The sequence below is a fragment of the Oncorhynchus clarkii genome, chromosome 12, assembly GCF_045791955.1.
Source record: "Oncorhynchus clarkii lewisi isolate Uvic-CL-2024 chromosome 12, UVic_Ocla_1.0, whole genome shotgun sequence".
Taxonomy (NCBI): Eukaryota; Metazoa; Chordata; class Actinopteri; order Salmoniformes; family Salmonidae; genus Oncorhynchus; species Oncorhynchus clarkii.
Window position 1 is genome coordinate 23,677,962 of NC_092158.1, and position 60,948 is coordinate 23,738,909.

Genomic DNA, 60,948 nt, shown 5'->3' on the forward strand with positions numbered 1-60,948 from the left:
CAGTTCAGCCATAGTGTGGCATTGTTCAGCCATAGTGTGGCATAGTTCAGTCATAGTGTGGCATAGTTCAGTCATAGTGTGGAATAGTTCAGTCATAGTGTGGCATAGTTCAGCCATAGTGTGGCATAGTTCAGTCATAGTGTGGCATAATTCAGCCATAGTGTGGTACAGTTCAGCCATAGTGTGGCATTGTTCAGCCATAGTGTGGCATAGTTCAGTCATAGTGTGGCATAGTTCAGTCATAGTGTTGTACAGTTCAGCCATAGTGTGGCATAGTTCAGTCATAGTGTGACATTGTTCAGCCATAGTGTGGCATAGTTCAGTCATAGTGTGGCATAGTTCAGCCATAGTGTGGTACAGTTCAGCCATAGTGTGGCATAGTTCAGTCATAGTGTGGTACAGTTCAGCCATAGTGTGGCAAAGTTCAGTCATAGTGTGGCATAGTTCAGCCATAGTGTGGCATAGTTCAGTCATAGTGTGGCATAGTTCAGCCATAGTGAGGTACAGTTCAGCCATATTGTGGCATAGTTCAGTCATAGTGTGGCATAGTTCAGTCATAGTGTGGCATAGTTTAGTCATAGTGTGGCATTGTTCAGCCATAGTGTGGTACAGTTCAGCCATAGTGTGGTACAGTTCAGTCATAGTGTGGCAATGTTCAGCCATAGTGTGGTACAGTTCAGCCATAGTGTGGTACAGTTCAGCCATAGTGTGGTACAGTTCATCCATAGTGTGGCTTAGTTCAGTCATAGTGTGGCATGGTTCAGCCATAGTGTGGCATAGTTCAGTCATAGTGTGGCATAGTTCAGCCATAGTGTGGTACAGTTCAGCCATAGTGTGGCATAGTTCAGTCATAGTGTGGCATAGTTCAGCCATAGTGTGGCATAGTTCAGTCATAGTGTGGCATTGTTCAGCCATAGTGGGGTACAGTTCAGCCATAGTGTGGCATTGTTCAGCCATAGTATGGTACAGTTCAGTCATAGTGTGGCATTGTTCAGCCATAGTGTGGTACAGTTCAGCCATAGTGTGGCATAGTTCAGTCATAGTGTGGCATAGTTTAGTCATAGTGTGGCATTGATCAGCCATAGTGTGGTACAGTTCAGCCATAGTGTGGTACAGTTCAGCCATAGTGTGGCATAGTTCAGCCATAGTGTGGTACAGTTCAGCCATAGCGTGGTACAGTTCAGTCATAGTGTGGTACAGTTCAGCCATAGTGTGGAATTGTTCAGTCATAGTGTGGTCCAGTTCAGCCATAGTGTAGTACAGTTCAGCCATAGTGTGGCATAGTTCAGCCATAGTGTGGTACAGTTCAGTCATAGTGTGGTACAGTTCAGTCATAGTGTGGTACAGTTCAGCCATAGTGTGGCATAGTTCAGTCATAGTGTGGCATAATTCAGCCATAGTGTGGTACAGTTCAGCCATAGTGTGGCATTGTTCAGCCATAGTGTGGCATAGTTCAGTCATAGTGTGGCATAGTTCAGTCATAGTGTTGTACAGTTCAGCCATAGTGTGGCATAGTTCAGTCATAGTGTGACATTGTTCAGCCATAGTGTGGCATAGTTCAGTCATCGTGTGGCATAGTTCAGCCATAGTATGGTACAGTTCAGCCATAGTGTGGCATAGTTCAGTCATAGTGTGGCATAGTTCAGCCATAGTGTGGCATAGTTCAGTCATAGTGTGGCATAGTTCAGCCATAGTGTGGTACAGTTCAGCCATATTGTGGCATAGTTCAGTCATAGTGTGGCATTGTTCAACCATAGTGTGGCATAGTTCAGTCATAGTGTGGTACAGTTCAGTCATAGTGTGGCATTGTTCAGTCATAGTGTGGCATAGTTCAGACATAGTGTGGCATTGCTCAGTCATAGTGTGGCATTGTTCAGCCATAGTGTGGCACAGTTCAGCCATAGTTCAGTCATGGTGTAGCACAGTTAAGCCATAGTGTGGCATTGTTCAGCCATAGTGTGGCATAGTTCAGTCATAGTGTGGCATTGTTCAGCCATAGTGTGGTATAGTTCAGCCATAGTGTGGCATAGTTCAGCCATAGTGTGGCATTGTTCAGCCATAGTCTGGCATTGTTCAGCCATAGTGTGGTACAGTTCAGCCATATTGTGGCATAGTTCAGTCATAGTGTAGCATTGTTCAACCATAGTGTGGCATAGTTCAGTCATAGTGTGGTACAGTTCAGTCATAGTGTGGCATTGTTCAGCCATAGTGTGGCATAGTTCAGTCATAGTGTGGTACAGTTCAGTCATAGTGTGGTACAGTTCAGTCATAGTGTGGTACAGTTCAGTCATAGTGTGGCATAGTTCAGACATAGTGTGGCATTGCTCAGTCATAGTGTGGCATTGTTCAGCCATAGTGTGGCACAGTTCAGCCATAGTTCAGTCATGGTGTAGCACAGTTAAGCCATAGTGTGGCATTGTTCAGCCATAGTGTGGCATAGTTCAGTCATAGTGTGGCATTGTTCAGCCATAGTGTGGTACAGTTCAGCCATAGTGTGGCATAGTTCAGCCATAGTGTGGCATAGTTCAGCCATAGTCTGGCATTGTTCAGCCATAGTCTGGCATTGTTCAGCCATAGTGTGGTACAGTTCAGCCATAGTGTGGCATAGTTCAGTCATAGTGTGGCATTGTTCAGCCATAGTGTGGCATAGTTCAGTCATAGTGTGGTACTGTTCAGTCATAGTGTGGCATTGTTCAGCCATAGTGTGGTACAGTTCAGCCATAGTGTGGTACAGTTCAGCCATAGTGTGGCATAGTTCAGACATAGTGTGGCATTGTTCAGTCATAGTGTGGCATTGTTCAGCCATAGTGTGGCATAGTTCAGTCATAGTGTGGTATTGTTCAGCCATAGTGTGGTACAGTTCAGCCATAGTGTGGCATATTTCAGCCATAGTGTGGCATAGTTCAGCCGTAGTTCAGTCATAGTGTGGCATAGTTCAGCCATAGTTCAGTCATAGTGTGGCATAGTTCAGCCATAGTTCAGTCATAGTGTGGCATAGTTCAGGCATAGGGTGGCATAGTTCAGCCATAGTGTGGCATATGAGGGCCAAAGGAATGTGTGTGTGTCTATGACATCAGCAGGCTCTATGACAAAGGCCATCTTCTATGTATCAAGGCACATAGGATAAAATGGTGTCAGTGGAGGGAGGGGATTAACTGACTGATAGAGTTAAAGGGATGTGCTGACTACAGTACGTACGCACCTCACCCTTTAATCTGATGGATTATTAGAGATGGCCACTTGCCTGGGTTATGCCTGATGCCAATCATCAGTAGCCTACGTTTAAATTTTTAAAAATTGAGTGACTTTAGAGTTTGTAATCTTGATAACATTGTTGAAGTCTCACAAGAGATGTACAGATGAGGGTGTGCATGTGTTGTGTGTCTCTGCGAGAAAAATAACAGTTAGTCCTTTCCTTCTGGACAGGGGAGGAGCTATCATTTCTGTGGTCTATCTCATATTGTGGAAAAGGCTAAATGTTTACTAACCTTCAACAGAGATGATGAGAGCATGATCTCAGGATTAAGTATAATTCAGTGCTTTAATTCTATCAGCAACCCCCTGTGTGTGTGTGCATCCGTGCTTGTGAGTGCATAAACAGGGAGTATCCATTTCCTTATTTATTTGTCATGCTACATGTTGCTGTGTTTTATGTGTAATAGGCTTTATGCATTATACCGCCTCCCACATTCTATTTTGCTTCCTACCGGGTTGCTGACTTCCGGAGTGATTTCCGCTATTGTTTTTATCATTAGCTTACTAGCTAGCTAACTGTCGTCGATGCATTTCTGACTGAAATAGTTCGCAATGACTACGTTTAAATTATTTTAAGGTACAATAATTATTTATTATTATCCAGCATTACTATTGTTTGTGGGAATACTTGGGAACCAATTTCCAAAATAAACTAATTTTAAGATGAATTCCTGGTGAATTCCTGTCTTTTTTGACAGAAAACCAAAATCCCCCCAAGGAGACGTAGCTATATACTGTATACATGTCACGATCGTTGAAATAAATGGACCAAGGTGCAGTGTACGTAGAGTTCCACATGTTTAATTAAAATGAAACTCACAAAAACAATAAAGAGCAAAATGAAACGTGAAGTCATGGAGTGCTCACAGGCCACCACACACAAACAAGATCCCACAAAAACCCAGTGGGAAAAGGCTGCCTAAATATGATCCCCAATCAGAGACAACAATAGACAGCTGCCTCTGATTGGGAACCATATCAGGCCAACATAGAAATACAAAAACTAGAGTACCCACCCTAGTCACACCCTGACCAAACCAACAGAGAATAAAAGGCTCTCTATGGTCAGGGCGTGACAATACAGTGTATTTGGAAAGTATTCAGTCCCCTTAACTTTTTCCACATTTTGTTACATTACAGACTTATTCAAAAATTGATTAAATAGTTTTTTTTCTCTCATCAATCTACACACAATAACCCATAATGACAAAGAAGAACATGTTTTGATAAATTGTTGCAAATAAACTTCTGAAATATCACATTTAAATAAGTATTCAAACCCTTTACTAAGTACTATGTTGAAGCACCTTTGGCAGCGATTACTGCCTTGAGTCTTCTTCCTGTATTTGGGTAGTTTCTCCCATTCTTCTCTGCAGATCCTCTCAAGCTTTGTCAGGTTTGATGGGGAGTGTCACTGCACAGCTATTTTCAGGTCTCTCCAGAGATGTTCAATGGGTTCAAATCCGGGCTCTGGCTGGGCCACTCAAGGACATTCAGAAACTTGTCCCGAAGCCACTCCTGCGTTGTCTTGGCTGTGTACTTCGGGTCATTGTCCTGTTGGAAGGTGAACATTCGCCCCCAGTCTGAGCGCCTGGGTGCTCTGGAAGAGGTTTTCATCAAGGATCTCTCTGAACTTTGCTCCGACCATCTTTCCCTCGATTCTGAATAGTCTCCCAGTCCCTGCCTGAAAAACATCCCCACAGCATGATGCTGCCACCACCAAGCTTCACTGTACTGATGGTGCCAGGTTTCCTCCAGACGTGATGCTTGGCATTCAGGCCAAAAAGTTCAATCATGGTATCATCAGACCAGAGAATCTTGTTTCTCATGGTCTGAGTTTAGGTACCTTTTGGAAAACTTCAAGTGGGCTGTCATGTGCTTTTATTGAGGATTGGCTTCCGTCTGGCCACTCTACCATAAAGGCCTGATTGGTGAAGTGCTGCAGAGATGGTTATATTTCTGTAAGGTTCTCCCATCTCCACAGAGGAACTCTGTAGCTCTGTCAGAGTGACCGTCTGGTTCTTGGTCACCTCCCTGACCAAGGCCTTTCTTCCCCGATTTCTCAGTTTGCCTGGGCGGCCAGCTCTAGGAAGAGTCTTGGTGGTTCCAAACTTCTTCCATTTAAGAATGATGGAGGCCACTGTGTTCTTGGGGACCTCCAATGCTGCTAAATATAATAAACATTTTTACTCTTTAACCATTTTCTCTTTAACCATATCTACATGTACTTACTACCTCAATCAGCCTGACTAACCGGTATCTGTATGTAGCCTCGCTACTTTTATAGCCTCACTACTGTATATAGCCTCACTACTGTATATAGTCTCACTACTGTATATAGCCTCACTACTGTATATAGCCTCGCTGCTGTTTTTCACTGTCTTTTTACTGTTGTTTTTATTTCTTTACTTACCTATTGTTCACCTAATACCTTTTTTGCACTATTGATTAGAGCCTGTAAGTAAGCGTTTCACTGTAAGGTCTACTACACCTGTTGTATTCGGCGCACGTGACAAATACACTTTGATTTGATTTGATTAACCCCACTTCAGCCCCTACAACAACAACCCCTCCAGTCCTCCGATGAGGGGATTGTTTCTTAATTGGGTTACACGTGCACCAGGATTTAAGGGTTTCTGGGGAAAGAACACCGTCATGATGTTTGACGTTGCTTTCCTGTGGTGTTTATGGTGAGACTGTGGAGGAGGAAGAGAGATGACTGCAAACTCTATTCTATTAGTCTATAACTGTAGTTCAGTTTGGTTTGAGTTGATAGAGATAGATTTCCCCTCATCTATGGTACATAGGCAAGGAACTTAACATTAGTTTAGCCTACTATGCAGTCTTACATTCATATATTTTCTCCATGTACCTTATTGTGTTCTTCTCTCTATTAAACTATTCAATCCCCTTACTTTCCATAGAACCTCTGATTTAACCTCTGTGCATGTATTTAGGGCTGATGTCAACACAGTCTTTCATGTGCTCTACCCCCGCTCTATTCCCAGCCTCATGAGCAGCTGAGGAAATAGTGATCTGCATCATCAAATCCCAGGCTTTCTCTCATTACCTTGGCAACCACAGCAGCACTGAAGTAATTCTAGTGTGTCAGGTGGCAGACAGTTTGTGTCCGCAGCAGGAGAGTCGAGAACATCTGATTTAAGAAAATGGAGGCCTTATTTTCTTCAAGGTATAGAATATTCAAAATATAGTTTTTTTGTAGGATTATTGCTAATTTTATGTCGTACAACTGTAATAAAGATGTTGTTGAAATATCACGTGGTATTCATCCTTGTTGTTGTATTAAGATAGATGTGCTATGCTTACTTCATCAGCCAGATAAAGTGGAATAGTATGGGAATTGATGACTTGCATGAAAGCAATGCTCTGAAATGAATGTTACTGCTTTACTAAAGACAGAAGTGTATTGCATTGTTTTGTAAATAATATTTCACAATAGTTGAAAATAATATAATAATAATAATAATACAAATTGCTTTTATAAGAGCATATTTGTATCCAATTGTGTATCACCAACCTGTGTTAAATAATTGTTAACACCTTCCCATACTGTGTATCGTTGGGAGAGGGGTTTCTGTTATGTCACTCCCAGTGACTCAGTGAGTGTGTGTCTGCCACTGCAGCAGTTCCTGTAGCTATATATAGACAGGCCAGTGCTAATGTGGGACCTACAGTGAGATGCCTGCGTCCTCTGTGTCCACTGATGTAGAATTCATTACACAATGAAAGTTTATAGGTTGTGCTGTAAAGGACGTTGTCATTGTCATAAAACGTGTCCTTAAGAAGTCCTTAATCTCACATCTTTATGATGGAATCAAACTACCTGATTGGATTAGTTTACTGGCTGAACGCCCAAAACAAGGTCACTGTATTTGATTCTAAATCAAGCAACATATTATTGTATATATATAAAGGCATTATGTATGTATCTCATATTTTAAAAGCATATGTAAGTTGTTGAAAGATGTCATTAGGATATAATTCATTATAATGGAATTATAAAGTGTCCACAGTTTAGGGTATCTCCTTCCCCTGCAGATCTTCTGAGGATAAAATAACTATAAATGGCTTTGAGTTTATATCCTACTTCCGAACTCTCTGTAGAGCCCTGTTCTGTTCCATGTCTCTCTGACGTTTTTCTGCCTTCACATTCCCCAGTTGACTAAATGTGGGCTGAAAATGGGTCAGGTCTGATTCAGAGCGCTATGGATTTAAAGAGCAAACAGAACTGCTGATCTGGGTGGAATAGTGATTTATGAGCATAGAGGGGAAAATGGACTGGGATCCATCACTCAGACAGCAGTTCATCCACACACGTGTCATTCTATGCTGTTGATATGTGAGCTGCAGAGACACACTTACTTTGATGGTCTTGCTACATGCTGAGTTTGCAAGGTACCTTATTAACTCTAATGGTATGTGAGAGGTTTAGGTTTAATGTTATAAAGGGGGAGAGACTAGGCATTTGAGGTTTAGAATGTTATAAAGGGGGAAAGACAAGGCACTTGAGGTTTAGAATGTTATAAAAGGGGAGAGACTAGGCATTTGAGGTTTAGAATGTTATAAAGGGGGAGGGACTAGGCGTGTGTGAGGTACAGGATTAGGGTCCCGCTCCACTCCATCGTTTGTGGCTGAACTGTGCTGAACAAAGAGTGGATTACTTCTAACAGAGCCATGGCTCCAGTTCAGTTCACTCCAACAGACAGGATCCAATAAGGACGCTGCCATTAGCTATGATAATCCCCTGCCTCTTACCAGCTATCAAAGCATCATTCATCAGTAAAAAACACACCAATACTAAAGAGACGGCCACACACATACATCATTTCAAAATAGATTTTTATTTGGAAATGTCAGTGAGCAGAGAATAAACAAAAACCATAAAGAAATAAACAGCGATATAAATTTTAGCATATAAAATAAGTGTAACAGGGAGAAGCACTAAGCATTTTAATCCGGAAGATAATACAATAGAATAAAGAGGATTAGAAGACACATATTTATATTCATATGAGCAAGGGTGGCATTCCAGTAGCATAAACAATTGATCAAAATCACAAACACAGGAAGAGGTGCAGGGAAATGGAATCACACTTTAAAAGACATGTGGGTGTTGTGTGTTAAGATTTAAAGTTTGGTGTGACCAAAGAAAGAAAGTGATTGAGAGAAAACACAAAAATATGCAAGAAAAATTTCACAAGCCTCTAGTTACGACTGTCTTTTGAAAGTTTTAGTTTTATTTACATCTTGGTCGAGTCAGTTTGCTCAAATCTTAGTCTCTACACCACTACATTTAATATGAACAACTTCTTTTTTTCTATTTTCTTCTCAGATTTTTTTCCTGAAAAATATTCAAAACATTCCAGTACTAGCCAGCTGTGTGGCTGTGGTGAGAGAGTGATGTATCTCTCTCAGATTGGCTGTGTCTTATTTACATGGGGGCAGAGTGTCACTGCAGCTGAGGATTTGGCAGGGTTAAGGATGGGCTGAAAACATTCTCTGTGCCCCAGACTGCTTCTAAGAGAGGAGAGGGAGGTGGTCTCTGTCCATGGTCCTGATATTGCCTTGAACGCACAACAAGGCTTCTACAGAGGCTCCTGTAAACTGTCCATTACAGAACGTCCTACAGTGCCTGGAGTTGTAGTGTACTGAACCTGTGGTCTGGGCTGAAGAAGTGATTAGAGCACATTTACAGGCTGTCATAGCCGGAGAGATACTGTACATGTGGCAAGAGGACAGAGACCCTTTCCCCTCCTTATGCCTTTACCACACACCCAAACCTGGGGTCACAGGACTCTGTCTAACCCTAGCCGTAACCCACAACCCTGGGGTAGTGGTCACAGGACTCTGTCTATGAGCCTTAGAGAGGGCCACAGTGCAGAGCCAATCACACTGGGCCAGCTCGGCATAACGCTAATAGAACGTTACAACAACGCTGATACAATATCGAAATAATGCTGGTTCTAAGTTTATAAAACACTGATCCATCACCTTTACACTGTTACATTATTTAAACAAAGTTCAGTTTTAATGCAGTACAGGAATCTACCAATAATGATGGAAAAAGGTTACAATCGTGGATAAATGATTTAAGTTACCACAGAATCCATCTTGGACAAGATTTTAAAAAGCAGCTGGATATACTTTGATGGTCACCATTATAAGTAACACAAAATCAGAATCTGTTCTTATGCTTACTAGTCACATAACTACAATGAACCTTACATTTTAAAATGTTAATGCCACGGTGTGCATTCTCACATGAAAATTGTATTTTTGTGACGAAGTTGAGCTAGCCTCTTTCTTCAAATGTATGTTAGTGTAGGCTTATCTTCAGTGCTTCTTCATCTTTAGGATGAATCATGCAACACGTCTTGTCTACTTCATTCCTTAAAGAGCTAAAGAAAGTTCTCAAAATAAACAAGAAGGTCGCGTAATTTATGTCACCATAAGAAGCAACTACTTGGCATTTTAGAGAAACATCAAAGGTTTCAATGAAAACAAACAACCAGATGTTTTTTTCTTTAGAATGCTATAATGCAGAGCTCGATCACTATATGAATTCCAGGTACCTGAAATCCATCTGAATCCAAAATACAGCTCATGCCCTCTTCTTTTCTCCACTCTTCCACCCCTCCCACCCCACATACACCACAAACCAGTAACCTCTGCCTGAAGAGAGCTGTGATGACCATAGGAGTAAGAAGTACAGCAATTGCCCATGACCAACATTTTGACATAAGCTCACTACATCCACAACGCTGGGAATATCAGATTGAACTATCAGATAGAATGGCATAAGAAAAAGAAGGATCAAGGCTTCTATTGAGGGAGTATGCTCTGCAGTATGGGGGTAAAGGGTCTTGGTGTTCGTGGCGATTGGGTTTGGTGTTAGCTTGGCTTACTTCTTGTCCTTCTTGGTGGACTTCTTCTTGCTGGCGGGGGTCTGGGCAGCGTTGGGGACGTCAACCTGGGGCATGGCCTGTGGCGGGCCCTGCAGGGCCGGCTGGGGCATCATCGGCTGGGGGTTGGCCGTCAGGGTGGCCGTGCTGCCAGGGATGTAGACGTTCTGGCGGTAATCGGGCACATGCTGCATGGGGAACTGGGCGTTGTAGCGGGGTCCAAGGGTCGCCGTCGCCTCGCTCACCTCTGAGAGAGAGACGGGAGAGAGGGAGAGAGGGTTATAGCTGGGTGTGTTGTGCTGCTATGAAGAGAGAGTGACTCGTTACTCACTGAGAGTCATTGCTGCACTGCATTGCAGCTCCAGCTCAGCACTCAGCACTGGCGTTCTGAGCCAGGCAGGCCCTCCCCACAACATATTGAACCTCCGCTCTCTCACACAGAGATCAGATGTAAATAACTTCACACAGCACATTCAGATATAATCAAATATCATTTAGAATTGAGGATTAGCTACACTGACAAATCGCACAGTAATAGAGAGAGAGGCAGTGCACAGGTTTCTGAGTGACTGCAGCTGGGGAGCATTGAAACAAAGAGCTCTGTGTCCCATAGCCCTTTGTGTTGCTTCATTCATACATAGGGACTGTAGTGAATCACACTGTGCTCTACACATGTGTAATTGGCAGCATTTCTCTCTGTGTGTCCTAATGGAGGCAAACACAGGAAGGATGGGTTGTTTCCTTAACAACTGACACCATGATCTAACAAAGTCGTATGCACTAAGAATCTAGTGCCTGAGATGCTGCTCTCCAACAGGGCTCTCTCTGTAGCTCTACCCAGTGGCAGAGAGCTCTTTATCTCACCATCAGTCCTCAGAGGAGATCTCTCTCTCTCTCTCTCTCTCTCTCTCTCTCTATCTATCTCTCTCTCTCTCTCTCTCTCTCTCTCTCTCTCTCTCTCTCTCTCTCTCTCTCTCTCTCTCTCTCTCTCTCTCTCTCTCTCTCTCTCTCTCTCTCTCTCTCTCTCTCTCTCTCTCTCTCTCTTTGGTGTGGTGTGTCTGATGGCTTCTCAGCTTAGTGTGGAGGAGAGGCTGTCGTTATGGCATGGTTTCAGGTGTGTTCCTGAGAATGAAGTTAAGGTGGAGGAGGTCCTGCTCTCGGTGGGTGAACAGGTAGGAGCTGAATTTATACTTCCGGAATGAACAAAGCTGTTGGTTGTGTTCAAGAAAAGAGCAAATTTGGTTGGTAGGCTCATTGCTAGTGGAATATTGGTAAGGGGTGTGTTGGTGCCAATTTTGCCTCTTTTTACCCCTTCGACCAGGATGGTAGTTGCAAATTTGCCTCAGTTTATTATGATGATCACGTCATCCGTAATAAACGGATGGGTTCTACGCAGGGTTTGCCAGCACAGATAGTCTACGGGGGTTTTGAGTGTGGGGATTTGGGGCAATAGAGCTTTGCGTGCCCACATAAAGGCTGTAGATAAGGTGAGGTACAAGCACCAGTGGGTGAAATCGAGGTCAATGTGCAGGGGGCAATGAGATACAAGCAGCAGAGGCTGGGCCTAGTCATGCTAGTGATGGTGGTGTAGATGAGGCTGAGCCTAGTCAGGCTAGAGATGGTGGTGTAGATGAGGCTGAGCCTAGTCATGCTATGGATGGTGGTGTAGATGAGGCTGGTCTAGTCAGGTTATGCTAGTGGATGAGGAGAGTATAGTGGTGAAGTGTATGAAACTAGGGGGAGAAGGAGGGTGTCAAATGGAAAAGGAAAAAGGGGGAGAATAAAGAAGTTGGGAGGGGAGAGTCTGTTGTGGTCCAAGGCACCAGGGAACCTTTTCCTTGTGCTGGGGGGGGGGAGGCCCTCACCAGAGAGGAAGGGCAAGTTGTCAGGATGAGAGATGGAGATGAGGAGGAGGAAAGTGAGTCTGAGGAAGAGGATGATGAGGCTTTTTTTCAGACTCCGGAGCTGACTGCCAGTCAAGCAGAGGGGTCAAAGTACACGGTGAAGGAACTGACAAGGTTCCTGAATGAGACCAAGGGGGAAAAAGTTAATCTTGAGGCTTTTTCTTCTGATCCGATAAAGTTTATAAGATCAGTACAACATGCTATGAAAAATGAGGGGCATGGTGTCCTCTCACCCAGGAAACGGCTTAGGTTGAGGAAGTGGGTCACAACAGTGTATAAGGTCTACCTTTAGACACTGTTTAGATTAATAGTTTATTTCTGGCACTGTGGCTTTTTGAGCTTTACTATTGGTCTCTTACTTTGCTGACTTTTCTCCCACTTCTTATGAAGACTCTTTGGGTAGGCTTGCTTAATATAAGTGGCACCAGAGATGCGGGAAAGAGGAGTGTGTTGGGTGAATATGTAAAACAAAAGAAAGTACAGGTGTTGTATCTGCAGGAGATGCATAGTGATGTAGTGAATGGAGTTGATTTGGGGGATCTGGTGGAAAGGGGCAAATGTGTTGAGCCATGGGACACATTTTAGTGCAGGGTCTGTCTGTAAAAATGTGCTCCTCAAAGGAGGTGTGTTGGTTGTTTGTTGTAAAATCAGAAATTAACAACATGGGTTTTGTCTTTATAAATGTGTATGCGCCTAGCACAGGGAGAGAGAGGGGGGTTCTATTTGGGTGTCTTAGACAGGAACTCTCACAGGTAGTGCCTGAGGAGACACTGGTGGTCGGCGGGTGACTGGAACTGTACAATAGATTTTAAGAAAGACAGAAATGGGGATGAGCCTCATTTAGGTTCAGTGGGAGTGTGAAGAGCCATGATTAATCAGTTCGACCTAGTGGATGTTTGTAGAACTAAACATCCTGACAAAATACAGTATACATGGGTGAAGGTATTTGGGGCTAGGGTGAGTGCAGCCCGACTTGATCATTTTTACATGTCCAGGAATCGGAGCAATAGGCTGTTGGGCGCTACCATTCTCCCGATGGGTTTTTCCGATCACCACCTAACCATGGCTCGGCTGTCTATTTTACCAGGGCCTCGGCATGCATCCTATTGGAAGTTAATGTAAAGCTCTTACAAGATGCCACTTTTTGCTCAGGTTTGCAGATTTTTTGGGAAAGGTAGAGGCAGCAAAGAGAGGAGTATGAGTCTCTGAGTCAATGGTGGGATGTGGGGAAAGTCCAACTTCGGCTTATCTGTCAACAGTATACAGCTTTGTCATCCTCAGAGGCTAGGAGAGTATTGGGGAAACTAGAGCATTGTATTAATGAGAGGGAGATAGAGACGGTGGGGCAAGGCAATGTAGGCTAATTTAGCTGAATTACGTAGGGACCTGGGCAGTTTTTTCCAGGTTAAAGCGAAGGGAGCACTTATAAGAGCAAGGTTCTCCATGCTCAAAGAGATGGAAGCTCCCAGCTCTTTCTTCTTAGGTTTGGAGAAACAGCGGTGAAGCCAAGGGTATGCATTGTCTACGGCTGTCTGATGGGCGAGTGACCTCTGTGGTGGGGGAGATGTGGGAGCGGACTGTGGAGTTGTATACTGAGTTGTAAAGGGCAGAACTGTGTGATCCTATGTTTGCTCAGGTTTTGTTTGCAGAACTCCCTAAGCTCTCTCTGGCACAGAGGGATGAAATGGACATTCCTCTGTTGTCCCATGCACTGGCAGAGGCCGTAACCCAGATGTCCCCTGGCCATGCACCGGGGGTCGATGGACTCCCAGTGGAGTTTTATAAAATATTCTGTGTAATAATTGGACTGGACTTCTTTTGCGTGTTGCATGAATGCGTCGGGGTAGGAGAGTTGCCGATGAGCTGCCGTCGGGCGGCTCTGATTCTCCTGCCCAAAAAAGGAGACTTGTGTGAACTTAAGAACTGGAGGCCTATGGCATTGCTCTGTGCGGACTACAATATATTTGCCAAGGTCCTCTCTAACAGAATGAAGTCCCATATGGACTCTATAGTACACAAGGACCAAATATATTGTGTACCGGGACGGTCATTCACGCACAACTTGTTCTTAATCAGGGACATGTTGGACTTGTTGAGAGGTTCTAATGTGAACTTTGGACTGGTCTCTTTAGATCAAGAGAAGGCTTTTGATAGAGTGGACCATGAGTATATGTATAATGTGATATCTGTTTTGGGGTTTGGGAAAAGTTTTTTGACCAGTGTGAAGATGTTGTTGGCTGGGACATCATGTATGGTCAAGGTGGGAGGGGGGCTCAGTAGACCGGTCTGGATGAAACGGGGCATTAGACAAGGATGCCCTCTATTGGGGTCTTTATATACACTAGCCATTGAGCCTTTTTTGTAGGAGACTGTAGGGAGTCTGCTGGACAGGCATGGGTGTGTTGACAGGCATAGCCGTGTCAGCATATGCAGATGACGTTTCTGTGACGGTCAGGGATGGTCAGGATATGCAGGCACTAGAGACTAGTCTGAAGGTGTACGAGAGAGCTTCATCAGCTAAGGCAAATTGGGGCAAGAGCAAAGCTCTGCTGTGTGGGGCATGGGGGGATAGGGCACCTTCTCTGCTTCCAGGGGGTTTGTAGTGGGGTTGTGAAGGGATTAAAACATACCTGGGCTCGGAGAGGTGGGTCAGGAAGAACTGGAAGGGGCTAACATAGGCAGTGGTGTCAAGACTGGCCAGGTGGAGGTGTTTCCTGTCCCATGTTTTTTTATTTATGTTTTTTATTTCACCTTTATTTAACCAGGTAGGCAAGTTGAGAACAAGTTCTCATTTACAATTGCGACCTGGCCAAGATAAAGCAAAGCAGTTCGACACATACAACGACACAGAGTTACACATGGAGTAAAACAAACATACAGTCAATAATACAGTATAAACAAGTCTATATACGATGTGAGCAAATGAGGTGAGATAAGGGAGGTAAAGGCAAAAAAAGGCCATGGTGGCAAAGTAAATACAAATAGCAAGTAAAACACTGGAATGGTAGATTTGCAATGGAAGAATGTGCAAAGTAGAAATAAAAATAATGGGGTGCAAAGAGGAAAGAGGTAGTTGTTTGGGCTATAGGTGGGCTATGTACAGGTGCAGTAATCTGTGAGCTGCTCTGACAGTTGGTGCTTAAAGCTAGTGAGGGAGATAAGTGTTTCCAGTTTCAGAGATTTTTGTAGTTCGTTCCAGTCATTGGCAGCAGAGAACTGGAAGGAGAGGCGGCCAAAGAAAGAATTGGTTTTGGGGGTGACTAGAGAGATATACCTGCTGGAGCGTGTGCTACAGGTGGGAGATGCTATGGTGACCAGCGAGCTGAGATAAGGGGGGACTTTACCTAGCAGGGTATTGTAGATGACATGGAGCCAGTGGGTTTGGCGACGAGTATGAAGCGAGGGCCAGCCAACGAGAGAGTACAGGTCGCAATGGTGGGTAGACAAAACGGATTGCACTGTGATAGACTGCATCCAAATTGTTGAGTAGGGTATTGGAGGCTATTTTGTAAATGACATTGCCAAAGTCGAGGATTGGTAGGATGGTCAATTTTACAAGGGTATGTATGGCAGCATGAATGAAGGATGCTTTGTTGCGAAATAGGAAGCCAATTCTAGATTTAACTTTGCATTGGAGATGTTTGGTATGGGTCTGGAAGGAGAGTTTACAGTCTAACCAGACACCTAAGTATTTGTAGTTGTCCACGCATTCTAAGTCAGAGCCGTCCAGAGTAGTGATGTTGGACAGGCGGGCAGGTGCAGGTAGCGATGGGTTGAAGAGCATGCATTTAGTTTTACTTGTATTTAAGAGCAATTGGAGGCCACGGAAGGAGAGTTGTATGGCATTGAAGCTTGCCTGGAGGGTTGTTAACACGGTGACCAAAGAAGGGCCAGAAGTATACAGAATGGTGTCGTCTGCGTAGAGGTGGATCAGAGACTCACCAGCAGCAAGAGCGACCTCATTGATGTATACAGAGAAGAGAGTCGGTCCAAGAATTGAACCCTGTGGCACCCCCATAGAGACTGCCAGAGGTCCGGACAGCAGACCCTCCGATTTGACACACTGAACTCTATCAGAGAAGTAGTTGGTGAACCAGGCGAGGCAGTCATTTGAGAAACCAAGGCTGTCAAGTCTGCCGATGAGGATGTGGTGATTGACAGAGTCGAAAGCCTTGGCCAGATCAATGAATACGGCTGCACAGTAATGTTTCTTATCGATGGCGGTTAAGATATCATTTAGGACCTTGAGCGTGGCTGAGGTGCACCCATGACCAGCTCTGAAACCAGATTGCATAGCAGAGAAGGTATGGTGAGATTCGAAATGGTCGGTAATCTGTTTGATGACTTGGCTTTCGAAGACCTTAGAAAGGCATGGTAGGATAGATATAGGTCTGTAGCAGTTTGGGTCAAGAGTGTCCTGCCCTTTGAAGAGGGGGATGACCGCAGCTGCTTTCCAATCTTTGGGAATCTCAGACGACACGAAAGAGAGGTTGAACAGGCTAGTAATAGGGGTGGCAACAATTTCGGCAGATAATTTTAGAAAGAAAGGGTCCAGATTGTCTAGCCCGGCTGATTTGTAGGGGTCCAGATTTTGCAGCTCTTTCAGAACATCAGCTGAACGGATTTGGGAGAAGGAGAAATGGGGAAGGCTTGGGCGAGTTGCTGTGGGGGGTGCAGTGCTGTTGACCGGGGTAGGAGTAGCCAGGTGGAAAGCATGGCCAGCCGTAGAAAAATGCTTATTGAAATTCTCAATTATGGTGGATTTATCAGTGGTGACATTGTTTCCTATCTTTAGTGCAGTGGGCAGCTGGGAGGAGGTGTTCTTATTCTCCATGGACTTTACAGTGTCCTAGAACTTTTTTGAGTTAGTGTTGCAGGAAGCAAATTTCTGCTTGAAAAAGCTAGCCTTAGCTTTTCTAACTGCCTGTGTATAATGGTTTCTAGCTTCCCTGAACAGCTGCATATCACGGGGGCTGTTCGATGCTAATGCAGAACGCCATAGGATGTTTTTGTGTTGGTTAAGGGCAGTCAGGTCTGGGGAGAACCAAGGGCTATATCTGTTCCTGTTTCTAAATTTCTTGAATGGGGCGTGTTTATTTAAGATGGTTAGGAAGGCATTTAAAAAAAATATCCAGGCATCCTCTACTGACGGGATGAGATCAATATCCTTCCAGGATACCCCGGCCAGGTCGATTAGAAAGGCCTGCTCGCTGAAGTGTTTCAGGGAGAGTTTGACAGTGATGAGTGGAGGTCGTTTGACCGCTGACCCATTACGGATGCAGGCAATGAGGCAGTGATCGCTGAGATCTTGGTTGAAGACAGCAGAGGTGTATTTAGAGGGCAAGTTGGTTAGGATGATATTTATGAGGGTGCCCGTGTTTAAGGCTTTGGGGAGGTACCTGGTAGGTTCATTGATAATTTGTGTGAGATTGAGGGCATCAAGTTTAGATTGTAGGATGGCTGGGTTGTTAAGCATGTTCCAGTTTAGGTCGCCTAGCAGCACGAGCTCTGAAGTTAGATGGGGGGCAATCAGTTCACATATGGTGTCCAGAGCACAGCTGGGGGCAGAGGGTGGTCTATAGCAGGCGGCAATGGTGAGAGACTTGTTTTTAGAGAGGTGGATTTTTAAAAGTAGAAGTTCAAATTGTTTGGGTACAGACCTGGATAGTAGGACAGAACTCTGCAGGCTATCTTTGCAGTAGATTGCAACACCGCCCCCTTTGGCAGTTCTATCTTGTCTGAAAACGTTGTAGTTTGGGATTAAAATGTCAGAATTTTTGGTGGTCTTCCTAAGCCAGGATTCAGACACAGCTAGAACATCCGGGTTGGCAGAGTGTGCTAAAGCAGTGAGTAGAACAAGCTTAGGGAGGAGGCTTCTAATGTTAACATGCATGAAACCAAGGCTATTACGGTTACAGAAGTCATCAAAAGAGAGCGCCTGGGGAATAGGAGTGGAGCTAGGCCCTGCAGGGCCTGGATTCACCTCTACATCGCCAGAGGAACAGAGGAGGAGTAAAATAAGGGTACGGCTAAAAGCAATAAGAATTGGTCGTCTAGAACGTCTGGAACAGAGAGTAAAAGGAGGTTTCTGGGGGCGATAAAATAGCATCAAGGTATAATGTACAGACAAAAGTATGGTAGGATGTGAATACAGTGGAGGTAAACCTAGGTATTGAGTGATGAAGAGAGAGATAAGTGTCATATAGAGGGAGGGTGCTGATAATAAACAACCTGCTGGCATCTTCCCTTTGGCATAAATGGGCTGCCCTCAACCGCCGGTCTGACCTGCAACGCAAGCTGGTGGACTTTTTCTGGTCGGCCTATCACTGGCTGAGGGCGACAGTGTTGTACATGACCATCCACGAAGCAGGACAGGGCCTGGTGGAACTGGAGAGCAGGGTTGCTGCTTTCCGATTAAAGGCGGTGCAGAGACTGCTGTACCATACTGATGTCGGCTGGAGGGAACCAGCATGCGCGCTGCTGAGGAGAGCTGACGGATTAGGATTGGACCGGCAGCTGTTCCTCATGAAGCTGGAGAAGCTGAGTACAGCAGGTCTCTCAGAGTTTTACTCTGCAGTGCTGAGGGCCTGGCAGCTGCTAAGGCCCACACGGGGTGGGGGTGTGGAGCCTGGGCTGTGGGTGTGGGAGGAGCCTATCTTCCACAACCCAGCCATCCCTTTGAGATTGCAGGGTGGCCGACTGAACCAAAGGCAACTGATTGCAACGGGTTTACTAACGCTGGGTGACCTGCGAATGTTGGGAGAAGAGGGGTGTAAAACCCTGGAAGTCCTGGCACAACAAACAGGAATAACGTATCTTAGGCTGCTTCCTGGAGGAGGTTCAGGAGGCGCTGTCTGAGCCAGTAAGGGGGGTGTTTGAGCGGCCAAAGGGGGAGGAGCCACCAATGTTTCCTGCCACTGCAGGAGATGGCAGAGACTGGGGACAGATAAGGGGGTCTGGAGGACCTTTTAGATTTGAACACTCTGAGCCTGGGGTAGTTTGAAGGGGTGGGAGATAAAGCCATCTACAACCTCTGCATTAAGGTAAGGAACATTAGGAGCCTAACTGGAGTGAAGGCACATCAGTGGCAGGGGCTATGTGGGTCTGAGAGGATGGTGGATTTTAGATGGAGGGGGCTCTACAAACCCCCCCAATACCAAAGAGGTCAGGGGACCTCCAGTGGAGGGTTCTACATGGAGCCCAGGTCACTAACAGCTGGTTGGCACAGATTGAACCGGGAGTTTGGCAGGGGTGTCCTTTCTGTGATATGAGAGAAACTGTGATTCATATGTTTTCTGTGTGCGCTAGGTTATTGCCATTAATGCCTCTGTTGAAATGTCTGTGTGAGAGATTAAGGTGTTTTTTACTGTTGGAATGTTCATTATGGGGTAAAGGTATTCAAATAAGGAAAAGGCCAAATGTGTTTTGTTGAATTTTCTGTTTGCTCAGGCAAAGTTGGCTATTTGGCTAACAAGGAGGAACAGGGTCAAAGGTGGAGGGATAACATACCCTTTACTATTATTTCATATTGAGGTAACATTGTGAGGTAGCTAAAGACAGAGAAGGCAAGGGGATTTCTGGGAGATGTAGGCAGCAGACTCACCATTGGCAGCAGACATTAGAGCCTGGATCTGCTCATCCTCGATGGGGGGGTTGGGCCAGGGTCCTGTTCCAGCTACGACACCACCTGCCCCCTCAGGATGGGGGCCAGCTCTGGAGGAGAGGAAGGGGAGGAGTTAGTATAACAGATACACACAAATCTCTCTCATCCACTGTGTCTCGCACTCTCTCATGAACACACACACTCTCATGTAATGTGAACCTCTCTCTCTCGCTCGCTCTTTCACACAGACACAAAACAGAGGACACTCTGTTCCCATCATGATTGTCAGCATGGCAACACTCAGCCTCCAGCAGCCATTTTGAGTGGGCAGTGGTCCCGGAGCATCACAGAGCACAGACAATATGGACGCTGGGAGAATACCTTAGAGCAAGACGTGATATAGATGTTATTAGGTAGCACAGATCCACAATACGCAAGCTGACACACACACACTCAATCACACAGAGTGAGGACTAACTGAGCTGATTGGATGCTATGTGTCTTGTACACATGCAGTGTGTTACTGTGTGGGTGGGAGAGTGAGAGACAGAGAGAAAGGAAGAAAAGAGGGAGACGACGAGAGAATGTGTGCATGTTTTTATATTGGAGAGTGGCTGAAGATGATCTGATATTATATGGTTCTTCTCAATCCCTTAATTTACCCATCAAATATGTTCAAATTTGAAATGCAGGATTGGGAAGATACGTTGAATTTAGTTTGCTGGGTTCATTACAGCCATAGCCAAAACCACATACACTCACACACAAACAGACTGATAGACAGAGACAGACCGACAGAACCACAGGAACACGTACATTTACACTACGAATAAAAGGACAAACTACACAGTTCAGCGAAGCCTAACAACCCAAAGTATAAAACAAACACCACAAAGCCTCAACCCATTTCAGCTACACAGCTAGACCGCAAGAGCATGTACAGATTATCACACACTCAAAAGCCAGAAGCCAGGCTTGACTACACACAGCTGCACCAAGCCTACAGTCAGTCAGACAGCATCACGTATAAGACCAGGGGGCCACCTTGCACACTCAGCACAGCCCACTCTGCTCTACCTACTCCACTCTACCTCGCCTTCCCGTACGGTGTCCATATCTCCTGGGTGCTGGTGCTGTACCTGTATGTGCTGAAACACAGACAGGGAAACAGTTCTGGCCGTCACTCCTTCAGCCCCATGCCAATCAGATGGACTCCTTCATTAGCCAACAAGGTTCCTTTTCAGTTTCTAGAAAAGGAACTACAATACAATGGTGTATCACATTCTATTTTGTGCCGCCACAAAATAGAAATTGCGCAATGACTAATAACGTTAAGGAATCTACTGTCTCACTTTCTTTGAATGATACAGTATGGAATCAGTGGCTAATAACTCCAAGACACTCAGACGCTCAACATTTGCTCCACCAATAGAGCCACAACCTGTTAATCAAGATGTATCAGATAATCCAAGCATCTTCTACAAAAGCAATTGAGGCAGCAAGTCACATCTACCATTACTGTCTTAAATGACAATACAGTGTGAAAAACATTGCTAATCTAAAGCAGGCCTTATACTCACAACACTACCACAACCAGAGGGCTGCCCCTACCTCTACTCTAGCGTACTTCTAACCTCACCCACACAACAGTCATCCGATCTCTATTGATTGATTTCTTATGGAAGCACACTGACAACGAAACAATCATCACACTATCTACAGTATTAATCACTTCTACTCAACTACTACTGAAGGACTCACAACTACTATCACAACTACCATATAACAACCATGAGATGACCCATTATTCAGTGTTATTGGATCTGTGTGGAGAGTAGTGGGCCACCAATGTGTACTTTCTGTTCAAACACACAACTGCCTAAGTCTTCATGTCTTTCAATGGAATGCATATCGTAGGCACAAATTATTAATTCACATTGTGGAAATTAAATTAAATTGTGAATGTGTATAGGAATGAGGGTGTGCGTGTGTGTGTGTGTGTGTGTGTGTGTGTGTGTGTGTGTGTGTGTGTGTGTGTGTGTGTGTGTGTGTGTGTGTGTGTGTGTGTGTGTACACGTGTGTACACGTGTGTACACGTGTGATATATATGTTCAAAGAAGCTGAACACCTACCCACTGGGTCCAGGTCTCTGTCCCTGCTGGTTTAAGCGCCAGTCATTGTTGGGTGGATTTTGCTGGAGAGAGAGGAGATACTGTTAGAGAATGCCACTGATGGCATGTCATCTTCAGTCATCAGCACTGGAAGCTATTTTGTCCTTCAGTGGGCCAAGAAGAGACAAGATGCCACATGGGATAGAAGACAAGAGGGAAAGAGACAGTGCTAGAGAGAGCGATAGAGAAAGCAGTGTGAGAGAACATGTGAATTATTGAACTGACTATTTTGCCAGTGACGTGCTTGAGTGAGTCCGCTGAGAGGAAGGATCAAACATACTCCTGTTACAAGCAACTTCAAAACAAGCTTAATAATGCTAAATATTTAACCACAGTTCTCCCAATTTATTGACAAAGGAGTTTTCCACTCAAGCTATATCTGCTATAGATTAGGAAATATATCATTCCAAACCCTGGATCATTAGCCAAAGCCAGGCTGAGGGAGAGAGACACCAAAGCCAAAAGAGAGAGAGAGAGAGAGAGAGAGAGAGAGAGAGAGAGAGAGAGAGAGAGAGAGAGAGCGAGAGCGAGAGAGCCCGTCAGTGGGGCAGTAATCTGCAGCTCTGCCCTGCCCCACTGATCCTCTAAACCCTGGGCTGGATTACACAGACAGAGCCCTGCCAGGCTTGCAGTCCAGCGAAGCCCTACGGCCAGGCCTGTAATAATCTCATACACTGGACTACTCTCTATGAATGGGTGATGTGCCATGCAGGAGTTATTACTGTACTTTCACATGAAGCAACAAGGGGTCATGAAGTTCAATAAACAGATATGTTCATCGATATATGACAAATATAGGTCTGATTAAAAGCAGGTCAAATATGTGAATAGTATACAGCAAAAAACTCTCCTCTCTATGAAGGTGTATTTCCATCTATTTATGACTGAGGCTTGACTCAGGGAGTTGCCAATTAAAGGGATGAGTCACATAAAGTCAGACAGAGAGAAAGTCAGGCACTCTGTTTGGTGAGGTCATGAGTGGTGGCTACTGGCTATAGGTTCAATGCAACAACCCCAATCTATTAGCTTTACCTCATTCAGTAAGCAGTCAAAGGTCAACAGCTGACCTCAATATCCTCATTATTATGACCCATACTGCCACATACCCCCACATCCTACTCACCATGTCCCTCCCCATCCCTGTCACTGTGCAAACGAACACATGTTGAGTGAGAACACCCTCGGTGTAATAGCATGTCTAGTACAGAGAGCGTTCCCCCCGCAGTCATATGAAATATTCAGTCTCCCCCTGGCAGACAAGAGGATACACCACTGGGATTTAAGCACTTAATCACAAACAAAACATTCTGTACTTCCCTGAGAATTCACAAGTGACTTTAAATCGCTAAGTATTTTCCTGAGAGGTAACCACAAGTGGTTTAACATCTAAACACCCACACACATTCACACATACAGAGATGCACTCTTACGTTTAAGTCTTGCCACGGTCTTATCTCATTAGTTTGAGAGAGCCCTCACATAGGCTGCATTGCTATTGCATTTGTCCCTGTCACTGCTGCCCCCCCCCCCCCCTCCAACTTCATGTAGCGCAGCGACCTGTCTGTGTTGAGCTGCAGGTGGAGGTCTTTATGAGAGTGGGAGTGAAGGGCCTGCTTGGGGCCCAGGCCCAACCAAGTCAGGTAGCCTCTGTATCTCATCCAGCGCATCACCACACTAATGCTTGTCACCAAACACACAATCGAGACACAGGTCAGATAGCCAATCAGAGCCAGGGTAAGGCCAGAGCCCTGCTGAGCTGGGAGGACGTGTCTGCACCCTTCTCAGACACAGTGATATTGACTGGCACACTGGTAGAGAGAGCAGGCTTGCCACTGTCCTGCACCAGCACTGAACGTAGCATCTTCTTCTTTAAATCTATGGACCGTGCGCATCGTAGAGCCCTGCGTCCCTCCCAGAGAGGCTGTAGAAGAGTCAGGCGTTGTGCCCACTGTCTGGGTCCCCACACACCACCCTGTTGACCAGGGGCCTCATTTATAAAAATGTTCTTAGATTTATACTTGAACTTAGTCTTAAGATCATTTCCGACAGTGTGTTTATGTTGAATTCATAAAAGATACTGAGCATAAAAAGCCTTGCTTAACCAGGTTCTAAGAAGCCCATTTGTAACTTATGTACCTGTGATCTATAAATCTCAAATTAACTTCAAATTGACGGCACCTGAACGTGCCTTACAATCCGTAATTTCCGTTTATAGAATGCTAGCGCAAATGAGGGTTTAGTCAAGAATAGCCATGGATCAAAAGAGAAAAGCTAACTTTTTGGAAGACGAGATCACAGCGATGGTAGAGGAGATTGAAGACAGGCAACACGTATTATTCGCTGGACTAAATAGTGGGTTGACAAACAAAGCTAAACAGGTATCTTGGGAGTGTGTCGCCGCTGCAGTGAACCAGGTGGAGCAGCAAGACAGAACTGTGGCTGATGTGAAAAATAAATGGTCTGACATCAAACTGCAAGGGAAAAAAATCATATCCATACATAACCAGCAGGAAAATCACCTACATCAAGTCTAGACTTTTGACATTCCCACGTCAAAGTAAAGTTGTATAAATAACTACTTATAAGTGGTTTTCTGCATAAGTCATACTTAAGATCAAAATTGATCCTAAGTCTATTTTATAAATGCATGGTCACATTGGAGCTCTGCACCTAGAACACATTCACCTGCTCATGGTCGAGGGCACGAATGGCATGCAGGTCGCCGTTCTCAGAGTTTATGTAGACCAAAGAGGACAAGGCCGAGCCTTGCACATCAACATCCAGGATGGAGAAGGAGAGGTGGGCGTTCTGGGCGAGGTCCTGGTCGAATGGAGTCACAGTCAGGATGAGAGCACCATGGGCATTGTTCTCCGCTATATCAACAGAGTAGGAGGACTGGGAGAAGAGGGGGGCGTTGTCATTTACACCTGGAAGAGCGACCACAATGGACTGTTGTGCGAGAGGGGGAGCCGGAGTCTGTGGCTGTCACTGTGATGGTGTATTCCGTCACTGCCTCTCGGTCCAAAGGGCCATCTGTAACCAGGGCATAGTGCTCCTCAAATTAAAATTAAAGATCAGAGGGAATGCGGATGTCAACCTCCCCATTTCTACAAGTGATGAAGGCTATAACAGTGTCTGATTATACGTCCTCCTGGACCACTTTAGATCATGCATTTATGATTATCTTTGGGTTGTTGTCGTTCTTGTCATTGATTTTGACTTGAATGTGACAGGAGCCTTCCATGGCGGGGGCTCTGGCATGCACAGTGATGTCATAAATGTCAGCCATTTCATACTCCACCTCTCCTTTCACTCGGATCAGTACTTACTAAAGAGTTAAGATATCTCCCCATTAAGACCAGAATCAGAGCCAGATGCCCTGAGTTTAGTCAATAATGTGCTTGGTGGAGCGTTTTCCAACAAACTAGCTGTTTTCATTAGCTGGTCAAGTACTGGAGCATTGCCATTGACATCTAGTATATTAATAAGAACAGAAGGAGTCCCTGATTTCTCAGGTTGTCCACCATCTACAGCCGTAAGAAGCAGGTGGAATACTGAGTGCAGCAGGTGGAATACTGTCTGCAGCAGGTGGAATACTGACTGCAGCAGGTGGAATACTGACTGCAGCAGGTGGAATACTGACTGCAGCAGGTGGAATACTGACTGCAGCTGGTGGAATACTGACTGCAGCAGGTGGAATACTGACTGCAGCAGGTGGAATACTGACTGCAGCAGGTGGAATACTGACTGCAGCAGGTGGAATACTGACTGCAGCAGGTGGAATACTGACTGCAGCTGGTGGAATACTGACTGCAGCAGGTGGAATACTGAGTGCAGCAGGTGGAATACTGACTGCAGCAGATGGCATACTGAGTGCAGCAGGTGGAATACTGACTGCAGCAGGTGGAATACTGACTGCAGCAGGTGGAATACTGAGTGCAGCAGGTGGAATACTGACTGCAGCAGATGGCATACTGAGTGCAGCAGGTGGAATACTGACTGCAGCAGGTGGAATACTGACTGCAGCAGGTGGAATACTGACTGCTTTTCACTGTCCAGAGGTTTCTCCAGTAATAACTCGGGGGATTTCCTGCCATCACTTTTTTATTCAAATTTCAATATGAACAAGTCGTTAGGACTGAGGATGTATGTGCGTAATGAGTTCATGTCTACATCTAGATCCGGTGTGCTGACCAAACGAAACCTAGTGCCCGTTGCGGTAGCCTCAGACACTTCAAGATAAATATTTTTTGATGACAAAACGGTGTAATTCCTGAGGGTTTTGAAAAACAAGTTGAACAGTAAGAGAACATGGCAACGTTAATACACAAATACGTTCTCTGTCCATAGTTTGTTTGATTACTAAAACTCACGTTCACGTCAAAGTACTTGGCAAAAGATTCAGAGACAACTTGTGGGTTTCCGTTCACATGAATTAGTACGCCGAGGCCCAAGTCCTTCGCTATGTCCCGACAAAGGCCCCCGGTTTTAAATCCTCCAATACGGGATAAGAAAGTTCAGCAGGAAGTGATGCGCTGTATAAAGCGGAGAGGTGAGCCAGAGCACCGGCCATCCCAAGGCCTTTCTTCTTGTCTCCAAAACTCAGATTGTTCAACTCCTCATTTCGGGGAAATATCCTATTTTATCATTGAACCACGCAGTAACAAAAATAACGCTCCAAGAGCTACAATTACTTTCAAATATGATAATTTAAAGGAAATAAAAAAGAAGGTAACACCGATTCCCTTCCACGCGCAAGGGTCCTGTAGCTTCTGAAAGGACACTTTTTCAGAGGTGCCTGGGTCTCCAAACAAAGGCAGGAAACTCTCCAATTGCAGGACAATATAAGCGACTCACAATAGTTGGGCCACATCCGCTACACACGCGCGTGCAGGCGAACACATACACGCACAAGTACACACACACACACACACACCAAAACGAGTTATGTACACTGAAATAAAAGATGAATAGGCACAAATAAAAATGAAAGGATGAGGGAGGTAATAATAATAGACAATACAACTGTATCTTCGTTTTCTCTTGGTCTTACGGGAGAAAAAAATGTGCAAAAGCTTTGATAAATCTGGTAAAACTTTTTGCCACCAGGAGACAAATTCAATGAGTCCCCACAACTAGAAACTTAAACAATATAGATATTATTATATAATTGCCACGAAAGTAACAGTTTTCGTCAATTGAGTCATTCAATAAATATTTGAAATTGACGCAAACATATGCGCAACGTAGGCTACCACATTGATAAATAAATAACATTGCACTGTCCCAATTCCTATGAAAAATTGAGGGATGAGTACTGGCTGGATGTCTAGCACTTCGTTCAGTCTATGCTCACCTGCTGGCTCTCGAATGTCCACGTACTATCAGGTAAAGATGCGTCAAGCACGTTTAACATTTCCTTAAAGTCAATGGTGCTGCTGGGCTTAACGAGGGTGAAGTCACTGAACTCTGACATTGGAGAGAGACACGACCTAAATGATTGGCCTCCTAGAACCTCCACATACTTAATAGGGCCATCAGTGTTGAGCTGGATCTGCAGGTTTCTTTTGGGATTCTTGTATCCGTCAGAGTCAGCCCATCTGATACAGCAACTCGAGCTGCTCCTACTCCTACCTACGCACTTCACCACTAAGATGAGAAAAAAAAAGACAAGACGGACACTGACGCCAGAGAGATGATCAAATAAAAGGTGAATTTACTGTTTCTCCTGCTGGGCTCTGCTGTTTTCTGGCGGTGTTCCGATATGGGCTCGTGTAGCCAGTCCTCTAACAGTATATTCACTGTGACTGTGGTGGACTGGACCGGCTCCCCATTGTCCCTCATCTCTATAAGCAGCCTCTGAGAGGAGTCATCCTGCTCTGAAACAGCGCGTGTTGTCCTCACCTCACCTGTGTAAAGATCCACACTGAACAGAGACGAGTCTGTGGCTTCTGCCAGCCTATAGGAAATCCAGGCATTATGGCCCGAGTCTGCGTCCACTGCCGATATCTTAGTGGCGAGATGGCCTGCTTTAGCGGACCGGGCCATCTTCCGATGGGAGACAGAGGCCATGACAGCGGAGGGGTAAATAACAGCGGGGGCATCGTCATTCTGGTCCATGATAAAAACATGGCGTTGCTGCTCAGAGATGGAGAGCCGTGATCCTTTGCCTCCTGCGAGTGCATGCTGTAGATGCTGCCGTTATCGGAGTTTATGTACATATAGGAGGAGACTGACACGTCTTGTACTTTAGAGTCTAATATAGAATAGGAGATCTTGGCATTTTCACCCATGTCTGTATCAGAGGCGGACACTGAGCGCAGGATAGATGCCGGGGTGCCATTTTCTTTAACATAAACAGTATACGAGGGCTGGGAAAACACTGGAGGGTTATAATTTACATCTAAGATTTCCGCAGTCACGGTTTTCTTTGTAGATAAAGGTGGGTACCCTGAATCAACTGCGGTTATGACAACATCATACTCCGGGAACGTCTCTCGGTCGAACGCACTGTTGACACTGTTGGTCAACAGTGCGTAATGGTTGGAGACGGAGGGCATCATGGTGAACGGTGAGCCCGGTGTCATGATTAACTTTACTTTGCCATTCTCACCACCGTCTAAGTCTTTAGCGCTAATCAATGCAATAACCATTCCAGGGGAAGAATTCTCCGGTATTGGACTGGTGAGTGAGGTTATAATAATTTCAGGGGCATTATCATTAACATCAGCAATCTTTATCTTTATACCGCATTGACCCTCCATTTGTGGATTGCCTTTATCTTTTGCCATCATGTCGAATTTATTCAAATGTATTTGTTCATAATCAAGCTGCCCTTTGATAGTTATATCTCCAGTATTAGAATCAACATCAAGTAATGACATTATTGTATCGGGGGTTTGGTCTGCAAAGAAATACTCGATCACTCCATTTAGTCCTTGGTCAGAATCAGTTGCTCTGACGTTTAGAACCGTAGTGCCAACTGGTGTATTCTCAGCGACAGATACATCATAAAATTGTATTTCAAATTGGGGTGCGTTATCGTTAATATCTAACACTATGACCGTGATTTCAGAGGTGCCAGATCGTGCAGGATTCCCTCCGTCTACAGCGGTGAGCACGAGCTTATGAACTGCCTTCTTCACTCTGTCTAATGAAGTCTTTAGCACAAGCTCTGGTATTTTTGTGCCATCTTGGGTCTTCACATTTAACAAGAACGTATCATTATCACTGACACTATAGGACCGTAAGGAGTTTGAGGCTACGTCAGGGTCATGTGCGCTTTCCATTGTGAATTTCGCACCTGCAGTGATAGACTCAGCTATTTTGAAAATCCTTTCATTTGTAAGGAAACTCGGGAGAATTATCATTTAAATCCTGTATATCGATGTCAATGCGATGCAGCTGTAAGGGATGTTCAACGATAACCTCCAATGGTAACATACAAGGGACGCTCTCTCCACATAACTCCTCTCTGTCTATCCTCTCATTGACAACCAGTTCACCCTTTTCCAAATCCACACTGAAATACTAGTTACCAGCATCAGAGGCTATCCTTAGTTTACGGTCATAAAGCTCAGGTATTCCCAAACCAAAGTCCTTAGCTATATTCCCAACAACAGAGCCCACGTTCAATTCCTCAGGTATGGTGTATCGAATCTGTGACTCTATTGTATTCCACAGGAGAACATATTGATACATCCAGAACACTTGCCACCTCAAAAGGCCACGAATACTCATTGTCCTTTGTTCCATTCAGTCAGTCTCCTGTTCGCAGGAAATACCATCACACAATATGGAAATAAAAATTATTCACGTAAACATTTCCACGAATTTCAAACAGACTGTGTTTTGTTTCCAGTCAGTGCATGATTAGCTCCCACATCTGAGCATTGTAGAGCATTGTAGGCTAAGGGATGAGATGCTGAGGCTAAGGGGAGGGAGTAGATCCCTTTGTATGGCTCTACACAGTATTGGTGCAAAAAACACTCTGCTACAGACCAATCACTGGTTCACTTGATCTTAAAGGCACACTATGTTTACACTGTAGAAGAACGCTTAAAACACAGAAACATATGAGCAGCACAATGCATTCACTCACAATAAAATATGTTACTTTGATTCAGAAGTAATAAAGGTGCTATTTTACTAAACAGATGTGGTAATTCTATAAATGCTGAATTAAATAATAAATAATGAATGCAAATATAGGCCTATATTATGTTTATTATCATTAATAGTACTATTATTAATATTATTATTTTAGCAGAACTGTATTGAACTGTTAAGCCCTCCGTTTACTGTACTCTTTCTGCCGTCGTGTGGCAATGAGAGCGAAGCACAGCCTAGTGGTGTTCTCATAGCGCGTCATAAGGAGCAGGAAGCCAGTCTCGCTCATCCCCGCAGTAGCCTGCTCAATCTGAACGGGAGGGGGGAGTAACGGGCTGGGAATGAAAGGATCGTGAGAGAGGGAAGTGAAGAGGAGGATAGAGGTTTCACGCACACATACACGCACACATGCATGCACACGAACACACACGATTTAGTAGTGTGTATTTACATAGCGGTAGTACACACACTGAGTGTATAAAATATGAAGAAAACATACACTTTCCATGACATAAACTGACCAGCTGAATCCAGGTGTAATCTATGATCCCTTATTGATGTCACCTGTTAAATCCACTTCAATCAGTGTAGATGAAGGGGAGGAGAGGTTAAATAAGGATGTTAAAGTCTTGAGACAGTTAAGACGTGGATTGTGTATGTGTGCCATTCAGAGGGTGAATGCGCAAAAAAAATATTGAAGTGCCTTTGAACGGGTATGGTAGTAGGTGCCAGGCTCACCAGTTTGAGTGTGTCAAGAACTGCAACTCTGCTCTGTTATTCACGCTCAACAGTTTCCCGTATGCATCAAGAATGGTCCACCACCCAAAAGACATCCAGCCAACTTGACACAACTGTGGGAATCATTGGAGTCAACATGGTCCAGCATTCCTGTAGACAGCTTTCGACACCTTGTAGAGTCCATGCCCCAGACGAATTGAGGCTGTTCTGAGGGCAAAGGGGGGTGCAACTCAATATTAGGAAGGTGTTCCTAATGTTTGTACACTCAGTGTATTTCATTATTTTTCTAATTTACTTATCTAACTGATTGAGGAAGTATTTAGCAAAGATAATGTAAATCTGTGTCTTTAGGCTATATAGATTTGTCCTATCTGTGTCCTTAAACTATGTGTCACAATATCAATTTGTCCACACTGATTTTTAACGACAATAGGCTACAACCAGGGGACATAGATTATCTAAATCTCCCTGGAAACTGCGGGAGCTCGAATTACAGTGTTAGATGAAAATAACGTTTTAATTATGAATCATGCTCATTAACCATTTCACAGTGTCATGTAATATGGGCCAGGCCGACAAAACATAAATATAGTCGTATTTCAAACGATGATCAGAGGCAGAATAGGACCCACTGCTGCAGGACAACATTATTCAATCCCTGAAAATAGGTGCGCTGAGGCAGAAAGGAGACCCAAACGCGCTGCACAGACCGAGCGGAGCATTTCAGCACCACGCGGGTGGACAGCGTCACACACGCGGACGGCTCACGCTGGTGCATGCGGCAGACAACAGGCAGCACGAGAGTTGCATAAACAATGCGCTCCTGTTTCCTCTCGCTGGAATGGAAAACACGAGCTAACTGAAAATATACTTTCTTAGATAAACAGCTTGGTAGCATTTCCTGAGGAAGAATACTAATTTAAATGGCCCCAAACCGCTATGTTCAAGGAACTGCGTATATATATATATATGTATGTCTGCAGTTCATGCCACCATTTGTCACGTGACCAGATACTTCTTTATCATTCATGAGTGGGGCCTCAATAGCTGAATACATAAACAAGATGTAAAGCCCCTTCTATGGTACATAAAAATAATGATTGAATGGTCCTTTACCCAAAGGAATATGTGATTGATACAGGTACCAACACATTCATTACATATATTTTAATTTCTCTCATACACTGTTCATGGGAATGTTCTCTCTTCCTTTCCCAGTAATGAGATAATTCAATGTCAACCAATAATAAGATGGTCAAAATCTGTAGGACTGTTTGTGACATATTTATGATGAACAGTGCTGATCTTTCACTTTACAACTCAAACTTGTGTGTTAAACATGATTATTTTGCATGTTATGTTGGTCTAAGCGTGTGTGTGTGTGTGTGTGTGTGAGAGAGAGAGAGAGAGAGAGAGAGAGAGAGAGAGAGATACTAGTGTTATCTTCATGTTCCCCTTATGCTTCATGAGTAGGGCCCTGAGGTTTCCTGGTCAGGTCCCTTTGTCAGGGAAAATTCAGGGGCCTATAATCATGAGGTTGGTGCCTGAATGCCATCCAGGGTAACACAAGCATGTTTACCATAACCAAAGAAACACGTTTGCTATTACCAAACACAAAATATACTGTATCTTATAATATGTCAGCAATTATGCATGTTATTTGTATTGTTTTGTTGTGTTTGGTCCTTACAATAGCTAACAGAACATGGTTAGATATGCAAGGGTGTGAATATCTCTGTAATCCACTAGTGAACAGAGGAGAGTATGTTTTTGTAATAAATATCACAATCTTCACAAACACCTGCACCAGGAACAACACCATCTTCACTGAGGGTAATATACCCGCAGACAAAAAGATAGAGAGTTTCAGACACACATTTCCCTCTCCTGCTGACCTTGCCCTGCTCCACTGCAGGTTAGGGCTGGTGAAGACTGAAACATGGCCCATGGCAGGGGTTGCTTCCCAGTGCCTTTCCACCAAACACCCCACAGACGTTTAGCTGCACCCCCCCACGCCCAAAAATTCTTAAGGAATGGTACAGTCTTCACCATGACTCGGCCAGTCGTCATGGCAACACATCCCACCTCTCCTCCTGAAAATGAATATGTTATTGCTTCTGTGTTGTAGCGAAAGGGTGGGGTGGAAGACTGTCTGAGAACTGTCTGAGAACCACACACAGAGAAACACATTCAATTCGAAGGATTGAGCCAAAGGGAAAGGCTGCAGTGCAAATTAAGTGTTGATGGGCTGTGTGCAGTGTATGTTCATAATTAAAGATGAGCATAGCACACTTTCATTGCATTCTAACTCTCTGTTATTACATATAGCTCAGGAAAATCCAAAGCTATAAGAGTAAAGCCAGAGGTCTACTGTCAAACACAGTCTCTGTAAGGACAGGGTTTACTGTGGACAAGTGTTCTGTAAAAACACATCTAGTCTATAGCTCACTGTATTAAGCTGTGGTGTTGAACCAAGCTAGAGGGCTATGGGGAGTAGAAATGGATACGGATGTGACATAGTCAAAAGCTTTTTGTTACCGGAGAGAGATTGAGAAAGACAAAATAGAGAAACAGATTGAGTGAGTTAGTGAGAGAGACAAAGAGAGAGTGAGAGGGGGGAAGAGAGCGAGATAGACTTTCTAAACGAATAGATCCTGTGACTCCGTGTATCTAGGTGTATGTAAGCATATACACTACAGTACATCTAATCTGAAGAGAATACTTTGATTGAACTGAAGAGGAACAGAAGCGAGTGCTGCAGTGAAACCTGCCTCCCACAGCCTTCCTCCTACTGCTGTATGATGAACAACAACACCTCACTCCCTCCCTCTGCCTCCACACAGTGTGCTCAGCACCACTAATACACAACCCAGTCACTTGCTGGTAAACAGACAAATACACACACACTGAGGACCCCCAGGTCCGATACGGGAAAGTGAGTGCTTGTGATGATGTGAAGGTCTGAGAGAAGGACAGAGATATAAACAAGAATACGATTGCATGTAATTACAGGTGTATGGTTGTATAAGTACATTGGAATATTAAATAAGTGCAACAGTGTAATGGGGTTAGGACAGATTGGTTGATGGATAGTTACAGAGGAAACAAAATGGAACACAACATAGTGTTTCATCACTCACAAACTACACACAAGTCCAACTGGGTCAGTTTTGGATTGTGAAGCAATTAAACAGGCCAGTGCAATGAGAATATAGTCAGGACAAACAGACTACAGCCCACTTCCTAACATCATGGTGTTTTGTGTAACTGTAGGAGTATGCAGGCAGCTGGCCTGAGTGGCATGTCACACAAGAAGTTAGGGGTAGACTAAATGACAGAAGAGATGTGGCTCTGCTTGTCAACTCTCTCTCTCCATGTCTGTTTGTCTCTCTCTATCTCTGTCGCTATCTCTGTCTCTATCTATGTCTGTCTCTCTCTGTCTCTATGTCTGTCTCTTTCTTTCTCTATCTCTGTCTGTCTCTCTCTCTTTCTTTGTCTCTTTCTTTCTCTATCTCTGTCTCTGTCTGTCTGACTCTCTCCATCTCTGTCTCTGTCTGTCTGTCGCTGTCTGTCTGTCTGACACTGTCTGTCTGTCTGTCTGTCTGTCTGTCTGTCTGTCTGTCTGTCTGTCTGTCTGTCTGTCTGTCTGTCTGTCTGTCTGTCTGTCTCTCTCTGTCTCTGTCTCTGTCTCTGTCTCTGTCGCTCTTTCTTTGCACTTGCAAATGCGCTAGCACAAGACCATCATGTGTATTATTTCTAGTCCTCCACCGTATAACCAACATTTATTCTGTCAGGAATCTGCAGCACTTGTTGTTTGCAGAGTGTTACCATGACAACCTGCATGTCCTTAAGGTGAATCTTTCTGGGATGCTGGAGAGGAGAGTTAGTGACTGCGTCACACAGCTCTCTCTGTAAATCTAAGCATATAACATACTTGAAGTCACCTGAATACAACAACCAATACAGAATAACTAAATCTGCTGTTCTCGTGAACCCAACAGCAAACATTCAGGGACAGGGACCCTAACATGAACATAACCACAAACACTCAACCACACAACCATAAAACAAGTCCTAAGTTTTTCTAACACATCTAATACCTCAGTATCTATGCAGGATTCTGTGGTTAAACAGGAGGCAAAGATGTGACGCTGTTGCTGGCGGATATCAGGCAGATGAGAAATCTCTCTAACTCTCACTAACATGCTCTAATCTAAAAATCCTTACAACCTGTCAGCCATTACTACTGTGACTGACAAGTAGTGACCTAGGTTACAGACAGACAGACAGACAGACAGACAGACAGACAGACAGACAGAGAGACAGACAGACAGACAGACAGACAGACAGACAGACAGACAGACAGACAGACAGAGACAGACAGACAGACAGACAGACAGACAGACAGACAGACAGACAGACAGACAGACAGACTCATTCTGAATACAGAGCCGATGCAGTGTTTATACAGGCATGAGTGTAACACTGCTGTGGAACGAAGCCCAGAGTCTGATAGAAGAGACTTATAAGCCCATTACTGCAGTATGTCAGATTATTAGAGTAGTGTGTGAGCGGGAAAGTGGGTCAGTGTGTCCAAGTGCTATGGTGTTTTACAGAGAGAGAGAGATGGAAGATGAGAGAAAGAGGGGCATGAGAGAGAGAGAGAGTGCGAGAGAGAGGGAAGATCAATGGGAGAGAGCAAGGAGAAGGCTCCTCAGAACAATGACTTGATAGTATTAGCAGTGAGTCAGTCAGGTCAGTCGATCAGTCAGGTCAGTCGATCAGTCTGTCAGTCAGTCAGTCAGAAGAGACCTAAGGAAACTGATACTGTGAGTTTATAACATGCTCTTTTAACTACACACCTGCGGGGTAAATAAGAAGGGAAAAGAGTAATCAACTGAGGATCATAGTCATGGTGTTGCAGTGTATTTCAGGAGAAAAATTATAACAGGTTAACACAGAATCATGACATCACAGGCTGCCTGATGATGAGCCATCTGGCCTCACTAATACCTCTACATTTATCTATTTACAGACACTCTTATCTAGAACAACTTACAGGAGCAATTCGAGTTAAGTGCCTTGCTCAAGGGCACGGCGGCAGATTTTTCACCTAGTTGGTTCGGGGATTCAAACCAGCAGCCTTTCTGTTACTGGCACAACGCTCTTAACCACAAGGCTACCTGCTGCCCAAATGCCCTTTAGGTACTGATAGGCCAAGCTGAGATGAACACAGAAACCGATAACACTCTAGTCAGCACCATGTAGTGCCTTCACTGATATATAGTAGGAGAACCTGTTACACATTATAAAGGTAAAGGTCTCCAAAGATACATTGTGTGTATCTGCACCCCTTCATATAGATAGACAGACATTACACAGATTGGAAGAGGGTCAAAGTGTGCTTGCCTGTAGTCCAGCCACCAATACAACATACCACAGTTTGGACCATGCTACTAACATCTTTCAGTTGTAAATGTTATCTTGATCAGAGGCAAGAGAATAGGGTGAATGTATGTGAATGTATGAGGGGGGGTCTCACCTCTCCATCAAAATCAGCATCCTCCTGCTCTCTATTTTCTCTCTGCATTGTCCCCATGCAACTCACATCCACCAGTGTGTTCTGGCTATAAGGCCTCGCAAACTTCACATTACTCATCCTAGAGTCAGTGGTTCCACACACCTCATAGTTGTATACACGCTGTAGGGTTCCCAGGGTTCCGTCTGGGTAAACGGGAGGGTAAAATGGGATAACTGGGAGGTTTGCTGCAGATTTATAGAATAATCGATTCTGTCTCCATCTGTAGATTTTTACTGTGACAATGGCAATGATGGAGAATATGAACAGAACCGAGACCACAGCCAAGGCCAACACCAGATAAAATGTCAGGTTGTTGTCATATTCCCTGTCCACTGTGATGTCAATGAATTCTGAGAGTACTTCAGGGAAGCTGTCCGCCACCGCCACGTTCACATTGACTGTAGCTGATCGAGAGGGCTGCCCGTTGTCTTCCACTAGAACAGTGAGCTTTTGTTTCACTGCATCTTTATCAGTGACCTGGCGTATGGTTCTTATTTCTCCATTCTGTAGGCCTATTTCAAACAGCGCTCTGTCTGTCGTTTTCTTCAGTTTATACGAGAGCCATGCATTTTGTCCAGAGTCCACATCAACAGCCACCACTTTAGTGACAAGATAGCCCACATCTGCTGAACGAGGCACCATTTCAGCCACCAGAGAGCCACTCGTCTGCACTGGGTAGAGAACCTGAGGCACATTGTCGTTCTCATCTTTTATGAATATGTTTATAGTCACATTGCCACTCAATGGGGGTGAGCCTCCATCTTGTGCTTTGACATTGATTTTGAAAGATTTGATTTGCTCATAATCAAAGGGCTTCACCGCGTAAAGGACCCCACTGTCAGAATTTACTGTCAAATATGCGGAGAGTGGAGCCCCGTTTAAACTTCCATCCTCAAGGAAATATGATACCCTAGCATTTGATCCCCGGTCTGCATCTGTAGCGCTCACAGAAAAGAAAGACCGGGAAGGAACATTGTTTTCAAACACATAGGCATCATAGCTTTCTTGGGGGAATTGGGGTGAATGGTCGTTCACATCCGATATCTTTAAACTGAGTGTCTTTTTACTTGAGAGCGGCGGACTGCCTCCATCTACTGCCGTGATTGTTATATTATACTCTGATGTTTGCTCTCTGTCCAATACAGATTCTGTCACCAGATTGTAATAATTTGATAAAGATGATTCCATCTTGAAAGGAAGGTTGTTATGAATGTAACATGTTATCTCTGCATTTTCCGCGGAATCAAGATCCTGGATGTTAATCATGGCTATAATAGTGCCAGGGACCGAGTCCTCGGGTAGGGCACTAGAAAATGACATGACGGTTATTTTCGGGATGTTATCATTAATATCAATAACATCAATAACGACGCTACATGAGTCTGTTAAGCCACCATGATCTTTGGCTTTTACCTTTATTTGAAATTGTTTGTTCTTTTCATAATCTATATCCCCTACTACTTTTACCTCGCCTGAAATCGGGTCGATTGTGAATAGCTCTTGAATACTTTTGGTGGCATGCTCAAAATAATACTCTATATTGACGCTAGATCCCTCGTCTGCATCTGTTGCACTTACTGTGGTAATCAATGTGCCTTTCGCTGCATTTTCTGGAACAAATGCTTTATATGTAGCTTGGCTAAATGCCGGGGCATTATCATTTACATCGAGAACGACGATGTGAATTTGAACTGTTCCAGACCGCTGAGGGTCTCCACCATCGACAGCAGTTAAAGTCAAATAGTGATGCTTTGTCTTTTCTCTGTCCAGAGGTTTTTGAAGTACCATCTCTATGTGTTTACGGTCATCTATGCTACCTTGAATATTAAGATTAAAATGGTCTGTGGGGTTTAACATGTATTTCTGAAGTGCATTTTCGCCCACGTCTTGGTCTACCGCGTTTTCGATAGAGAAACGAGCACCAGGTACGGCTAACTCGCTGATTTCCAATTCAATTTCTCTCTTCGGAAAGACGGGGCTATTATCGTTGATATCTAGTACTTCAACTGTAACTCGAAACAGTTCCATTGGATTCTCTAATATCACATCGAAACTGAAGCTACATGCGGGCATCTCCGCACATAGCTGTTCCCGGTCCATTCTCTCTTTTACCAACAATTGTCCTTTCTCTCGGTCCAGCCCTACGTACTCACTGTCGCCCGCGCTGAAAATCCGAGCTCTCCCGGCTACGAGCCGTTGCGGGTCCAGTCCCAGATCTTTTGCTATATCTCCAACAAAGGATCCCAAGGTCATTTCCTCCGGGATGGAGTAGCGGATCTGCCCGGCCACGGGGTAAACTGAGAACGCGCAAACCACGAACACGCACAACGGCCACTCCAAGAGTCTGTTCTTTCTCATTGCCATTTCACGACAAAAATCTGAAGCCAAATCACAATATTAAGGCTGAAAATAAATTCTAGAATGTATTTGACAAGAATCCAGTAAATGTGGCGTCCATTAACAGAACAAAGAGCAGTTGGACACCTAATGTACAGACAAGGGTCCTTATTCTCTCGTCTGGAGCTCCACTTTACTGTGCTTCTGTGGGTTTCTAAACGCATTATTGTGGGAGGAACCACGGTGTGATTGTGTTTATATTACATGCGATCCACAGCGGCACCTAGGGTTCAAACAAAGTATCGCAATACTAGAGAAATTAAGGTTTTGGCATGTAAATGTATCACACTTAAAAATACCGAATAAATGTTGACGTGAGACATTTAGATATTTCGTAATACAAAATTCACCACCATAGTGTCATAAAATATTTGATAAGAATGTGTTACAGGAATAGTTTTATAAATAAGACAAAGATGCAGTGGAGCGCATACAAATACATGCGTAATGACAACGCTTGTGCTCACACGAACGCAGAGAGATAAAGAGAGACAGAGCAATTGAGCGAAGAGAGCATTAGACCGAAAGAGAGGGAGACGATGGTGAGAGAGATGCATCAACACCCAACAAAGCATATAAAACAACCCTGATCAGGAGTAAATATTCATTTCAATATGCCCTCTCACCTCTCAATCAATATCAGCATCCGCCTGATCTCTCATTTCACTCTGCATTGTCCCCATAGGACTCACGTCCACCAGTGTGTTCTGGCTATAAGGCCTCGCAAACTTCACACCACTCATCCTAGAGTCAGTGGTTCCACACACCTCATAGTTGTATACACGTTGTAGGGTTCCCAGGGTTCCGTCTGGGTAAACGGGAGGGTAATATGGGATAACTGGGAGGTTTGCTGAAGATTTATAGAATAATTTATTGTTTCCACCGGTAGATTTTCACAGAAATTATACCAATAATCGAAAAAATAAAAAGCAGTGAAACCACAGCAAGTGCCAAAATTAAATAAAAAGTCAGGTTATCATTGTATTCCTTGTCGTGCGTAAAGTCAGGGCATTCTGAGAGCACTTCAGGGAAGATGTTAGCCACCTCCACGTTCACATTGACTGTAGCTGATCGAGAGGGCTGCCCGTTGTCCTCGATTACAACAGTGAGTTTTTGATTCACAGCATCTTTATCAGTGACCCGGCGTTTTGTTCTTATTTCTCCATTATGTACTTTAGTGACAAGATAGCCCACATCGGCTGAACGAGGCACCATTTCAGCCACCAGAGAGTTAGTAGTCTGTACTGGGTAGAGAACCTGAGGCGCGTTGTCGTTCTGATCAGTCATTAAAACAGTTAAAGTCACATCGGTGCTCAGAGGCGGTGAGCCTCCATCTTGCGCTTTAATGGCACAATCAAAGGCACGCACTGCATGTATAACGCCACTTTCTGAATTGACAGTTATATATTGGAATACTGAAAGTCCATCTTTGTATGAATCATCTATACAATATGAAATCCGTGCGCTGTTGCCGGTGTCCTTATCACTGGCTGTTAGTGAAAATATGGAAACACCTGGAGAGTTGTTCTTCATCACAGAGAGTGCCTCTCAAATAATGGTGCATTATCATTCACATCGGATATTCTCTATGTCAGAGTCTTGTTTGTAGTATTATTGTAATATTGTACTCAGAAATCATTTCACGGTCCAACATCTGATCTGTGACTAAACTGGAGGATGATGACTTAATGTGGAATTGTAAATCCTGGTTGATGGAACATTTGATATGTCCATTTCTACCGGAGTCTAAATCGTTAACGTTCAACATTGCTATAACAGTCTCTAAAGGTGCGTCTTCGGGTATCGGGTTAGAAAAGGGCATCTAAAACGTCGATCAGTACTTTACTTGTATCTGATAGACGCCCCCGATCAATTGCTTGCACAATTAGTGTATGCTGTTTACTACGCTCAAAATCTAATTGTCCAGTAACTGTATTTTCCCCTGTAAGGGGATCTACACTAAAAAGATCTGAACCGCCACTAGCATGTGAAAACGAATACATAGTTTGGCCACGTGTCCCTTTATCTGAATCGGTAGAACTGACTCACAAAATCACGGTTCTTTTTGGAGAATCTTCGGAGATAGAGGATTTATAAAGCCCAGAACTGAAAACAGGTGCATTGTCAGTTGTATCTAATACTTTTATATATATTTTAACAGTACCGGACTTCTGTGGATTACCACCGTCCACAGCAGTTAACACCAAGGTATGTTGCTCAATCGTTTCACCGTGACAAGCATCGTTGCAAGCACCATCTCTACATATGTTCTTCCCTATGCGTGTGAATGCTGTTTCAGATCACTCGGTAGGAGAGAATATGTTTGAATGGAATTAATTCCGACGTCAGGATCCATAGCATTCTCTAGCGGAAACCTGGCTCCTGAAAGAGACCCCTCACTAATCTCTATTCGAATATCTTTATTAGAAAATACTGTAGTATTGTCGTTAATATCTAATATCTCTCTACGTCAATACGGAGAAGTTCAATGGGATTTTCAAGAATTATCTGGAAATGTAATGAACATGGAGCCACTTGGGCACACAGCTCCTGTCTATCAATCCTCTCTTTCACAACCAGAGTCCCTTTGTCCACATTGATACCGATATACTCACGGTTATCCTCCGTAAAAATACGCGCTCGACTTGATTTGAGTCTTTTAACTTGCAACCCTAGGTCCTGAACGATATTTCCCACGAACGAACCAGTCGTCATCTCCTCGTGAAATGAATAGCGGAACTGGCAGTTCACAGACACTGAAAAACAGACTGAGAAAATGAGAAGATGCAATTGCCATTTCCGAATGGCGGATCCCCTTGTTCCACGAAAACAAAGAAAATGCATGTTTTTCTTAATATGCGTTGCACAGCTATCTAATATTACAATCCAATAACACTCATATGTAGGCAAGTCAGCAAATCAAAATATATATGCTACCTCTGTTATTCCAGTGACATCCGTTTTAGACAGTGTTCTCACTCTCCCAAAGCAAAGGGGATTGTGCGCATGTCACTGCGACTTTAATATCACCCACACTGTATAGGCAGGGACAAAATTACACTCGTGTATGCCTACTGCTGTACCGGTCAACAGCGGCACTAAGCGCATAATGGAGATATTACATGTGTATAGAAAAACGTTATTCACAATCTACACAGCTTCTATCAGAAATCACAAAAATCCAAATTACTTTGCCAGCTTCATGGCCTGTTCCACATATTTGCTCTAAAAGTGAACACATCTTGAAAAGTATCTAACATCACAAAATATCACAAAAAAACTGTGAATTTGACCTGGCTTATTTTACAAAAACCTACTCAAGTGATGAAAATTGTAGTGTAGTATATACGGACAATACATTATAAATGTATGTTCCAGTTGTAAACGTTGAATTGATCATATAGAGGCCAGAGCACACACATGATTGTACGCAGAATATAAACCCAGTCATTCAGATACACATTCACATCTGAACAGAGGACGGGATAGGTGGAGGGTGGGTGTCTCACCTTTCCATCGACATCAGCGTCTTCCTGCTTTCTCTCTTCTCGCTGCATTGTCCCCATTCGACTCACATCCACCAGTGTGTTCTGGCTATAAGGCCTCGCAAACCTCACATCACTCATCCTAGAGTCAGTGGTTCCACACTCCTCATAGTTGTATACATGCTGTAGGGTTCCCAGGTTTCCGTCTTGGTAAACGGGCGGGTAATATGGGATAACGGGAAGATTTGCTGCAGTTTTATAGAATTTTTTTTTCTGTTTCCACCGGTAGATTTTCACGGACATTATAGCAATAATCGAAAAAATGAAAAGCAGTGAAACCACAGCAAGTGCCAAAATTAAATAAAAAGTCAGGTTATCATTATAATCCTTGTCGTGCGTAAAGTCAGGGTATTCTGAGAGTACTTCGGGGAAGCTATTAGCCATCGCTACATTCACGTTGACTGTGGCTGATCGAGAGGGCTGTCCGTTGTCCTCAACTACAATTGTGAGCTTTTGTTTCAGAGTATCTTTATCAGTAACCTGACGTACAGTTCTTATTTCTCCATTCTGTAGGCCCACTTCAAACAACGAACTGTCTGTCGTTTTCTGCAGTTTATATGAGAGCCAGGCGTTCTGTCCAGAGTCCACATCAACAGCCACCACTTTAGTGACAAGATAGCCCACATCTGCTGAACGAGGTACCATTTCAGCCACCATAGCGCCACTAGTCTGTACTGGGTAGAGAACCTGAGGAGGGTTGTCATTCTGGTCCAGGACAAGTACATGCACACATGCGTTGCCACTGAGAGTAGGAGAACCACCATCATGCGCTCTAATATTGATTTTGAATGCTTTAAGTTGTTCGTAATCGAATGATCTCACCGCATATATAACACCAGTTTCAGCATTAATTGAAACTAAGGAGGAAGCTGGTGCCCCGTTAACCACGGAGTCCTCAAGGATGTAGGAGACGCGTGCGTTCTGGCAACAATCAGCGTCTGATGCTCTTACGGTAAATAATGATACACCTGGTGAATTATTTTCCACTATATTTGTAATATAAGATTCCTTCTCAAATATTGGTGTGTTATCGTTGACGTCAGACACTCGTAAGGTAATAGTCTTGTTACTAGAGAGAGGGGACGAGCCTTCATCTGTGGCAGTTATAGTAACGTTATATTCTGATACTATTTCCCTGTTTAATTCTTCATCTGTCAATAACGTATAGTAATTCCGTAATGATGACCTAATGACAAAGGGGGAATCTTTTGATATGCTACAACGCACCTGTCCATTTTCTCCCGAATCTATGTCTTTAACATTAATCACTGCGATTGTTGTGCCAGGTGGAGAGTTTTCAGAAACAGGATTCGTGAATGATGTTAAAGATATGACAGGTATGTTATCATTCACATCAATTATGTCAATAATCACGGCACAAGAATCAGTGAAGCCGCCATGATCTTTGGCTTCGATGTTTAACTCGTACTTTTTAGCTTTTTCAAAATCTAGATGTCCAAAAACGAAAATCTCACCTGACTGTGCATCGATTCGGAAAAGCCCGTTGTTACTGTCTGCGCTGTACCTGAAAGCAAACGTCACTTCTCCGTTTATGCCTTTATCTGCATCAGTTGCGCTTACTTTAGCCACAGGGCTTCCCTTAGGCGCATTTTCTGGAACTGACGCCCTATACAGCTTTTTGGAAAATACGGGAGTGTTATCGTTTACGTCTAAAACGTGGATATTTATTTTCATCATGCCTGATTTCGGTGGATGGCAACCATCAATTGCGGTTAAAACGAGGGACAATTCCTCATGGCTCTCCCTGTCTACTGGCGACAGCAACATCATGTCTATGTATTTGTTTCCGTCTGCACGAGTTTCCTGTTTCAGAATGAAATGATCAGTGGGTTTCAGAGTGTAGCTCTGTATTGTATTTTCTCCAACATCTGGATCAAATGCGCTATCTAGTAAGAAACGCGCTCCCGGGAGGGCTGACTCGCTAATCTCGATATATATTTCATCTTTGGGAAATGTAGGAGCGTGGTCATTGACATCCATGATTTCTACGGTAACTTCATAAAGCTGAATAGGGTTTTCTAAGATTAGCTCGAAGCTGAAACTACATGGAGAAGTTTGTTTACACAAGAGCTCTCGGTCTATCCTCTCACTCACTGCCAGTGTTCCTTTGTCTGTGTTCAGCTCCACATAGGGACTATTGTCCCCGGCTATGATACGAGCTCGGCCGCTCCTCAGCCTTTTCAGATCAATGCCCAAGTCCTCTGCGACATTACCCACGACCGAGCCTTTCACCATCTCCTCAGGAATAGAATATCTCACTTGTCCATGGACTATACATCCAAATGAAACGAGGATAAGCCATAGTGACGCATGGCTATCAAAAGCGCATACCAGATTCCTAGCAGACATTTTATAAAATCCAGTTCATATACTACATAACCAGACCAACAGAAAAACGAATCTACACAGACCAAAGACAACGAAGTAGAAGTATCCAAACGATCTTCAATTAATCACAAAACATGTCGTTCCGCCTGCTTCAGGCGTGTAATTCTGGCGAGTCTGTTTTCTAATATGGCTGAAGCAACTGGCAACCTTCAGATAGAAAGACCTCACTGATATGGGAGGTGCTTTTTACATTTCACTGGGCCACATTTCACAGTCTGAACCAACAGCGGCACTCACAGACCATTGCAAGGAGCGCACTTCTACTGTAAAAAATGACACTACAAACCATTAATTATGTAAATTGTATGGCCAACTATATCTTCTAGTGTGACACATTTGATCAAAAAACACGTCAATGTAAGACAATACTGAGAGAGATACACATTCAGGCCTATATGTTGTCATCCCCAGTCAGAACTACTTCTCACTTAAAATAAGTTAAATGTAAAAATACACCTAACGTTAAACAAAATATTAATTAAGGTTTAGTATCGTTCTGTTATAATAAAACCTGTTAACAGACTTACGGTGCCCTATAAAATAATACGTGAAAGAGGCTACGGGACTGTGTCCGACAGTGTCGCTGTCCACGAGTGGTGGTGCTGAAATGAACAAGACTTGAGGCTCTCTTTGAAAAACATTAGTAAATCAGTTGATAATACACATACAAAGTCCCAATCTAATCTAATTTAAATAAAACCATTTAATTAATACAATTATTAAGCAACATAACACATTGGGCAAATTCACAATTTCAGGAGAATCTGGGAAACTTTTCTCTCTTTGTGCATGTTGGAAAGTATCTGTAGAGATCGAGTCCATTATTAACAAAAGGTCTGGCAAATTTACAGTCAATCTTCCTTGAGTCAGTCGTCATGCACACCTCATAGTTGTACATATGTTGCAGAGTCCCTGTCCCTTCGGCGTCTGCTTAACTGGGTGGATAGTATGGAATAACCGGGAGACTAGACTGATACATGCGTGATTGTCTCCACCTGTAGATGTTAACTGATATTATAACTAATACACACGATATGAAGAGGAAAGAGACCACAGCCAAGGCCAAAACTAGATAAAAAGTCAGGTTGTCACTGTAATCCGTGTCATGCGTAAAGTCAGTGAATTCTGAGATCACTTCGGGGAAGCTGTTAGCCACTGCCACGTTCACACTGACTGTAGCCGATCGAGAGGGCTGCCCGTTGTCCTCGACTACAACAGTGATTCTTTGTTTCAGTGCATCTTTATCAGTGACCTGGCGTGTTTCTCCGTTTTGTAGTCTCACTTCAAACAATACCCTGTCAGTCACTTTCTGCAGTTTATATGAGAGCAACGCATTCTGTCCAGAGTCCACATCAACAGCCACCACTTTAATGACAAGATAGCCCACATCTGCTGAACGAGGCACCATTTCAGCCACCAGAGAGTTACTAGTCTGTACTGGGTAGAGAACCTGAGGTGCGTTATCATTCTGGTCTTGGATTATTATTTTCAGAGTCACTTTACTACTCAAAGGAGGGGAGCCTCCATCTTGCGCTTTTACGCGGAACTGGAAATCCTTTATCCGCTCATAGTCTAACGAGCGTCCTGCATGGATGACTCCACGTTCAGAATGAACTGATACATATAAAGAGACAGACACCCCATTAACCGAGGATTATTTCAAAACCTAAGAAACACGGGCATTCTGTTTCCAGTCTGCGTCACTGGCCCGTATTGATAATATGGAAAGGCCGGGTGAATTGTTTTCACTAAGGAACGCCTCATATGCGCTCTGTTCAAAGATGGGCATGCTGTCGTTCACGTCTGTCACTTTTACCATAAAAGTCAAATTTTTAGATAATCGGGGCACACCCTGATCAGTGGCTGTAATGGTGATGTTTTATTCTGGAGTTGTTTCACGATCTAATGCAGCATCAGTCTGCTAGCTATAGTTAATATTAACGATATCATAATTTTAAACTGGATGTCATCATTGATTAAACAGAGTACTCTGCCGTTGCTCCCCGAATCTAAATCTTGCACTTAATCATAAAATCACATAGCAATCCCTGGGGTGTTATCATTCACATCTAACACGTCAATAACGATCTTTGCGTTGTCTGTAAGACCACCCCCGTCACTGGCCTGAACATTCAGCAGATCGTTTTTATTAGCCATATTTCCCAATTAGTGTTATTTCTCGGCGTCTGCGTAACTGGGTGGATAGTATGGAATAACCGGGAGACTGATACATGCATGAAGAGGAAAGAGACCACAGCCAAGGCCAAAACTAGATAAGATATCGTACATGTACTTGATAACAACGACAATCCTCCCATGTTAACTTAGCAGATCCACTAAACATATATTGCTGAAAATGCACGGAAGGGTTCAATGCTTTCTGTTGTTAGTGCCAACGATGCCGACAAATGATCCAATGCTCAAGTGTCATATTCAGTTACGCACAATAATGACGCCCTGGGGGAGATGTTACCGGTTAATAAATTAGTAACATCTCCCCCAGGGCGTCATTATTGTGCGTAACTGAATGTGACAACAGAAAGCATTGAGTAAACGATTAACTGCCAACCGTTTGTGATGTTATCAATTGGAATATACAGTCCTGAATTATAACATCATGCGGGAAAACCATGAGAAAGGACTGAGTTGGTAGCCTATTGTGATGTCTGTCATCAATCAGTGTGTCAGTTCACACCGTCAACTGGCTGCATCATACACTGATCAAAGCTGTATTCAAGTATAAATATAGTACAGCCTACAACATATGCTATACGTAGTTTAAATACATCAATCATCAGGATCATAAATGCTGTAAATAACATAATGTAAGAGCCAGAGCTCAGTATGCCCTTACCTCGTCGGGTGAATCTGCCAACAATGATCTCTCTCTGTATACATGGGCCAGTGTGTCTCTGCCACTGGCGTCTATGCTCACGAGATTTTGACTGATAGGCCTGATATATTTCATATCACTCTTTTTCGAGTCAGTAGTCATGCACACCTCATAGTTGTACACGTGTTGAAGAGTCCCTGTCCCCCCGGAGGGGTGGATAATATGGAATAACTGGAAGATTGGAATAGACTTTACTTGATTGTCTCCACCTGAATCCAAATTAAATATTTGTATCGTGTCCTATGCTGCTCTCTCGACTCTCTCTCTTTGTCTTCCTTCTCTCTAACTGTATACAGAGGGGAGGTATCGTTGCAATGTAATTTTTTGGTTCTTATTTCCCTCGCGTGATCAACAGCGGCCCTTGCAGTCCAAATCCAAGAAAGACACCCATGAAACACCAAGTATAACATTTTAGTTCCCTGTGTCCAATAGAGCAACATAGCGCAATGATCTACAAAATAATGATGACAACCATGCTACATCCCTGATGATGAGACAGAGGTACAAAATCAACCCTGAAACGTATATCATGAATGTAATGTAAATGTATGAAGCTACGAAGCTATTTCTAGAACGTTATCGGCATAATTTACTGTGCTGATAAGGATCAAGTTTTGTAGACAAAAATAAAAATACAAAATACAAAAGCAAATGAATGGCCTCAAAGGACGCGTCCCACAACGCAGTAAATAATACCTACAAAAATAAACTGCAGCTGCCTGCTTCGTGGCGGAACAGCCTAGTATGACTGGGGCAATGTCCACTAAGCGTGGTGCTGAAACGTTAAGACACTGCTACTATCATGTAAACTCAGCAAAAATAAATAAACGTCCTCACACTGTCAACTGTGTTTATTTTCAGCAAACGTAACATGTGTAAATTTACGTAACAAGATTCAACAACTGAACAAGTTCCAACGATATGTGACTAACAGAAATGGAATCATGTGTCCCTGAATAACGGGGGTCAAAATCAAAAGTAACAGTCAAAATCTGCTGTGGCCACCAGCTGCATTAAGTACTGCAGTGCCATTCCTCCTTATGCACTGCACCAGAATTGTCAGGAACATTCACGCAGATGAGCAGGGGGTTCATTCAATAAGCATGGGACACAGTGAATAAACCCTTTACAATGAAGATCTGTGAAGTTATTTGGATTTTTACGAATTATCTTTGAAAGACAGTGTCCTGAAAAAGGGACGTTTCTATTTTTGCTGAGTTTAGTAGGCCCATTCTTCTTCACGAAACAGCACCCTGTAAGTGCTTTCTTTTTTCAAGACTAACTAGGTCTACTAAATAAACTACATTATGAAACAAATACTTCATTTGATTGGCCTGACGAATGTGCTGACAATACACATACACCCCCCCCCCCCCTCCCCATCAGGACCCCACAAAGGATTTCCAGAATGTACTGACAAGAAAAACATCCAAACATATTGCAAGCTCAGCAGTGTACTTTCACTAAGCAAAGCATGTAATATTTCTGTACAGCCTGTCTCACCTGCTCCGGAGGATCCGGGTCACCCAGAAAGCTTTTCTCATTCTGAGAACGTTAAAAGGTCGCATTGTCTCTGTTCATAGTAGAGCTCGGGTCCATTATTAAAACGTTCTGACTAAAAGGTCTGGCGAATTTACAGTCATTCTTCTTTGAGTCAGTCGTCATGCACACCTCATAGTTGTACACGTGTTGCAGAGTCCCTGTCCCTCCTGCGTCTGCGTAACGGGGTGGATAATATGGAATCACTTTGAGATTGGAGTGGTGGATGTTGCGAAATTGTATCCATCTGTAGATCTTAACCGATATTATAACCACTACACACGAGATGAAGAGAAAATACACGACAGCCAAGGCCAAAACTAGATAAAAAGTAAAGTTATCGTGGTATTCTTTGTCATGCGTAAAGTCACTGAATTCTGAGAGCACTTCAGAGATGCTGTCCGCCACTGCCACGTTCACATTGACTGTAGATGATCGAGAGGGCTGCCCGTTGTCCTCCACTATAACAGCGAGCCTTTGTTTCACAGCATCTTTATCAGTGACCTGGCGTATGGTTCTTATTTCTCCATTCTGTAGGCCTATTTCAAACAGCGCCCTGTCTGTCGCCTTCTGCAGTTTATATGAGAGCCAAGCATTCTGTCCAGAGTCCACATCAACAGCCACCACTTTAGTGACAAGATAGCCCACATCTGCTGAACGAGGCACAATTTCAGCCACCAGAGAGCTACTCGTCTGTACTGGGAAGAGAACCTGAGGCGCGTTATCGTTCTGGTCTTGGATAGAAATGTGCACAGTAACAGTAGCACTGAGGGGCGGGGACTGTGCGCTCACGCGCAGTTATATTACAATGAAACTCTTTTACTTGTTCATAATCAAATGAGCGCACAGCATGAATAACCCCATTCTCTGAATTGACCGAGACCAGTGAAGAGACCTGTGCCCCATTTATCTCACTGTTCTCCAGGTAGTAGGACAAGCGCGCATTTTGTCCAGAGTCAGCATCACTCGCCCTGATAGTGAATATGGAGATCCCCGGGGAATTGTTCTCCGGTACAAATGCCTCATAGACACAGCGGTCAAAGGCGGGTGGGTTGTCATTGACATCTGTCACTTTCACTGTCACTGTTTTATTACTGAAGAGAATCGGTGTCCCGTCGTCTGATACATTTATGGTGACGTTGTATTCTGAAATCGATTCTCGGTCGAGGACGCCATCAGTTACTAAGCTATAATAGTCGGTCATTGACGACTCCATTTTGAAATGGATATCTGGGTTTATAGAACAGTAGAACGCCATTCTTTCCAGCATCTGCATCCTCTGCATTTATCACGGCTACTGTAGTTCCAGGAGGGGAATTCTCTGCTATGGTATTGGAAAAAGACATCAGTTGTATTGTTGGAGAATTATCATTCTCGTCAATAATTTCAATAACAACTTTACATATATCGGAAAGTCCACCGTGGTCTTTTGCTTTCACATTCAACTGATAATTGTTTGCCTCTTCGTAATCTAATTTGTCTGATACTCTGATCTCTCCTGTTTCCGCATTTATCTGAAACAACTCCTTTGCATCTCTTGAGGCCATGGAATACGATACTTTTCCATACGACCCATTATCAGCATCCGCAGCGTTGACTGTTGATATCAGTGTGCCTTTTGGGGAGTTCTCTCTCACTACAGCCTTGTAAATAGATTGACTGCAAACTTGAGCGGTATCGTTCGCATATAGCACTGTAACGTGGATGAGAACAGTTCCGGATTTTTGCGGATCCCCCCATCGGTTGCTATAAGGAGCAACGTAAGATCTTCCTGACTCTCTCTGTCTAATGGGTTCTGCAGAATCATTTCGACGTATTTACTATCGGTGTTCCTATGTACTGCTTTTTTAAAATTATCTGATGGCTTGAGTGCATAGTTTTGTAAGCTATTCATGCCCACATCCGAGTCCATTGCATTATCTAATGAGAAGCGAGCTCCAGACAGCGCAGACTTGCTAATTTCCAGGTTAACACTATCTCTCCAAAAGGAAGGGGCATTGTCATTTATATCCCGGACCTCGACTGTTATTCGATACAATTGGATGGGATTTTCGATTATAACCTCAAAACTAAAGCTGCAAGGCGTAGTCTGCTTGCAGAGCTCTTCTCTGTCTATTCTCTCTTTCACAACCAGAGTGCCTTTGTCTCTGTTGAGATCAACATACTGACGACTCCCCTTTGTTACAATGCGAGCTTTACCAGTAACAAGCCGACTGACCTCCAAACCCAAGTCCTTCGCAATATTACCGACAAGAGATCCCTCTGCCATCTCCTCTAGGATGGAGTATCGTGCTTGTCCTGTCACATTGTTAACCTAGATCACGCAACAAACGATGCACAGTACTTGCCATCTGTAACCAAAGCCTTTCCTCCACAGGCTGAGTGGAACATCGAACAAACGCCAAATATCCATTGTAATGACTATTTAAGTGGTAAAGTCGTAATTCTAATGACAACCCGATGAATTCCAAAATAAAATAATGCCAATGCCTGCATGTATCCTTCTCGGCTGCAGAGTATAGCAATACTGAGGTAGGGATCACTGCGCAGCCACCCATGAGACAATATAAAAACGTATTGTTAACCAACAGCGGCTCTCACAGTTAAAAACATGAAAATGCACCGAATTAATAGTGACTATGCCTCTACAGACCTGATCATTCCTCTACAGACACAACCTCCCATAGGACTCCAGTTTAGATCCAGCCCAGAAAGAACCAATGAGAGATTTCTATTTTACACGAATGCATGGCATACAGTGGCTCAATATGGATAACCAAACACTGCAAACTCACAAGTACAGCCGCAACAGAAAGTACAGCCGCAACAGAAAGTACAGCCGCAACAGAAAGTACAGCCGCAACAGAAAGTACAGCCGCAACAGAAAGTACAGCCGCAACAGAAACGACATTTATTTTATTTTGGTCCACGAAGGTGTGCTGTGACAGTCTGAATATGACATTTTATACGAATTGCAATACAAAAACTTTGACATGCATGTCATTTTTCTACAGCACGATTCGAAAAGCCCAAACATTGTGGATAAGAGCAAACCCCGTGGGTTTAATTCAGGATGAAGACAGGCAAACAAGATGATAAAATATGATCTCAATAACCTAAATAACCTATACCCGACCTGGGTTCATGCCTATTTAAATACTTATGTTCTGTGTATTTGAGTATTTCCAAATATTGTGGCCGAAATACTTGAAGTTGTAAAATGTCAGCGTCTCACCTGCTCAGGAGAATCCGGGTCATCCAGAAAGCTTTTCTCATTCTGAGAAGGTTGCAAGGTCACTTGGTCTCTGGTCATAGTAGAGCCCGGGTCCATTATTAAAACGTGCTGACTAAAAGGTCTGGCGAATTTACAGTCACTCTTCCTTGTGTCAGTAGTCATGCACACCTCATAGTTGTACACCTGCTGCAGAGTTCCTGTCCCTCCGCCGTCTGAGTAACGGGGTGGATAATATGGAATCACTGGGAGATTGGAATGGAAGTTACGTGATTGTCTCCACCTGTAGATCTTAACTGATATTATAACTAATACACACGAGATGAAGAGGAAAGAGACCACAGCCAAGGCCAAAACTAGATAAAAAGTCAGGTTGTCACTGTAATCTGTGTCATGCGTAAAGTCAGTGAATTCTGAGATCACTTCGGGGAAGCTGTTCGCCACTGCCACGTTCACATTGACTGTAGCTGATCGAGAGGGCTGCCCGTTGTCCGCCACTACAACAGTGAGCTTTTGTTTCACAACATCTTTATCGTTGACCTGGCGTACAGTTCTTATTTCTCCATTCTGTAGACCTACTTCAAACAGCGGCCTGTCTGTCGCTTTCTGCAGTTTATATGAGAGCCATGCATTCTGTCCAGAGTCCATATCAACAGCCACCACTTTAGTGACAAGATAGCCCACATCTGCTGAACGAGGCACCATTTCAGCCACCAGAGAGCTCGTCGGTACTGGGTAGAGAATCTGAGGAGTGTTGTCATTCTGATCTTGAATTATTAACTTTATAGTCACGTTACTGTTAAGTGAAGGGGAGCCTCCATCTTGCGCTTTAACCTGGAATTCAAAATCTTTGATTTGTTCGTAATCAAAGGATCTCGCTGCATAAATCAATCCTGTTTCAGAATTAATCGATATTAAAGATGCAATAGAATTTCCTCCCACCTGCGATTCCTCCAAGAAATAGGAGACCCTGGCATTCTGGCCCCAGTCTTCATCTTTGGCGTGGACCAAACCAATTGACACACCTGGGGAGTTGTTTTCTAAATCCGAGCTGTGTACTCGCTTTTATCGAACACTGGCACATTGTCGTTCACATCAGAGATTCTTATGCGAAGGGTCTTATTGTGACGTAATGAGGGAAGACCTTTGTCCACCGCTGTCACTGTGACGTTATACTCAGACACAACCTCACGGTCTAAAACACTGTTTGTTAGTAAAGTGTAATAGTTCGCTAATGAAGATTTTATCTTAAAGGGAAGAGAATGGTCGATGGAACAATTAACATTACCATTTTGTCCAGAGTCCAAGTCTTTCACGTTAACAATGGCGACAGTTGTCCCCTGGGGAGAGTCCTCGGGGATGGTATTGGAAAAAGATGTCAATGCTATAACGGGGGGATTGTCATTCACATCTATCACTTCAATTACTACTTTGCAAGATTTTGAGAGGCCACCTATGTCCTTGGCAATTACATTAATTTGAAACTGCTTAGTTTTCTCATAGTCGAGTAAACCTGATACTCGTATTTCTCCACTGCTTGGATTTAGTGTGAACACCATAGCATTTTGTTGTGTAAGCTGGTCAATGTAATATTCTAACTGACCATTACTGCCCACATCTGCGTCGGTCGCAATCACAGTTGCTACTAAAGTCCCTTTAGGGGAGTTCTCCAAAACAGAGGCTTTGTATACGGCTTGACTAAAAACCGGAGCATTATCATTGGCATCCAAAACATTCACTTTTATGCTCACAGTCCCTGTTCTCCGCGGATTTCCTCCGTCGGCAGCTGTCAATGTTAGAAACATTTCACCTTCCTCCTCTCTATCTAAAGGACTTTGCAAAACCATCTCCACATATTTACCACCATCAGCAAACGTTTGTTCTTTCAAAGTAAAATGAGTCGAAGGTTTAAGACTGTAGCTTTGCAGGGCATTTAAACCGACATCAGGATCCACGGCACTGCCTAAAATAAATTGAGCTCCAGGCGACGCTACTTCACTGATATTCAGGGTAATTTCCTTATTCGCAAAGGCAGGTGAATTATCGTTGATATCAAGTATTTCCACAGTTATACTAAATAATTCCATTGGATTTTCTAGAACCATTTCGAAGTTGAAGCTACAGGGCGATGCGTGTCCACACAGCTCCTCTCTGTCTATGCGCTGTTTGACGATCAGAATCCCTTTGTCTGCGTTCAGCTCTACACAATCCTTTTCCTCACTAACAATGCGGGCCCGGCCAGATTTTAGTCTTCGGACATCTAGTCCCAAATGCTTTGAGAGATCCCCAATCAAAGAACCTCGTACCATTTCCTCTGGAATCGAATATCGCACCTGGCATCGAACCATATGCGACAAGAGGGCACACACAATAATCAATCGTGCTTGCCATTGTGGTGTTCGATTTTGCTTTCCCTCAAACATTTCGGAAAAAACAGCAAAAATATACATTTCTGAACAGAAATATTGAGTAGCCTTCTGATGCACAACTCTCTCTTAGTCCATATAAATCAGCTATATTGGTAATCTATCCGTGTTGATTTTCATTCCTGTTTGATTCTAGATATCTTCCCCGAATGTTGTATCAGCTCATATAAATCCATCAGACAGGAGGTTCTGTGAATTTGAAGCTTATAACTCGTCTTACTGTCCAACAGCGGCACTCAGAGTCCAGAGTGCAGACTATCATCATGTCGAAATCATACACAGCCAACTAAAGACAGACTGTTTTGTTACACAGTCCATAACTAAGCCTACATCAGCAAATGGAAGAATATTGCACTGTGTATTGTCAGTAAACACTTTTTATAACACTTTATTTTTTTAAAACGAATTTGGAGCACTTACAAGCCTAAGACTGGTCTTTGAATGCAGCACGTTTGATATTTCAGCACCATGGAGAGCGACAGCTCCAACCTGAAACCAACACAATTAGAGCTTATTTCAAACCAATACTAAACATGAATACTGTTTCAGGACTTAAAAATGTGTATGCTATAACTGTTTCACCATATATCAATAACTAACAATTAATCACCAGCAAATCTATGTGGCTTCATGTGTTTAACCCTGACTGCAACATTTCATAATTCACAGCCCCCACCAATATACCCAAGTCTGAAATATCTGAAAAGCTGTAGTATATGTTTTATTCATAAAAGTTGCCAACTTAGTTGCCAACTAGGGTTGAAACTGGCCTCCCACAGAGCGAGGTCAGAGGTCATCACAGGATGAGACAGACAGTGTGTCAAAGCAGTGAAGCATGAAGCCGTCTATCCCATAGTACAACTTCCACATGTTCCCCAAAACAACCTACACACGTCCTGCTGCAGGCTTACACATCCTTGAGACATCAAGGCTTGTCTTTACCACAGTCTAACAATCACCGGCAGGCATGATAGTCTAGGGTCCTCTGCACTAGAATATCACTGTCACATTCATACACCTCTTCCAATATCACCATTGAAATTGCATTACCAGATCATTATACAAAATATGTACTTTGATGAATAAAACATTAACTACAGCTTTTCAGATATTTTAGACTTGGGTATATTGGTTGGTGCTGTGAATTATGAAATGTTGCAGTCAGGGTTAAACACATGAAGCCACATATATTTGCTGGTGATCAACGAGATCAGATGCCACATAATTAAATTAATAAGAAATATATTTGAGCAGGGATGGAAGGCTGTGGATCTAAAAAATAATAATTCTCCCGACCTACTTTAGAATTGTGTGGCAGTGCTGAGCAGAGTTGTCATACTGCAGTATGTGTATATGTGTGTCTGCAGTGCTGAGCTGTGTGAAGTTCAGCGTGAAGTATACTTTGTGTTACTGGTCAAATGTGTGTGAGTGATTTTGCTTTGTGGGCCACTACTGGGATGTCTTTTCAGTACAATGTCCTGTGTGTAACTGGTGAGAAATACGATGGACTGCCGTGTTGTGTGCTAATGACAAGTTGTGTTCGTACCTGCTTTGTGTGTTACTGTGTGAGCAGTGTGCTTGAATGGTCAATGTCCAATGTTGAAGGAACTGAGGGAACCACTGAGTTTAACATCAGATAGACATGTAATCATGAAAAGGGTTACACAGTAAGGCCTGTACAATGACCTGCTATTGTGTAGGCCTACATGGCAACTGCACGAGCCACCCATTTCATTGGGAGACCCTCATTTGCATCTGTGTCTACAAGTAAAGAAGAAGAAAATATGTTTTTTACCTTCAGATGTCCAAATAGTGGTTCAATGGGAGAGGGTAAAAAGACAAGAAACAAATGAAAGAAGAGTGTTAAAAACAAAATACAGGTTTATAGGCACTTACAAGAAGAATGACCTATAGCAGAATTGTGTTATACATCTATGGTTATCTCTTTCAGACCCCTATAAGAAGCCACATTACTACTGTAAAAAAAAGCCATTACAAAAGTATGTGTTCCTGACAAATAATACAAATAGCTGGATATTTATCTCCATTGGGCCTAAAGCTGTAGTCTTGAGCCACTTTTAAGCCAAAGTGTCACTTTTCTGTGTATGCTTTACACAGAGGAGTGCAAGAGAAGGCTGGTTCTGACTGGCATATAGACTTGGATGGAACATGTTCTTCATTAGAGACTTGGAAGCTCCCAGTATGACCCTGGGGTGACCTCAGGGAAAACAGGCTGGCCTTTTTACACTAGCTTTATCATGGTGTGATGCCAGGGTCAACAATCTAGTGTCTTCATATAGCCCAAAATAACAGCCTAGCCTCTTCACATTGCCATTTCCACCTCTGGGTGATTCTGCTCGAGACCAGAGTTGAAAAGTCTGCCCTTGATTGACAAATTCAGGTTTTCTTTAAGACCATAGAAATGTGCACAGCTATCATCAGCAAGATCTACCTGAAAATAAAAGGCATTAACACAGTTAGATGTTAAAAATGTCTTCAGCATTTAGCTTCCTTTAAAACGTTTCTGACATAGCTTAGTCCCTAATGTTTTCATGGCAGAACAAATACTGCTGCATGAGTACGAAAATGTCTCCTGATTTGCATTCTTCAATGGTTAAAAATCTAAATGTGAGACAATTGTATCCATCTCCAGAATGAGTTAACTTTACCCTAAAGGCTTTGAGCCTCTTCTGACCCAAGGCCAAAGTGAAAATCTGGTAATATGGAATGACGGGATGACCCAGGGGTCGCCCAGTTGTCCAATGATGGGTCAAAGGATGCAACAGCCAAGGAGCATGAATGCAACAGACAAGGAGCATTACTTTCAGTAATCATCGACCTGTGTTTCACCGCTCATCTTCCCCACTGCCACAAGCCAAGAGCCTTGTATACCTCTACCTGGGAGCATGGTTCTATTTGACCCAATTCTCATGGTGTTATACCTGTGATCCCACCTCTTGCTCATGGATGAAGGAATTCTAGTATGGATCATCACACACAGTTGAAACTACTGGAAGGAGACCAAACAAATACATTTCCTCTCTCCCACCCTTTATCTACACCAGTATCACACATGTCATTGACATAACTTTTTTCATTACCATAGTCAAAAATGTTGATTCAATGTCAGTTGTTTCACCGGTTTCATCTGGACTCCTCTTTAGTGCAAGACCAGCCAGCAGTGCACTGTCATTGTAAGATCTGACAAATTTGAAGTCACTGGTGCGTGAGCCCGTTGTCAGGTATGCCTCATAATTATTTACATCACGCGTTGAAAAGAGAGAGGGTTGTCAGTTATCATTCACTGATATAACAAGGTTCTGCTTCATATTGTCAGATTCAGAAACGTCCCGTTGTGCCCTGATCTCTCCACTGTGGAGACCAATAGTGAAAAGTCCCGGATCAGTTAACTTCACGATCTGATATGAAAGTCAGGCGTTCTGTCCAGAGTCAGCATCCACAGCTATCACATTGGAAACCAGGGAACACACCAGAGCAGCTATAGGGACCATCTCGGTCATCAAAGAGTTCCCTGCTTGAGCAGTGTATAATATCGGGGAGGAGTCATCATTCTCATCTGTTATGAAGACACTCACAGCCACATTACTGCTGAGTGGAGGAGAACCATTGTCTCTGGCTACAACGTGGACTTTGAAGCTCCTAAACTGCTCATGATCAAATGCTCTCACAGCACGGATCACCCCCGTGTCTCCGTTGATGGATAAAAATGAGTACACCGAAACACCGTTGATCTCACTGGGCAATAGAGAATAGACCACTGTACCGTTCTGTCTCCAGTCTGGACCTCTGGCAGTAACAGAACACATAACAGGTGTGTTATTTTCAGTCACATAGGCGCTGTAGGATTGTTCTTCAAACACAGGTGGGTTGTCATTCACGTCTGACACAGATACATGAATAGTCTTTGAGGAGGATAAGGGTGGAGAGCCCTCGTCAGTGGCAGTGATAGTTCAAATATATTCTGATATTATCTCATGGTCTAATTTAGAGTTATAGTTTTTAATCAAAGGTTTTAGTTTGAACGGAATATTCTGTTGAATGGAGCAGCGGACCTATCTATTTCCCTCAGTCTTCATCATGTACATTAATGATGCCACCTTTGTGCCAGGTAACACGTTCTCAGGGATGGGATTTTTCAAAGATTTAAGAATATCACAGGTGCATTGTAATTTCTAACTGTGATTTCAACAATTACTTTTGTCATGGAAACTAAACCAGATCCATCTTTCGCCTGGATAAGCATTTCATAATATGTTTCCAATTCAAAATCTATTAGTCCAATTACTCTGATATCTCCAGTATCCTTTTGAATCGAAAACAGCTTCGTTGCTTTATCAGATATACCACTGAAATCATAGCTCACTTCCCCATTTTGTCCCTCGTCAGCATCCGTGGTACTTACTGTAGCTACCATGGTACCCCAAAGGAGAATTTTCCAGAAGACTGACTTTATAGGCGTCTTGACTAAATACTGGAATATTATCGTTTGCATCCAACACAGTGACGTGTATCACTACAGTTCCAGATCTCTGTGGAGTTCCACCATCAACCGCAGTAAGTAACAACGTCACCTCCTGCTGTTGTTCTCGATCCAATTCTTTCTCTAACATCAACTCGCCATATTTACCACCGACTGTATTTGTACGAACAGCCAAAACAAAATGTGCATTCCTCTCGAGCGTATAGCTTTGAACTGCGTTTAATCCGATGTCCTCATCATGGGCTTCATCTAGGAAAAAACGTTGCCCTTTATCCGCTGATTCTCTCATTTCTAATTCTATGTGGTCACTAGGAAAGACCAGTGAATTGTCATTTATATTCTGAATTTGAACAGTAATACGGTGTAACTCTAAAGGATTTTCAAGTTCGAGCTCGTATTTCAAAGTACACGAAACCTTGGACCGCACAGCTCTATCTATTGTTTCAGCGATAATCAAATCCCCCGGGTTAGCATTGATATCACAGTAGCGGGTTCTGCTGCCATCCATGTCTAAACGAGCTTCACGCGCCAACAGCCTCTTAGCATCCAACCCGAAATCCTTTGCTACATTTCCGACCACAGATCCACGTTTCATCTCCTCCCGAATAGAATAGCTCACATCTCCGTGGCTCGTGTTCAGTTTTAACAGAGAAAGGAGAGACACACAGTATTGAGTCAGAGAAAAGGTTGTGTCCCATCTTCGAGGTAATCCTACTGAAATGCTGCATAGTCTGGTTGTTCTTGATGAAAACATATTTAAATAAAATAATATAGGTTGTACAGCAGTAGGCTAAACGAAGAGAAGAGACGCAGCGCCAACAACCAGATTATCCAGTAAAATTATTATGTCACGCAGAGGGTGTTTTCTTGCTTTGAATATTACGGTTGTGGGAGGAGAGGCTGAGGAGAGATATATCTGTTCACGCCTGGTGTATAGCGACACACTGAGTATTTATATCAACACTGCCGTTACTGACTGTAAAAAAAGGGGGGGGGGGGGGGGGGGGATTTGAGGCTCAACATTTTTAGAAACCCATTTTTCTATGTCTGACAGTTGATGAAATAAGCGATAGTCTACACTTCGCACGCTTTAGGCTATATTATAGTAAACAATCAAAGTCAGAGGTAGCCTATACGGTAGTCTGCTATCATAAAATCCGATATTGAACTACAGAAGACTTCGCAAGACGTTGGAAAACATCACAAAGAATTGCAAAAACAGCAGCAGAGTATTAACAAACAAACAAACATCACACTAAATCAAATCCGTATTCACTGTATAGTCTCAAGTAAATCCTCCATTTTATAAACGGATGTATCTATGTATGCTAGATTTCAAATAATTCGATTAATTTTCCTGAAGCTCCATTGATATGTAAAATAACGAATAATCATATGAAATAATGATTTAAAATGGTCGTAAAAATCCCATATGACATTCCTTAGAAAAAGGTAAGACCAGAAAAAGTTAAACTATCGATATCTTTAACCTTCCTGCTGTGTTCCGGTCGAATTGGACGGATTTACAAGTTTTCTCTCTGAAAAATGTAGTTAATTTAATCTGATTGTCATAAGGATCCATGACTTTGTCCACACAGGGAATCTGGACACCCAAAATACATTTGGATGATTTTCACTACATTCTGGGTGTTTTATTTAACGTTTGTACACCTGTGATGTTCCCTGTCAAAAAAATGACTTGTCATTAGAAATTAATGGGTG

General features: G+C 43.5%; 1 protein-coding gene and 2 pseudogenes across 4 annotated transcripts; all 3 read right to left on the reverse strand.

Moving 5' to 3' along the window:
* Positions 1 to 8,098: 8,098 nt before the first annotated feature.
* On the reverse strand, positions 8,099 to 60,027 carry LOC139422909 (protocadherin gamma-A11-like). Of its 4 annotated transcripts, none has more exons than XM_071174377.1 (5): positions 57,827 to 60,027; positions 21,818 to 21,879; positions 20,777 to 20,833; positions 19,686 to 19,795; positions 8,099 to 10,425 (listed from the first exon to the last, which is right to left on the reverse strand). In XM_071174377.1, exons 1-5 carry the CDS (start codon positions 57,827 to 57,829, stop codon positions 10,178 to 10,180), a joined length of 480 nt encoding a protein of 159 aa, XP_071030478.1. In that variant the 5' UTR covers positions 57,830 to 60,027; the 3' UTR covers positions 8,099 to 10,177. The 4 variants fall into 4 exon arrangements, with proteins under 4 accessions (XP_071030478.1, XP_071030475.1, XP_071030476.1 ...); XM_071174374.1 differs by lacking the exon at positions 57,827 to 60,027 and adding an exon at positions 42,191 to 45,041; XM_071174375.1 differs by lacking the exons at positions 20,777 to 20,833; positions 57,827 to 60,027 and adding an exon at positions 42,191 to 45,041.
* LOC139421777 (protocadherin gamma-A9-like) lies at positions 49,083 to 52,213 on the reverse strand (annotated as a pseudogene).
* Positions 52,291 to 54,648, reverse strand: LOC139421778 (protocadherin gamma-A12-like; annotated as a pseudogene).
* Positions 60,028 to 60,948: the final 921 nt, after the last annotated feature.

Bases quoted from the DNA above. Each gene is read 5' to 3' on its own strand.
- LOC139422909 (XM_071174374.1), bottom strand. From the start codon at position 44,596: ATGTCTGCTAGGAATCTGGTATGCGCTTTTGATAGCCATGCGTCACTA. The intron at 21,880-42,190 runs GTGAGACACCCA...CTCTCTCTCCAG, and splicing joins ACGCTGATGTCGATGGAAAG to CAAAATCCACCCAACAATGA. The intron at 10,426-19,685 runs GTGAGTCTGCTG...TCTCTCTCTCAG, and splicing joins TCTAATGTCTGCTGCCAATG to AGGTGAGCGAGGCGACGGCG.